Source organism: Juglans microcarpa x Juglans regia, chromosome 7D (genome assembly GCF_004785595.1).
Source record: "Juglans microcarpa x Juglans regia isolate MS1-56 chromosome 7D, Jm3101_v1.0, whole genome shotgun sequence".
NCBI lineage: Eukaryota > Viridiplantae > Streptophyta > Magnoliopsida > Fagales > Juglandaceae > Juglans > Juglans microcarpa x Juglans regia.
The window spans coordinates 19774709-19846797 of record NC_054606.1 but is presented as its reverse complement, the minus strand read 5'-3'; the positions used below and the strand labels follow the sequence as shown (position 1 = coordinate 19846797).

The 72089-nt window shown below is 35.0% G+C and overlaps 2 protein-coding genes across 2 annotated transcripts; both read left to right on the top strand.

Annotated features, from left to right (window-relative positions):
- Nucleotides 1-40696: 40696 nt before the first annotated feature.
- On the top strand, nucleotides 40697-43445 carry LOC121238186 (phospho-2-dehydro-3-deoxyheptonate aldolase 2, chloroplastic-like). Its single transcript, XM_041135026.1, has 3 exons — nucleotides 40697-40704; nucleotides 42220-42787; nucleotides 42951-43445. Exons 1-3 carry the CDS (start codon nucleotides 40697-40699, stop codon nucleotides 43443-43445), a joined length of 1071 nt encoding a protein of 356 aa, XP_040990960.1.
- A 14943-nt stretch (nucleotides 43446-58388) lies between these two features.
- On the top strand, nucleotides 58389-62574 carry LOC121238857 (glucan endo-1,3-beta-glucosidase 14-like). The gene is made up of 4 exons (XM_041135921.1): nucleotides 58389-58534; nucleotides 59185-60221; nucleotides 60519-60645; nucleotides 62179-62574. The coding sequence occupies exons 1-3, from the start codon at nucleotides 58483-58485 to the stop codon at nucleotides 60570-60572; spliced, it is 1143 nt and encodes a 380-aa protein (XP_040991855.1). The 5' UTR covers nucleotides 58389-58482; the 3' UTR covers nucleotides 60573-60645; nucleotides 62179-62574.
- The last annotated feature ends 9515 nt before the right edge of the window (nucleotides 62575-72089 follow it).

Genomic DNA, 72089 nt, shown 5'->3' with positions numbered 1-72089 from the left:
CGGACACTGTTGCAGATCCATCTGATGAATCATCTGTCAACGATGCTCAGATCCTTTCTAAAGTTCTTGGATCACGTTCTGGATATTTTGGGGGTTTAGGATGCTGCATGAAACCATCCTCAACATCATCATCATCTTCTCAAGTCAAATCGAATGACGACAAGAGTAGGAATTGAAGAAAGTAACATTTGCGATAGAACGATTAAGGTCTAAAGAGAAAGAGTTGCTGACCCAATTAGATCAAGTATCGGATTTAGAGGCGAAATTAGAAGAGAACATGTAGAAGATGTTGGAGTTGAATAACTAAAAATTGTTTGAACAGTGGCAGTCAATGATATCCCAAAACTCTATGCCACTACCACAATCTTAACATTTATTTTTTCTCTAATGGTCTTTCTATTATGATGTTTCAAAACATTTGAACAATTGTGATGTTTGAATTACAATTTGTGTAATATTAAAATGATATTTTTAATTAAATTCTGTTATGTATTGTTAATATTGTTCGAACGGTAATAACTAGTTCGAACGGTAAATTACCATTTATAAATCCATTTGAACAAAAAAAGACTCATTCGAACAAAAACTAACCTATTCAAACAACAATCGAGAAATAGAGTCCGTACGGCCTTTCAAATAATAAAATATTTGTTTGAACAACATTAATATGCAAAACTCCATTTGAATGGACAGAATCTCCAAAAATAAAATACATGTTCGAATGAACAGAATTTATGTTCGAACACAAGTCATTTGAAAAATTTATTAGTTTGAATGCATAAAATCGGTTCGAACACTCCGTTCATTTAAATAGGATGAAATATGGTTATTAGTTTGAATCAAAATTTCTTATTGTTCGAATAGTATGTGTCGGTTCGAACTGAAAGGGTTCCATTTGAACCGTTTTTTGAGACAAAATTAATTCATCTAAAGAAAAAGCCCATTCGAACAATTTCGACTGGTTCCGCCCGATTTCGTCCCTAAAAATCAGTTTTTCTCCAAAAACCTTTTGAGACAAGCTTTTCGAGACAAAATAGAAATGAAATTTTCATCTCTAAAAATATTTTGGAATGAAAATTGGGTCTTTTGAGACAAAATGATTTGTCTCAAAAAATCCAATCTCTTGTAGTGTATATAATTGACTGAGATTACAAATTTATTAGACACAATTCGCGTGCCAACGATTGAATCCACCTGGGAATTTTGCTATTGCATTCTTTTGAAGTTCTAGCAGCACTAGAAATAGAAAAAAAGTATGAAAACCAATCTTGGATTTGGATTATTATAATCGAATTAGAAAAAAGAAGAAGAAATCTTTAAGAGCACTCATGACGTTAAACAAAGGTGAATTAATGATGTATAATTAATTATAATTACGGGTGTATAAGGATATATATATATATATATATATATATATATAGGTATTGTGCTAATGTCATGAGTTTTGAAAACTAAAAGACTTTAGTTTCATAAGTAAACGGAAAGGATGTGTTTTCTTTTGGTTGTAGCAATTTTGATTGTGGTATTTTTCCATGCATACTGCATTAATATTCAGATGCTCCAATTTTCATTAATTTCTTGCCAAGGTCAAGCTGCTTTAGTAATAATGGCTTAAGTGCGATCCGAATTAATGTTAGCTACATACATGACATGGTTCATTTTATGATAATTTTATTTTTGAACAACTGGATAAGTACTGTAAGTATGTAGATAGTGTGTCCATCCTAAATCGTGCCCTAGCTCCTCCAAAAGTTTCATCTTGGATAACAATTTTTTAATTGAAATTTAATCGAGAAACATCAAATTTGAGTGATGAAAACAAAAAGATCTAATAAATCAACATATTAATAATCAATATAATTGCATTGATCAGTACTCATGATTACATTTATATATGCTTCTCTTGGCGATCATGATAATAAATGCTCTGCAAAAAAATGGTAAAAATATAATGGCAACTAGCTATTTTGCTCTTGATCATTTGTTTCCCACACTCTTCATAAGAATACAGGCTCGTTGTTATTCTTAACTTTCTACTTAAGGTTTTGCTAGCCGTTTCCCATTTATGTCGAAAATGCTTGGGGTCATGACCTGAGCTTGACAAGCTTGGAAGGTGTTTAGCAAATCCATATAGTCCAGAAGCTCATTTGTGGGGAGATAAATGGCATCAATGCAGTCTTTCGATGGCGTCCCAATAGGTCCATCTTGTTGTAATATTCTTGCATGATTACCTACAATTTGCAAGAATTGTCTCAGATGCGCTACAAAGCAGTATTGTGAACTTCATTTGAAACCATCTTCTTGTCAAATTTGTCTTATCCAAATCTAGCAAAGTCACCATCACCTCCTTACGGCCAAACTCTACAGTCACCAATTTCACTCGAATTATTTGATTTTCTCCAATATCTTATATATAAAACGATTTGCTAATAGTGTCAAGCTTGAATGCCGTCTAATATTATGAAACGTCTAGTTTGTATTTATTGAACAAAAACATGAAAATAGTATGACAAATCAACGTTCATGATGTATTCATTTTCTATGTTCATGTAAATGAAAACCTTCATGCATGACAAATGACATAACTAACTGCGTGAATTTTTTCATGCAAAGAGCAGCTTGGATCGTCACGCTCATGCAAATAAACATCCCAACAGATCATAAAACGATATTTTTGAATTCAAATGAAGGATTATTGTAGTGTGTAGAATGAGTCTTAATTAATTAAGTAATTAAGCTTCTATCCAGTTTCCCTTACATTTAGTTTAAATTCTAGCCGAGTGAGCATTCCATCTATATATGTGGTGGAGTACGTACATGTCCATTAACGTGATTAAAATTCTAGATTAATTTAAACCTACCACTTCATTTGTTTGTATAATTTAGTAGTACTAACTTTTTATACTAAGAAAAGAGACAAAAACGTATAAAATGGTAGGAACTTTTTGTAGCTTAAGAAGTCAAAAGCATGGATCTATAATTTTATCCTTAATTATATAGATTATAGTGGACATGCAAAATAAATAACATGTGAAATGTGAAGATGAGTTCTAATTAATCCCATGCATGAAACTAAAGACAATATAACACCATGCACTACAAGGAATAACACCTTTTACAACATTTTGGTTTTGCCGCATCAGAAATCGGCAGGAATGGCAGGTAATTACGACGACTTTCGTGTCACCATGGAACTTTCACGTGGTTTTGGACTAAAGGCACTAGTCAACAGTTGGAACAGTCTATTGTGGTGATTTTCAACATATTGCAACGATTTCCATTGTCATAAAATATATATGTTTTGCGACGCTCCAGTAGCTTCGGTAATATATTTTTTTATGACAAGATTATGTCACACCGCCGTAAAAAACCAGTTATATCCTTTCTGACGAACACATTTCCCTCTTCATTCCCACCATCTTCACCCCTAATTGATAGAGTAGTTTCCATTTCCCATTCTCGAAAGGAGCAGTGCGTATATTGGTGAATAGGATTTTCGTCTTCGACATTCTCCGATGAATCTCGCCCTCCCAAGGCCACCACATTCCTCTCTCTCGTGGAAACAACAACGGTTGTAGGTAATTTTCAGTTTTAAGTTTCGTAGGTTAGGATTTTTGCAATTAACATATGAAATCTGTTTATGGTTTTACGTCTGGTACCCTTGTACCCTTAATCTAGTTGTATGGCCATTTATTTGAAGTTATGTGATTTGTGCAAGACTTGGAGGAAGGGCTCTAGATTGGGAATTTGTATGAACAAGCGTTGATGACTAGGGTATTTTGCCATTGATTTCCATCTCAATCTTGAATGACGGCTATTGGCACAATTTGAATTAAATGTATTGTATTTCTGAACAGGGATTTTTAGGAATCAGTTGATTAAAATTGCATATAGTTGCTCTTTATCTTATTTCTACTTGTATTCGTATATGGATAAGCCATTTAAACCTTCAGAATCATAACATATACCAGAAAGAGCATTAAATTTAGTCTACTAACTTCCTTTTGAGTTATGTGTTGTAACTTGCATTTAATAACCTAAATCACGTTATATCTATATAGTTTAATTAGGTATGAAATTGGTTGGTCAATATTTTATTTTTTAGAATTGAGTATGTTGTAAGGTTTATTGCACTAACTGAGCCAAGTTCCTACTAGGTGGTTGTTTATACAGGTTGAACATATATTGGATGCTGCCTTGGTTGATGCAACGGTGGGCTATTAAGTTTGTGTGAGGGTATGTTGTGGATGAAGGTTAAACTGATCAATGATTTTTAACAGTTGATGAATGAGTGTTGATGTGCACAAAATTCAAATATTGTGGATTTGCTTCAATACACTGCTTCTTAATGTTCGGTTCTAATAACATACTGATTATATGCAAGATTTTGATTCAATATTTGGTTTTGAATTAAAGGGAACATGGCCAATGCATAAACCTACAATTCACAGAAGGAGTAAAGATCCAATGATTAATTAGCAGTGCATTTTGGAATCAGGTAGTTTGTACCTTGCAAAGGATCAACCAATTGTCACAGTATGACATCTCCATATATGCTCTTTGATTATTTTTATTTGCAGCGATTTCAATCATTCGCTAGGAATGAATCATTTCTAATGGATGAAGATATTATATCGATGATGGATGAAGCGTTGCAAAAAATGCCTAATGCAGAGAAATTACACAATACTGCAAATGTTGGATGGTTTGATGTGGCGCTTACTGGTTTAAATTATCGTCGTTGGAAATATGCTTATTGCAACAAAATTATTAAATGTTGCAAATGAGAACAAGCTTTTTGCGGCAATGTGAGACTTTTTGTGGCGAAAAAAGTCGACGATAATATTATACATATTCCAACGATTTCCATACTCAATGCAAGTAACCATATGCAACACCATCGATTGTTTAGTAATTGGAGCCCCTATTAGAAACATGATGATGTATAAGGTCACCTGTTTGGCAAATTCTTCTGAATCAACAACACCACGCCGAGCACCAGGGAAATCCAAATCAAAGGAGTCAAGAGCCCTATACAAGTTCCTCGTCGACAAATCCATTTGGGTGGTACTGGCGGACCAATAATGTCCCTCGAATATCTCTGGTCGAGCAGACCATCATCACTTGGTTTGTTTGGACACTTGAGAGAATGTTTAGAGACCCTCAGGAACCAAAACAAGACGTATAATGAGGAGCCATTGGCGACGAAACGATAAGGAAGGAAGGAGAAGTCAGAAAGAAGAGAAGTCATACTGGGAGAAAACAGAGAACAGAGCATGGGTTGAAAAGAAAGAAAACCAGGATTTTAGGAGGATGCAGCGGCAAGGAACAAAAAGCAAAACGTGGGAAAAAGAACAAAGGGTTAAAAAATAAACGTTGACAGTTAAACAACTCCCAACAGGAAAGTGATAGGTGTCACTGGCAATGAAGACAAAATGGACAAATCCAGCCATTCGTGTTGCACGAAGGATGTGGGATACGAACCAACATACATTACTAAACATGGGGATGCAAATCGACAGATGTCACTCTTCACTTGGAATCCAATCGCAAAAGAAGATGAGATGAACCGGGGACTATCGAAACGTCGCGTAAAAAAATGAAATGATGAGCATGAAATTCCCGCTACCCACACGCAACAGGAATTTGCTTGATAATTATTAGGCCTTTCCAGTTTCCCTCCTTAACCTGGAAAATGAGCCATACACAGAAAGGAGCGGCTTCGGCTAAGCCCATGGGCTCATTTGAAAAATAAGAGTTGAAGATAAAAAGGATTTGCGAGTTGAGACAATCTAGGGCACACATGTAGGCGTTATTAAGGCCTTCCAAATTGATACGACATCAACAATGGAAACAAATATTGTGGGGGTAGTAACGGATGTTGAAAGGTATCCGCCCCATGGGGGAACCATTCACGGTAGGATTAAACGCTGATAGCCCACACTTCAGGAAAGGAGGGAAGATCAAACCTATAAAAAGGAATTACCAAGCTAAGTCAGCAAACCTTGTACAAATATTGACCAAGGTATGCATCCAAAGAACTTAAGCTGATATACCATTGGAGCATAGTAAAACTCTATTACTTAAACATCAGAAGCATCCCTCGCCGAAATCAAAACCAATTTCCTTTATCTGGTTGCAAGTTAAACAGAGCATATATACGAAAGGTGTTCGAAACACATCCTCAACAATGTGGATGTATATTTCTGCTGAAAAGTTCAAAATTGCAATGGGCGTTTATCTAACTCTATTGTTTAAGTGATTCTTCGAAGATAAATTGGATTATAGTACTATGTGTGACTTCAACAATCAATTATATTGAGCAGATATATTTCTTATCCATTTTTTTTTTGTTTGAATTCACCTAACCATTAATTGACGACGTATTTGATTATTTTTTGTTTAAATGTAATTATTTTTCTTAACCATTTAAAAAAAACAATTTCTAAGTTTAAGAAAAACATATTAGAATACAAATTTATTAGATACAATTCGCGTGCCAACGATTGAGTCCATTCGTGAATATTGCTATATATTGCATTCTTTTAAAGTTCTAGCAAGCAGCACAAGAAATAGAAAACAGTATGAAAACCAATCTTGGATTTGGATCATTATAATAGAATTAGAAAAAAAAAAAAAATCTTTAAGAGCACTCATGACGTTAAACTAAAAGACTTTAGTTTCAGAAGTAAACTAAAAGGATGTGTTTTCTTTTGGTTGTAGCAATTTTGATTGTGGTATTCTTCCATGCATATTGCATTATTCAGACTCTCCGATTTTTATTAATTTCTTGCCAATGTCAAGCTTCTTTAATAATAATGTCTTAAGTGTGATGCTAGCTGATACATACATGACATGGTACTTCATTTTATGATAATATTATTTTTGAATAACTGGATGAGTACTGTATGTACGTAGATGGTGTGTCCATCCTAAATCCTGCCCTCCAAAAGTGTCATCTAATTGGATAACAACATTTTTTTTTTTTAATAATCAACAATTCATTCATTGAATCAATAAACAAGTCCTTACAAGAGATTGCTTTTATCAAACCAAACGGCTTGAGTTACAAAAGGACATTCCCACTACATCTCAATATCTCTAGCTAATACTCCATGCATGTCTTGCTAGTTGATGCGTTGCCGAGTTACCTATCTTGTTGACATGCAAAACTTTAACCTCTTGAAAAAAATTCATCATTCTCCAAATATCTTGAAGAAGAAAATCAAAATCAGTGTAATACTCAACATGCTTATTCAAAGCATCAACAAGAATTAAACAACCAGTTTCAAGCAATATTTTCGGAGCAACTCATTGAACACACATTTGCAACCCCCTTAACATAGCAATAGACTCTATAAACTCAGAAGAGACCACTTCCCTTTCCAACTTACTACAAGCAACTAAAACAACTTTTTAATTCAAATTTAACATAGAAACATCAAATTTGAGTGATGAAAACAAAAAGATCTAATAAATCAATATATTAATAATTAATCCTTAATGCTATTGCATATAATTGCATTGATCAATACTCATGATTACATTTATATATGCTTCTCTTAGAGATCATGATAATAAAAGCTCTACGAAAAAATGATAAAAATATATAATGGCAACTAGCTATTTTGCTCTTGATCATTTGTTTCTCACACTCTTCATATGAATACAGGTTCGTTATTATTCTCAACGTTCCACTTAAGGTTTTGCTAGCTAGCTGTTCCCCATTTATGTAGAAACTACTTGGGGTCATGACATGAGCCTAACAAGCTTGATAGGTGACTAGCAAATCCATATAGTCTAGAAGCTCATGTGTGGGGGCAATAAATGGCATCAATGCAGTCTTTCGATGGCATCCCTACAACTTGCAAGGAAAGTGTGACTGTGTCTCAGATGCGCCACAATATTATTTACATCACCTCCTTACGGCCAAAGTCCGCAATCACCAATTTCACTCGAATTTTTTGATTTTCTCCAATATCTTATAAAAAAATTAATTGCTAATAGTGTCAAGCTTGAATGCCATCTAATATTATGAAACGTCTAGTTTGTATTTATTGAACAAAAACATGAAAATAGTATGACAAATAAAAGTTCATGATGCATTCATTTTCTGAGTTCATGTAAATGAAAACCTTCATGCATGAGAAATGACATAACTAAATGCATGAATTTTTTTCATGCAAAAGGGCAGCTTGGATCGTCATGCTCATGCATAAAATCCCAACAGACCATAAAACTATAGCTTCAAATTCAAATGAAGGATTATTTTAGTGTGCAGAATGGGTCTTAATTAAGTAATTAAGCTTCTATCGGCTAGTTTCCATCACATGATTTAGTTTAAATTCTTGCCGGAGTAAGCATTCCATTTATATATGTGGTGGTGGAGTACATGATGATGTCCATTGACGTGATTAAAATTCTAAATTAATTTAAACCTACCACTTCATGTGTTTGTATAATTAATTAGTACTCCTTCTATAGTAAAAAAAAGCAAAGACAAAAACGTGTAAGAAAATGGTACGTACTTTTTGTAGCTTAACAAGTCAAAAGCATGGATCTATAATCTTATCCTCAATTAATTATATGTGAAATGTGAAGATGGGTTCTAATTAATCCCATACGTGAAACTAAAGGCAATATAACACCATGGGCCATGGCTAACGAGACAACATTATATCATGTATTAATTGGTCCACAAACACGTATAAAAGCCAACCCATAGTACATACTGTGTGTGTTTATATATATACACTACAATACAATTACCTTTTAGTAACGGTTGGAAAATTGTGATAGTTTTCAAACCGTCACTAAAAAGTATTTTCTATGACGGTTTCTGGAAACCGTCACTAAAGACAGATGATATTTTTTTTTACGTTCCAACGTATGGGAAATTTACGTTCGAACGTCATATATACGTTCGAACATTGTGGCTACTTACGTGCGAATGTGAAATGTTTTGAAGTCAACGTTCGAACGTTAGTAATTAACGTTCAAACGTAAAATATTTTGCGCCAACATTCGAACGTCAATTACTAACGTTCGAACGTTAATTGTAAATTTAAATTAAATATGACTCTAATTTAAAAATTATGTGATTTTTATAGTGCATAATTTGTGAACAAATCTATATAATTGACTTGTATATATTTATATATACACAATTTTTAATATATAAATATATATTTATGTTTATATATATATTTAAAGTACAGTGATTTAGAATTAAAGATAGAAAATATAACATTAAAGAAAATTGAGAATTGAAATTAAAAAACTATAGAAATATTAAATAATATTTTTCGGGACCAACATTCCATGAGCCTAGCATTTTTTATGGTCCATATATTATATGTACGTATGTATTCTAATCAACGATACAGCCTCATTATTAATGGATAAAATATTTGAAGATAACTACATCAATCATCTCCAATTTAGAGCTCATTTGAATAGTGAGATAAGATGAGATAATTTTAATGATAATATGAGATGAGATCATGATGTAGTTATACTACTCACTTAAATACTGATATTGGACTAGCCAAATGTAAGCCAAATCTAAATTTTGACTAAATTTTTCCAAAATCAATTGCATTGGACTAGTCCAATCATTTCAATTCAAGTTGTGAGCTACAGTAAATGGAAAACAAAAACTATATTTAATGAGTTACTATTCATCAGCTAAAAGAATATTTTATTAAAAAGCATTCTCTTTCTCTTCCTTCGTCTTCATGTTAAATAATTTATTTAGACAGTAAAAATTAAATTATTAATTAATATGTGAAGTGTATTTGTAAAATATAAAAAAATTATTAAAAAAATTTATTAAAATGTATAATATTATATTATTATTTTGACTTTAGAATGGCTAGTCTAATATGAATTAGAGAAAACTTTTAAACCAGTCCGACTGCTCTAATTCAATAAACAGCCCTCCAATAATAGTCTTCCACGTAGGTCGTTCACTTTACAGCACACTATAGAAGCAAACATTTAACTAAAACCCATAACAAACGAAAAAACTTCATGCGCATTTGAAACCCCTCCCCCTGCAAGAGCTGCAAGCGAGACAGAGCCAGAGGCCTTTGCTTATCTACTAACCTTAGCTGCAGGAGAAAGGGTTCGTAGGAAATAGTCTCCCTTCTTTTAGAGAGAGCTACCCATAAAGGTGCTATAACAGATACTTGACTCCTAACTGCTAGAACCTTGGGTTAAAACCCTTAGCTCACCGTTCTGGAAAAGTTGATCCATTTCTATTATAGTTTGACAAACCGCTCTGCCTATTTATTCTTTGTTAAAAAAGAAAAACAGTGCTAGTACGGACGCTCGGAACCAGTAGCCTCAAATTTCACAGCAACACCAATCTTCTAGAGTTTTTGGTTTTTCTTTTCCTCCATTCAAAGTTTTCACGAACTCTCTCTCTCCCTCTCTCTCTTTTGTGGTGATTGTTATTTACTGTAAATCATGAAGTTTCATCTAGTCGAGAGGGAGGGAGGGGTGAGGGACCTGATATGGGCGAGAGGCTTCCACAAGTGTTCTCTTTCTCTCTCTCTTTCTGTTTTCATTTGTTTGGGTTTTAATCGTGTGTGTGTTTGTGTAGTGTATATTTCTCCATTTTTCTACGTGTCTAATTGTTATTGGTGGGCTGTTTTTCGCCTATAATCAGTTGGGTTGTTCTGAAGAGGAACTCTATGGATTAACCTCTTCTAAAGCCAAAACCAATGCTCTTACATCCTTAGGAATGGATCGATGCTTCCTGGCCTATCATTTTTCTTAATTTCCGTTTAACTTTTGCTTGGAATTTGATTATTGTGATCAGTGTTCATGATTAATGATTCATGATTAATTTACATCTACGTAGTGGACATTGATCGTGATTTGATTAAAATCTTATAATTTATACCTAGCTTAAACCATCTAATATTATAATCATAACTCTTAAAAAGGAAAACTATATATGAAATTAATGCGTGCGTGCACGTTTGCGCATTAATTCATTATTATATATGCAAGTATCTTATGTGCCTCCTCCTAATTTAATTGAGAGATATAATTGGTACCTCACAAGTAGTTTTGTAAGATTTATAAGTCCTAATTTTATAAATAAACAGAAAATAAATTAAAAGCCCAGAATGTAGAAACCAGCTAGCTATTCGATTTATCCTTGATTAGATTCTTGTAGTGGAGATGGATTAAATGTGAGATGTGTATAAGATCAGTCGTCAACATCATGGAAAGACAACATTATATGATTCGGTACATACCATGATGGTTCATAAATATGCACAGTAAGCAAAACAACATATATAGCCCAATCCAAACACAAAATGCATACTGACCATGTGACTCTAGTCAATGATATTATGATACAACCTAGCTCATTGTCAATGTACATTGATTGTAAAAAAAAATAAGACATGATCTTTAATCTATGTTTGAAACTGCAAGATGCTATATAGTAAATTTTATTTTATTTTTGTACTTTTTGTCTCAAACATTTTCAGTCATTTTCTTTTATTTGTGTGTGATATAATTTAAATTTTTTTAATGTAAAATAAGTGTGTTGGCATATTCATGTGACAACCTGTGTTAAATTGTGTTGTAACAGTGTTAAGTAGAATAAAGTAAAAAGGGATTGAAGTTAACTCAACATGGCTCGAGCGAAACTCATACAGAAAGTTTGCTTGACACACGATTGGCATGGCACTTGAACAAAACTCATACAGAGAGTATGCTTGACACTCGCTCGACATGGTGCTCCAGCGGACGTTCATACAGAGAGTTTGCTCAGTACTCGCTCGACATGCTTGACCCGCCTAGGAGAGTTTGTACCCGCTTTCATTATTTGATGTAATGGTTCATTTGGTCATGCACCTATCTCATGAGGCTTTAATCCTGCCCTAGTTCAGTATAGAGGGATGTATCCTATTGAACGATTTTTGGAAAAACTTAAGCGATCTGTGGGGAATAAACCATGTCCGGAAGGTTCTGTTGCAGAGTCATACATTGATAATGAATGACATATCTTTTGTTCAATGTATTTTCGTAGGGTTGATACTAGAATTACGAGATTAGATCGAAATTATGAAGGTGGACAAATGGGAGTCTCATCGTCCTTTTTCATGTTTCCCCAGACCGTATGTCCCATAGGCGCACAAGAGGGCTATGACCTATGTGAGCGAGAGTTCGAAAGAGCTCGATAGTATGTCTTGAATAACTACGCAGAGATTGATCACTACTTGAGGTTAGTGATGATCCTCTAAATCAATAGTATTTTTAAGTTCATGTATAATAATATAGTATAACTTGATACAAATTAATAACTCACATGAACATGCATAGCGAACATATACAACTACTTTGCACGAATAGTGTAACTGAAGTAGAAAAGACGCACAAAGAGGAATTCACCTCGTGGTTTGAGCATACGGTAATATTGTAAAACCTCATCTTATAATACGAACTTCGTACCAATAAACTTCATTTTTTTTTATCTAACATTGATATAACTATAATAATATTTATTGATGAAGGTTGTATAAACATATAGTGAAAATTTAGAAGAAATCTCACCAAAGTTGTATGCTCTGGCACGTGATCCGTCCAGACGGGCCATCCAATACTCAGGATGTTTGATGCATGGATATATGTTTCACACAGCTGACAGAGAACGATATAGGAAAACTCAAAATTGTGGGATCGTAGTCGAATGAAGCCATAAGGATGATAACATTGACTTCTATGAAATTGTGGAATATATCATAGTGTTAAAGTATGTGGAGGGATATATGGTCTGATTGTTTAAATATAATTGGTGGGATGTCTTAAATCCTAGGTTGGGAGTGTGTAACGATGAATATTTTGTATGTGTCAATACATCTTGTACATGGTATGAGGACGATCCTTTCGTTTTCACTTGCCAAGCAAATCAAGCTTTTTATTTAGGTGATCCGAAGTACGGGAACCCATGGCGGGCAGTGGAGAAGTTTGCACCAAGAAATGTATATGATTACATTCCAAAGGCAGACAAACCACATGAAAAAGTTGATAGTCCAGCAAATAAAGAAGCATATTAAGAAAAAGAATCAGGCATCAATCTATTTGTTGATCTAAGCCAATATGACATGGTCTCATTGCGTAGAGAAAATGTTCAACCCAAAGTAATTGAGGGTGAAATGTCGGAGGATCAAGATGAACCAACTAAAGTGTCTAGTGAGGATGATGGCAACTGGTCCAGCAAAACTGATAATGAATGAATTTCAAACAGGTATTTGTATAAGTATCATTCTTATAAATATCCATAACGTTTGTTCGAATAATAATTTATTACAATTTCAAATAGATATACCTCCCAGACTCAAAGTAACGACATTCCCATCCATTACCGACTCCCTGTGTAGTTCACCTACCATCAATAGTGGGCCAATATCACCAAACCTAGAATAATGTATTTGATTGAATTAAATATCACATTTAATGCTCAATTTAAGTAATATATATCTATAAAATAAAATAATTGAAGTAATATACATCTATAAAATAAAATAATTGAAGTAATATATATCTAGAAAATAATTTAATTTAATTAAAATATATGTTTTAATTACTGTATATATAACTGTTGTAAGCCAGCGCCGAGGTCGAGGCACTACGAGGGGTGTCTGCATAGAAAAAATAAGGAAAGTGAGTAAAATTAAAGTTGATATTCCTAATTATCACACTGGTGGCTCCTAAGATTCAGTAGCATGGCTTGCTTCTTATGTTGTTACGCTTACTCGCACGTATGCACCGATGACTATGTCGTCCTAGGCTAAAGTTTCTTAAGATGTGAAAGATCACATCAAAAAGTGTTGCTTGATAATAAGCTACATCCCAAGAAACTACGTATAACATGTTAATTTAAAGTTACTTTGTATGTATACTAATTGTTTATAATTTTTGAAAGGACGAGTTCGAACTAAATTTTGGCCAACGAGAGGATCGACTAACAGTTAAAGAACTGATGTCAAATGTATTACAGAGGTACAACGGTCGATGTCATGCACACTATCAAAAGTTCAATACGACAGCAGAAACGCGCCAAAATCCATTTCAAGCAATGTCACCAAATGAATGAGAGATGGTTTGTGATATGTTTAAAGATCCTGCTTATCAAGTAATTTCGCTGCTATATTCTTTTAATAATATATTATAGATGTATTAAACATATAGACATAATATTGTTTTTAGCAACGAAGTACTATGAACAAGCAAATAGATCAAATTTAACGATACATCATCATACGAGTTCTCGATATTTTCATCGTTTGTCTAAAAAAAATTGGTAAGTTATTATAGTCTCCGTTAAATATTAACATATAATATACTTTTCTGATTTAAGTTCTAATATAGATTTTTCTTTTGATCCAATTGTATGTTAAAGCACATAAAAATTGTGATGGTGTTTGGATCAGTCCCAAAGCAGAGACAAGATGAATCAGATATCATCTTGTTACTTATAACTATAATGTTTTTGTTTTTGTAGGCCAAGATGATATTTCTTACGGAAACTGCTGCGGATCCATCTGATGAATCATCTATCAACGATGCTCAGATCCTTTCACAAGTTCTTGGATCACGTTATGGATATTTTGGGGGTTTAGGATGCTGCGTGAAACCATCCTCAACATCAACATCTTCTTCTCGAGCCAAATCGAACGACGACAAAAGTAGGAATTGGAGAAATCAGCATTTGCGATAGAACGACTAAGGTCTAAAGAGAAAGAGTTACTGATCCGATTAGATCAAATATCGGATTTAGAGGCGAAATTAGAAGAGAACACGCAGAAGAGGTTAGAGTTGAATAACTAAAAATTGTTTGAACAGTGGTAGTCAATGATATCTCAAAACTCTATGCCACTTCCACAATCTTAAAATTTATTTTTTCTTTAATTGTCTTTCTATTATGATATTTCAAAACATTTGAACAATTGTGATGTTTGAATTACAATTTGTGTAATATTAAAATGATATTTTTAATTAAATTCTGTTATGTACTATTAATATCGTTCGAACGGTAAATTACCATCTATAAATCCATTCGAATAAAAAAAGACTCATTCGAACAAAGACTAACCCATACGAACGACAATCGAGAAATACAATCCGTACGGCCATTCAAACAATAAAATATTTGTTCGAACAACATTAGTATGCAAAACTCCATTTGAATGGACAGAATCTCCAAAAATAAAATATATGTTCGAGTGGACAAAATTTATGTTCGAACACAAGTCATTTGAAAAATTTATTAGTTCAAATGCATAAAATCGGTTCAAACACTCCGTCTGTTTGAATTGGATGAAATATGGTTATTAATTCGAATCAAAATTTCTTATTATTCGAATAATACATGTCAATTCGAACTGAAAGGATTCCATTTGAACTGTTTTTTGAGAAAAAATTAGTTCGTCTAAAAAAAAAAAGCCCGTTCGAACAATTTCGATTGGATCCGCCCAATTTCGTCCCTAAAAATCAGTTTTTCTCCAAAAACCATTTGAGACAAGCTTTTGGGACAAAATAGGGATGAAATTTTCATCTCCAAAAACATTTTGGAACGAAAATTGGGTCTTTTGAGGCAAAATGATTTGTCTCAAAAAATCCAATCTCTTGTAGTGTATATAATTGATTGAGAATACAAATTTATTAGACACAATTCGTGTGCCAACGATTGAATCCACTCAGGAATTTTGCTATTGCATTCTTTTGAAGTTCTAGCAGCATTAGAAATAGAAAAAAAGTATGAAAACCAATCTTGGATTTGGATTATTATAATCGAATTAGAAAAAAAAAATCTTTAAGAGCACTCATGATGTTAAACAAAGATGAATTAATGATGTCTAATTAATTATAATTATGCATGTATAAGGATATATATATATATATATATATAGGTACTGCGCTAATGTCATAAGTTATGAAAACTAAAAGACTTTAGTTTCATAAGCAAACGAAAAGGATGTGTTTTCTTTTGGTTGTAGCAATTTTGATTGTGGTATTCTTCCATGCATACTACATTAATATTCAGACGCTCCAAGTTTTATTAATTTCTTGCCAAGGTCAAGCTGCTTTAGTAATAATGGCTTAAGTGCGATCCGAATTGATGCTAGCTACATACATGACATGGTTCATTTGATGATAATTTTATTTTTGAATAACTAGATACGTAGTGTACGAGAAAAACGAGGATTTGTGACGGATTATTTGCGACGATAATGACTATTTATAACAAAAACAGACTTATTTCTAATAGGAAATAATTATTTTTGTAGGAAATAGTTGGCCACAAATAACAATTTTCTTGTAGTGGGCCTCCAAAAGTGTCATCTTTGATAACAACTTTTTAATTAAAATTTAACCGAGAAACTTCAAATTTGAGTAATGAAAACAAAAAGATCTAATAAATCAACATATTAATAATTTGTATAATTGCATTGATCAGTACTCATGATTACATTTATATATGCTTCTCTTGGCGATCATGATAATAAAAGCTCTGTGAAAAAATGATAAAAATATATTGGCAACTAGCTATTTTGCTCTTGATCATTTGTTTCCATCACTCTTCATAAGAATACAGGCTCGATGTTATTCTCAATTTTCTACTTAAGTTTTTGCTAGCTATTCCCCATTTATGTAAAAAATGCTTGGGGTCACCTGAGCCTGACAAGCTTGGAAGGTGTCTAGCAAATCCATATAGTCCAGAAGCTCATTTGTGGGGAGATAAATGGCATCAATGGAATCTTTCGATTGCGTCCCAATAGGTCCATCTTGTTGTAATATTCTTGCATGATTACTTACAATTTGCAAGAATTGTGTCTCAGTTGCGCTACAAAGCAGTATTGTGAACTTCATTTGAAACCATCTTCTTGTCAAATTTGCCTTATCCAAATCTAGCAAACCTTCTTATGGCCAAACTCTACAGTCACCAATTTCACTCGAATTATTTGATTTTCTCCAATATCTTATATATAAAACGATTTGCTAATAGTGTCAAGTTTGAATAACGTCTAACATTATATATGAAACGTCTGGTTTGTATTTATTAAACAAAAACATGAAAATAGTATGACAAATCATGTTCATGATGCATTCATTTTCTGAGTTCATGTAAATGAAAACCTTCATGCATGATAAATGACATAACTAATTGCGTGAAATTTTTCATGCAAAAGAGCAACTTGGATCGTCATGCTGAGGCAAATAAAAATCCTAACAGATCATAAAACGATAGCTTTGAATTCAAATGAAGGATTATTGTAGTGTGCAGAATGGGTCTTAATTAATTAAGTAATTAAGCTTCTATCCAGTTTCCATTACATTTAGTTTAAATTCTTGCCGAGTGAGCATTCCATCTATATATGCGGTGGAGTACGTCCATGTCCATTCATGTGATTAAAATTCTTGATTAATTTAAACCCACCACTTCATGTGTTTGTATGATTTAGTAGTACTAACTTTTTATATTAAAAAAAAAAATACAAAAACATAGAAAATAATACGAACTTTTTGTAGCTTAAGAAGTCAAAAGCTTTGTTATTACCCACAAGTTTCTCAAAGGTAAATTAGTGGTTTAGCTTTATTTGGTAGTTAATCCTATATACTTCTATGAAAAATTATAGTACATGCGTCCTACGTGTATTTTCAATTTTGTTCTAGACCTTTCAGAGGTTTTTACAATAATGATGGTCTAAGACTATTTGACACTTATAATAATCTTAATCTGTTTCCAACTATTGCTCATGGAGGAGATTAATGCGACGATTAAGTTGCATAAATAATCTCTAAGCTTTTTTCTCGATTATCTCAAAGTTACTAATCTATGCACATCTAATTGCACACACATCTAAGAAATTTGTCGCGTTAATCTAAGTCAGAAAAAAAATAATTAAAACATTATGCAAGATCGAAAATTGGCGATGCTTCCTAATTTTCTCTTGCGCCACAATGTGTAATTATTAATTTCTAACTTAATTATCGCGCAAATTAATATTATATAGAAGATTAATTCTAAATTAATCTTGACTATACTTCTACCAGGATAAGTAATCAAATGAGTCAGTCACACGCAAAAATAATTTCTTCCTAAATTGAAGAAATTAATTTGAGCCAATCATAAGTATGGGCTAATCAAACTCGAGCTACTAATTTATCACATTCTAAAAAAAACTGAAGACTAATTCTTAAAAATAGTTTAACAATACAGGTGATAAAATAAACTCATACTTTGACATGTAAACATAATACATGTACAAAAAATTCATCACATTTCACCCGTACAATTATTATTCACCAAAAAATAATAACCTAAGCAATTTATAACATAAAATAAAATGCCTAATAAATACGAAAAAATATGACATCATAATATCATAGCATGCATGTATTCAATAAGGACATGCAAAAAATATATTTCAGAAAAATAGGTATTTTATGCTACAATTACATGCTGAATTACTAAATAAAATAAAAAAAAACGTTAATAATAAGCTCTAGCCCAATGGTTGAGCTTATAATTCTTGTGTGTGAGGTCTTGGGTTCAAGAATCAAAACACCACTCATGCATTTTGTCAAAAAAAAAAAAAAAAAAAACATTTGTGCCACTGATCTTGGATACAGCCACTGGGCCGCACCCTCTTGGGCGCCCAGCTGCAGAGCAGGCCTGTGCCTGCTGGGCTCAAAAACCCAGTCCACAAGCACCCTTAACAGGATATGATTAGGGCCGAATTTTTAAAAAAAAATGCAAAACTGGCCTCAGCTTGTTTTGAACCCTTTTTTAACACAAAAAAATTGTTCTCAGCCCAAATGTTATATTAAAATAAGCCCTTTAGTTTTGTAGCCTCTAGCCCAAATTCTGAAACACAAATTAACAAAAAAATTGCACTGTTCTTCTTCACTGGCCAACCGTTACAGTGCTGTAACGAAAGAAGAAACCCTTTTCTTAGACAGTTACGAAATAGCTACGGCAATTCTTAGACAGTTACGAAACAGCCGTCCCAATGCCATAGCTCCTGGCAGAGACGACGAGCCGTGGCAGCGCCGCCCCACCCTGCACCGTGTCAGCGGTAGCTGCACCCTGGCAGTGGTGCTTGCCGCGACCTGTTATATGGCTCTGCGTGCCACTGATCAGACACCCTTTCAACGCTACTGCCGCAGCACCTAGAGGAACCAAAAGACCATGGCGGTTCTGCCTTACTCGGCGTAGCATGCTCCATCGCCAGCAACCAGCTGGTGCGCGCAGCGCCATGGGCGACGACCAGATGGTGCGCGCAGCACCATGGGCAGTGCAGCAAAATTCGGCTGGCGCCCCGACGCTTCTGTGCTCGCCACCCCGAGGTCCTTTACCTTCCGCAGTGGGCAGCGCTGCACCAGGGTCACGGTCCTCGCTGTCACCGTGTCTGAGTTTTTGTTTTTTTTTTTTTTTTTTGTTTTTCAAACAGCCGCACGAAGCAGCCATCCCACTGCCTTAGAGCCGTCGCTGGCTCACTGGACCGCACTGCTAAGCTCCACCCAGTGCCGCTGCACTGCGCTACCTGGCCTGGTAAGCCATGGTGCAGCGCAGATCATGGAGGGCTGCGCCATGGCTGGTGCGCGCAACAGCATGGGCGACGCTGCACCAGATGGTGTGCCCAAGCTGCACTGCACGCTGCACTCTCATGGGTGCGAGATCACTCTTTCGTCGCACCACGGTGCAGGTGCGCCTTGCGACTCTGAGAGCAGCAGTGCTCGAAGTTGCGATGCACCCGTTCGGTGCACGCAGTCAGGTTCGGCTACGACACCTGCTGCCGCAGCACCGCAGGCCACCTTGCGCTGCTTCATACGACACTCTGGATCAGTGTATCTCCTCTGTAATGGCAGTGCTGCTGTCTTGTGTCGCCTAACACCGATGTTCACCACCACCTCTCAGATGGCCATGGTGTTAAGGAGAGAAAAAACAAAAATTTTCATCATGCAGCAAAATTTCAGCCAATGAAATCACGATATGCATATTAAAACAAATCGGTAACAACCAATTCTTGCCCTGATACTAATGTTAGAAATACTAGATCAAAGTACACGGCGGAAGCGATATTATCTCGTTGGTAAATCGTAGATTTAATGCGGTTGTTTCATAGATTCTCTAGCGTCGTTATTCGTCCATGATCTTCACATCGATGATGGAGTGGGTTATGTGGTAATACCAGAGCAAACACTCATACGTTCCATAGTCTAGATGTCGTGACTTGAGAGAACCAGTTAAAAGAGAGATCGTTTTTTATCGTAACCCCTAGCTGTCCATTAAGGACCAACCATCAAGTCTCATGAAGTGGCTTAAGAGCCACTTCATAACCCCTAAGAGAAGGGGAAGTGGTTTCCACTATGGGTGCCTCTTTCTTACGGTCAATGTACATTATTGTAAAAAAAAAAAATAATACATGAACTTTAATCTATGTTTGAAACTGAAGATGCTATATAGTAAATTTGATTTGATTCTGTATTTTTAGTCTCAAACATTTTTAAACATTGTCTTTTATTTGTATGTGATAATTTAAATTTTGTTAGTGTAAGATAAGTGTGTTAGCATATTCATGTGACAACTTGTGTTAAATTGTGTTGTAACAATGTAAAGTGGAATAAAGTGAAAAGGGATTGAAGTTAGCTCAACATGGCTCGAGCGAAACTCATACAGAAAGTTTGATTGACACACGATTGACATGGCGCTCGAGCGAAGCTCATACAGAGAGTTCGCTCAACACTTGCTCGACATGGCACTCCAGTGAACGTTCATACAAAGAGTTTGCTCAACACCCGCTCAACATAACGCTTGAGCAGAACCCAGATAGAGAGTTCGCTCAACATTCGCTCGACATGGCGCTCGAGCGGTAACCTAAGTAGAAAGTTCGCTTGATACCCACTCGACTCATGGCTGGAGTGACTCTTGGATATAACGTGCACTTGAATCACTCAACACACCGCTTGAGCTAGTGTTCAAAATATTACTTTGACTAGGTTTTCAACGTCGTGTTCCATTGTGGCTACAAAAGGAAACTTTAGCTCAGTTCAAACATGTGGAGATGCATAGCATAAACATAGGGCCTTTTAAGAAAACTTGAGAGAAATACCATTCCATATCCAAAGCTCATTTTCTCTAAGAAAATATATCCCATCTTACTGCACTTAAGAGCAAACACTATTGAGTCCATTGGTGTAGACATGTTCATTGGTCAGAATGATTCCAGAGCTGCCGTTGAAGTAGAGATTGAGAGGTTCACGTGGTGAAGGTATAGAAAGACCGGAGTTTTGGGGATGCATGCATACAGAGATTGAGTGGGTCACTCATGATGTTGCAAGCCAGATTTAGCTACTATAAGGTCTTGTGAGTGTTTTTAAATTGGTAGTAACTAACTAAATTTCTATAGTAGATTTTAGGTGGTGACTTACACCCAGAGTGATTTTAGATTTTGAAGACGTTTTTCAAATGAGTTTCCACTTCATGACTAAATTGTTGTGTTGATTATTTTTATGTGAATTGTTTCATTGATTGACTGTTTGTTTGACAACTTTTTTTAGTGTAGTAAAATTGAATTACACCCATTCACCACCCTCTAGGTGTTGTGTTGGGTTAGAAGCACTGACGTTCGAACATAAATCTCAAATGTTCGAACGTGTCTTCACGTTCGAAACAACGTCCGGATATAAATAGGGATATATGCGAAGCAATCGTTCGCACATCCAATATCGCATTTGAACATGTAAATTATGAACGTGCAAACGTATCAATGGACATTCGAACGTATATCCCTTCACGTCTGAACTAATGATAAACGCACATTTGAACTGAAATTACTGTATCATTTGAACGTTATATTTAAAATATTTGAACAAAGCACACGTGTGAATGTATCCTTATAGCCGTCCGAACGTATATCTCTTCACGTTTGAACTACTGATAACGAATGTTTGAATATAAAATTCTCACGTCAAATTTAAGACGTTGAATGAACAAGACGTGCAAACGTATCATTCTAACCATCCGAACGTATATCTATTTACGCTCTAACTATTGGTAACCGACGTTCGAATGTAAAATTCTAAAGTCAGACTTCAAACATTCGAACAAAGACTACATGCGAATGTATTTATTATCTGTTCGAAGTAATATAATCGAACAATAAAAAAAATTAATGTTCGAATGTAGTTGGCCAGGGTGATGTTTGAACTTATTATTTTATGTTCGAAAGTAATTTTTGTGATAGAAATTGATTGTCACAAATTATCATCATGTTTGCATGAAACAACAAATAGTAGACTATCAACGGTCATAATTTTTTTTAGGAATTTGCTAGGTACAAGCGGTTTGGCACACTGTCACAAAAGATATAAACCATCATAGAAGGTTTTTTGTGACGGTTTGAAACTGTCAACATACTCACACAACAAAAGCGTCATGAAATATATTTTGTGATGGTTGCTATTTAGCCATCACCTAAAAAAAAGGAAAAGTCTTATTGCAAGCGATTTTGTACACCAAACTGTACATCAATATTCAATGTAAGGCATTTGTTTAATAAAACAATGCGGATTGAAGATAAAAATTATTTTTGTGAGACAGATGACCTTATTCTTCTTTAAAAAAAATTTTTCTTTTATTTATTTTTTAATAAAAAAACTATATGACTGTTGGTATGCGATTTGATGCGCTAAAGTACTTGTATCTAGCAAGTCTCAAAAAACCGTCATAGGGATGGATGCTTCCCGTTCATTTTTTGTTTTGTTTATTTTTCACTAAAAGATCTTTTGATTTAATATATATGGTTACGTGGCTCATAAGAATTTTATATTAAAAAGAAATCCTTCAAGAGCACTTTTATAAAAACAAAAGGTACAATATATTATATATAGTTGCATTACGGAGTAAAAGCTCCCACACACGCATACATACATACTAGATCTCACAATCAACCATTCTTTGTTTTCCTTTTTGACCACGATTTTATATAGAATACTCTTTTTTGGATAAATTTTGATCAACTTCAGTTTCGGTGGATACAAGTCTGTAAGTATTCAAATGGATGGGTCAGCAAGGATGCCGACATCATTATTTGTTCTATTTATTCTGAAGACGAAGCCTTTATAATTCCTACGTTACAAGTCAATTATACTAAATTTTCTATTCCTAAAAATAGTTTTTATTTTTGGATTCTTAATTCCGTGTGATATACTAATTTTTAGAATGAAATATATATATATTTTTTTGAAGAGATGAAAAAATATAAAATAATTTTTTTTTTTTTACCTAATGGTGAATGAAGTGTTTTTTTAATGAATTTGTGATTTTTTTTTAAAATGTTTATGAAATTCAAATACATGTTTGAAGAAAATTACAATTTTATACAGTTGGTAAAAGTGTTCGATGATTTCGTCCGTGGCTCTAGCATGGCCAAAAACTGAATTTTGTTTCATTAGCAGACATGTTCTGCATTCTAATAATAGTTTTTTTTTTTTTTTTTAAAGGATATTATGCATATTCACGTATAAATGCATTAGAGAAATTTTGTGAAAGGTTTCTGTTTATATTTTTCATAACTTATTTTGCGTGGTTTTAAGTTAATCCAATTTTCAATGCATTATTGTTCACCCTTCGAATTCAAATTGGAAAACCATCTGGGTAAAAAAATATTATTGACCTGAAACTTAAAAACTCAGGCCCAACCCGTGGAGGCCCAACTCAAAGAAACAAAGCCCAGCCCCCTTGGTTAAACGACACCGTTTTTTCCCTAGGATTAAAATCCTAATTTCTTTTCTTCATCTTTTCTTCTCTCCCCTCCCTTCTCTGTATTGTGTAGCAGAAAACCTCATAGTCACTGTAGATTAGATGAAAGATCGATGTGAAGAAAGAGCTTGGCGACAGAACACAATGGCTACAGAAACATAGGAAGCAGAGACAAGTAGAAATGTTACAAGCAAAAGACCCTGCGATCAAGCTCTTCGGGAAGATGACCCTGGTGCCTGAGATCCCAACTGTTACGGGCCCAATTGATTAAGACTTGGAAATGTAATGGTTGAAGAATGATTGTAAAGGATGAAGAGAACAATCTGATTTTTCGAGGAAATCAGCACCTCCAATTCGGTAAAAGCCTTAATTCATTTTCCGTACCCATTTTCTACGTAGTCCTTACATTATAATAGAAAGTATTTAGCAAAACAGAATTTAAAGGAAATAACTATCCTACCCTAGACCCCCTGATAGTACGGGCTTTAATGGAAAACAAATAAACTACAAACTATTAATTCAAGACCCAACACAACCTTATTGACCCCAAGGCTACGGCCTAGCCCATTAAGTCAGCCTTTTCATTCCAGCTCGTCGTCTTCTCTCCCTTTCGACTTCAAGACTTCATCTTACAAACCGAGCCTCAACAATTACTCTCCACCACAGAAGACCTTGCCCACAAGGTCAGGGAACTGGTGGCGTAGCTGCTCTACAGGAACCCAAGATGAGTCTTCTTCGGAGGCGCCACTCCACTTGATCAGAAGTTCAATGAAGGGTTGGTTCTGTCGTTTGGTCATGCGCCGATCCAGGACTTTCTCTGGTTCGATGTGCAAGGCACCGTGCAGATCTAAGGGCAGTAGCTCTGGTGAAGGGGTTATAGTTGGTCCGATGTGCTTCTTGAGGAGGGAGACAAGGAAAACCGGATGAACCAACAAGCCCACGGGTAAGTCGAGCTTATAAGGCTACTTCCTCGATCCTTTGCAAAACTCGAAAAGGACCAAACTAAACTTTGCCCTCTAGCGACGTTATACTGGCAGTGCTTTTGGAGTTTGAGGTATACAAGATCACTAATCTGAAACTCCCTCTTTGTATGATGCTTTTCATAATGTTTTTTCATGCTTTCTTGGACTGCTTGTAAATTCCTCTTTAATAGTTCTAGGATCTGCTCCCTGGTTTTGAGTTGAGAATCAACTTCCTGGTTCTTAGTGATACCCGAGATGTATTGTAGTTGTGTAGGAGGTGGAACCCTGTACAAAGCCTCAAAGGGGGTGAGTTTGGTGGAGGAAGGGTGGTTAGTGTTGTACCACAATTCCCCCCAAGGTAGCCAGGTAGACCATTCCTTTGGCCTATGATGCACAAAGCATCTGAGATACTGTTGGATACAGTGGTTTACCACCTCTGTTTGGCCATCAGATTGAGGGTGGTAAGCTGAGTTGTAAGCCAATTTAGTTCCTTGCAGCTTAAACATTTCCTTCCAAAAACCACTAGTGAAAATAACATCACGATCCAAGACAATGGTAGAGGGCATACCATGTACCTTAAAGATCTGGGAGAAGAACAACCTAGTAATTGTGGAAGTATTGTAGGGATGGGAGAGAGGGAGGAAGTGGCCGTACTTGGTAAATCTATCCACCACTTCTAAGATCACAGAGAATCCTTTGGACATAGGTAGAGCCTCAATAAATTCCATTGAAATATCAGTCCAGCTCCTAATGGGAATGGGCAGGGGCTAGAGTAAGCTTGCTGGGTGCAAATTTTCAGATTTGCATTTCTAGCATGTAGCACACTCTCGGATGTAATTCTTAATGTCCTTCTTCATACCTGGCCAGATGAAATCAACCTTAGCCTTGTGTAGAGACTTGTGGTACCCTACGTGGCCTCCATAAGGGCTGTCATGTACATAATGTAACACTTGAGCCTTAAAGGTAAAATTTTTGGTTACGTAAATTCTCCATTTTTTTAACAACAACCCATGCACTACTGTGAACCCCTTGTCTGATAGTAGTCCCTTCTGCAACCTTTGGCACAGCTTTGCAAGCTGCAAATTTGACTTGTAAGAGACCTTTAAGTCTTGTAACCACATAGGGTCCAAGACTGTCAAACTAGCTAGAGACCCTTCTGCCCTAGACTCAGGTTGTCTGGACAAGGCATCAACAGCATTATTTTCCCTCCCCTTTTGTACTCGATGAGAAAGTCATACCATTTATATTGGGAAGGAGTCTCAATTTTTTGCTCTAATAGGAACTTCAAGCTTTGCTGGTCAATCTTGATAATAAAGGATCTCCCTACCAAATAAGGTCTCCATCTTTTCATAGCATATACCAAAGCCAATAACTCCTTCTCATAGGTGGATAAATCCAAAGCCTTTTCCTTAAGAGCATGACTAAAGTAGGCTAAGGGTCGACCCTCATGCATTAGAACAACTCTTATGCCCACTCCAGAGGCATTGCATTCTATAAGGAAGGGTTTAGAAAAGTTTGGCAAGGCCAACACAGGTGGGTTGGTCATTGCTGTCTTCAACCTCTCAAAAGCCTTAGAACTGTCTCACTCCAGTGAAAAGAGTTCTTTTTAAGGAGAGTTTGAGGGGGGCAGCCAATATACCATAATATTGAATGAATTTCCTGTAGTACCATGTGAGGCCTAAAAATCCCCTTAACGCCTTCAATATATTGGGTTGTGGCCACTCCACTATAGACTTTATTTTGGAGGGATCAGCTTTAACCCCCTCTGCTGACACTAGGTGGCCCAAGTACTCCATTTCATGACACCCAAATCTACACTTACTTCTCTTAGCAAAGAAAGTGTGTTCAGCTAAGGTTTTTAGTACCAAAGCCGAGTGTGAGAAATGTTCCTCTCTGGTTTTGCTGTAAACCAGAATATCATTGAAAAATACAATCACAAAATTCCTTAAGTAGGGCTGGAAAACTGCATTCATTAAGCCCTGAAATGTAGTAGGTGCATTAGTTAACCCAAATGTCATCACTAGAAATTCATAGTGGCCTTGGTGGGTTCTAAATACTGTTTTTGGTATATCCCCCTCCCTTACCCTTATCTGGTGATACCTGGACCTCAGGTCCAGCTTAGAAAATATAATAGCCCCTTGTAATTCATCCAGTAGCTCATCTATCACTGGAATGGGAAACTTATCCTTGATGGTTTTCTTGTTCAACGTACGGTAGTCTATACCATATGCCAACTCTCATCTACCTTCCTAACCAACATTACAGGAAAGGAAAAAGGTGATTGGTTGTGTCTAATGGCTCTAGCAGTTAACAATTCCTACACTATTTTTCAATTTCTTCCTTTTTGTAGAAGGGATACCTGTAGGGCCTCACAAATATTGGAGCAGTTCCCTCCTAAAGATTAATGGGATGATCATGGCTTCTTTTAGGGGATAGCCCTTTGGGCTCCCCAAAAACTGAGCTAAATTGGTCCAGCACCCCCTTTAGGTCCGAGGGCACTAATGTTTCCATGGTTTCAGGACCAACCTCCATAATCTATAAAAATACCCTCTTCTTTCCACTTTAGTGAGCTGTGACAGCTCCACTACTTCAATCCATTCAGATGGGCTAGGATCCAAGCCCTTGAGAGTTACTGAATTTTTTCCCACTGAAAAGGTCATGGTCAGGGAGGAAAAATCCCAAAGTACTGGCCCCAATGTCCTCAACCAGTGCATTCCCAGCACTATATCACAACCCCCTAGAGGTAGCAGAAAAAAACCAGTAGTGAAGTTTTCTTTTTGTACCATAAATTCTGCTCCTACTAGTTTTCCCCCACTTCTAACCATCTCCCCATTGGTCACCCTTATTTCAATTTGTTCCTAGGATTCACAATCAACTGAGTCTTAGTAACAATGGTAGGGTCAAGGAAGTTGAGTACTTCCTGTGTCTACCAAGATTGTGTCTACCAAGATCATCACAGATTGCCATTTCATCTTCCCAAGCACACTCGTGGTTCTAGGGTTAATGGACCTAGCTATGGCATGGATGGAAATTTCAGGTGTTTCCCCTCCCACATTCTGCACAATGGCTTCTTTTTGTTCCTGCTTAACCTCTACCTCCTCATTTTCCATCACCTCATCATCTAATGAAAAATCCACACCCTCTATCACATACAATCTAGCCTTCTTACATTTGTGAGTAGGATTCTATTTTTCATTACAAAAATAGCATAACCCCTTCCCCCTTCCCTCCTTCATTTCAGTAGGGCTCACCCTTTGGATAGGGAGTGTTCCCTTGGGAGAAAACCCCCTTGAAGTGCCGAACTCCCCCTTAGGTGTAACCTGTTGAGACCTTTGGTGATTTTGATTCACACTACCACCATAAGATCCCTGTGAGGGGCTGCTGAAAAATTTCTCAGGTCTATTACTTGTCCCTGTATAGTTCATAAATTCTTCTTGAATCTTAGCCAGCCCAAAAAGAGAGTTCAAGCTATTAGGTTGCAACATTTTAATAGGGAGTCTAATCTCATCCTTAAGCCCACTAAGGAAACAATTGAATTTATAACTCTCAGACAGCCCTCTAAATCAATTAGAAAGTACCTCAAATTGAGTCATGTAAGCTGAGATAGTTGAAATTTGCCTCAACTTGGTGATGGCCTCCATGGGGTCACCATAGGAAGTGCTTCCAAACTGAGTCTACAATGCTTGAGTGAAAGCTGCCCAGGTGCTAAAACACCTCGTCTCCTTTGTAACTTGAAACCAGACTAGAGCATCCCCTTCCATGTGGAATGAGGTTATCCTAATCTTCTAATAGCCTGTCATGGGATGCAGAGCAAAATAATGGTTCACTTTATAAATCCAACCTGCTGGATTTCCCCTTCAAATCTAGGAAAGTCCAGCTTAATGGATCGAAATTGCATTCCCCTTACTGTTTTAGACTCCTCTGTATGTGCTTCTTCTTCATGATGAGTTTGGTTTTTAGATCTGGAGTGCGTGTGTCCCCTGTTAAGTGTTTCCAGCAGTAGATCCATATTCGTAGATAAATTATCCAAAGACCTCTAATGATGCTCAACCTTTTGATCTTGCAGGTCCTGGTGCTGCTTCAACCCCAACTCCAACTTCTCCAATTCCTTGAACCCGGTTCCCTCCGCCATTGAAGAATGCTTCTGCTCCCAAAAAAGTTGGCTCTGATGCCAATAATTTGTTATGGGCCCAATTGATTAAGACTTGCAAATGTAATGGTTGAAAAAAGATTGTAAAGGATGAAGAGAAAAATCTAATTTTTCGAGGAAATTAGCACCTCCAATTCAGAAAAGCCTTAATTCATTTTCCGTACCCTTTTCCACGTAGTCCTTACATTATAACAAAAAGCATTCAACAAAACAGAATTTAAAGGAAATGACTATCTTGCCCTACACCCCCTGATGACATGGGCTTTAATGGAAAATAAATAAACTACAAACTATTAATTCAAGACCCAACACAACCTTATTGACCCCATGGCTACGGCCCAGCCCATTAAGTCAGCCTCTTCATTCCAGCTCGTCGTCTTCTCTTCCTTTCGACTCCAAGACTTCATCTTTCAAACCGAGCCTCAACACCAACCAACGAGTCCATAGACTCTTCCGGAGCTCCAACTCCGTCGTCGAGTCCTGTGGTTGACGATAATATCGATTAGGATCTATTCGACCCATTATTCTTAAGGTGGGAAAAATTAGTGGGTTGGTCTTAGCTAAGGGCTTGGTTTGGAGATTTTGTTGACTTGGAATGGTAGGATAGTTTTGTTTGTAGATAGATGATGGTTGGGGGGTTTTTGGGTGTGATTAGACGGGTTTAGTTGTTGTTCATGAGCTTATGAATGGGTTTTTAAATTTTATTTCGTTTAGTGTAAATGGGTATGATTGATTTAGTGAATCTCTACAAATTTGAAAAGGTTTTTCTTTGGATCTGTGTTGGTTTCCTGCATATGCATACTGAAGCACTCCCTCTTCTCTTTTATGTTTTTGTGGGTTTTTGGATTTTTGGATTTTTTTTTATCTGGTTTTTGGGTGTTTGATGATACTTATTTTTTCTGTGTCCTTTTTGTGATTTTTGTGATCTGATGGATTTTTGGGTTTTTTTTATCTGGTTTTTTATTGGCAACGAACTTGAATGAAACTCATGTACCACCATGTTCTTTGGCAATATGCACAAGTTAATACGGTCTGGCGTTGATGTTTTCATTCTATGGATGTATGCTTTTCAAGTAATCCGAAAACTTAGAATTTGATTGTGGCCTCAGTTTAGTTGGGATGATTTTCTATCGGCCTAGTTACATAGTCCATAAATCATCCAAACGAGAAAAAGAGGCACTTACCAAAACCTTAGCAGCAGAGGAACAGACGGTGGTTTCATAGCGTAGAGGGAGAAGATTAGAAAGAAGGAATGTGATTTACAGAAAGCCACTAAGGCGGTGGAAGTCTTTGAACTTCCAGAGAGTGAGTAAGGCGGTGAAACAAGCAGGGAAGAGAGCGTCAATTAGAAGTACATAGGGGCAAAATGGGAAAGATAATGTCAAACCAAAAAACGATATTGCTTTTTGGATCAAGACTTTTATATATAGAATTGATATATCTTATATGTAATAAGCGCCAATAAGCAGGTGTCGTCCATTATTTTTTTTGATTTTGTCCCTATTTTTTAATTCGTCTTCCCACTATGTCCGTTTTATCTGTTGGCTGTGTCTTCCTAATTTCTTGTCTTCTTGTTTTCCCACTCTCCATTTTCAATTCGTCTTCTTGTCTTCTTCTCCAAAGCTTTCCATCCTTCAGCTTTCGAGAGTTTTTATTTGTCTTCTTACCTAGAGCTTTTTCTTCTCTTTTTACCGATAGCCTTTGATCTTTCAGGTTCTCGAAATTCAGCTCGTCCCAGTTTAAGTATGGAAATTACATAAAACTCAAAAGTGAAATGATTGGTAAAGGAATCGATGCTCGCTCCGTTTGGATGCTATATAAAAATATTACAGATCGCTCCCTCGAGTTGTATTGGTTTCTCCTTTCTCTCCCTAAGTGTTTCCGTCCAACATTTGTTTACGATTTTGTTGAATTCTCGTGTCTTCATCTTACAAGATTCTAAATTTTTTTTTTTACCCTTTTCCACCGCTTCTGCGGTATAAGGATAATTTTCTTCTTTAATTTCTATTGTTTTGCTCTATCAGATTCTTTTTTTTTGTTATACTGTTTCCCACCGCTTGCTAATAAGATTGATCTTCATCTTCTTTATTTCCTACTGTTTTGTTCTTATCAGATTTTTTTTTCCCCTATTTTCCACCGCTTGCCGCTTGGGAAAAGAAATCGGCTAATGGATTTATTTGTGTCAGTGTGTTGAGTACTGGCAAAAATTGAACCCACCGAGGGCGAAGAATGTTGTGTAGAATGGTATCACTGGCGAAGAAGAAAATGAAAGGAATTGTGCCAGTTTATGTCAATGTTTACGATCTGACGCCAATTAAAGGCTACGCGTACTGGCTCGGCCTTGGGGTCTACCATTCCGACATGCAAGGTGAGATTTTTTTTATAGCATGGGCTATATTATATTTATCTGTTTATTTTCCTTTTTGAAATCATGGGTCCTTTATTTATTTTAAACGTTTTTGAGGGTTTTCGGTGCTAAGATAGTAAAGGAAGATGAATGAGAGAAACGAAAAGCTGGGTTTTTAACGGCTAATTGAACTTGGGGCTATCATAAGATGCCTATTATTCCATGTTTCGTTGCATTTTTCTTCTTGGGTTCAAGTTCAGATATGTAGTCTATTTGTTTAGGAGCTGAGTGATGGAAACCCAGGTTTTTTTTCTTTTGGATGCTTAGAAATTGATGAATTTACCATGCAGATTTTTATTAATATGCGTCTTTAGTTTTTTTTTTTTTTTTTTTTGTGGGATCGGGTAAGGAGTGATATATTCCAAAGAAAAATAATTGTGTTGTATGAATGATTATTTCTTTGTTTGGAAAGTGAGGAAAAGAAAAACTTTAATTAACTAAATATATCTAACTATGTGGCTTTATTTGGGTTGGCTCGAGTTTCTTAATATTCCAGCAAACAAGAAAATTATGGACGAAACTATTTTGTGACCCTTAATTTTCGGCAGCCAAATAAATGGTAAATGAGGGAATTAAATTCTGCAGTAGATATGCCTATTTTGGTACAGTTCATGATGTTGAATGCGCATTTGGAGCACACGATCATGGAACTTCAGGGGTTTTTGAAGTGGAACCAAAGCGTTGTCCGGGTTTCACATTTAGGAAATCGATATTGATAGGAAGAAATAATATAGGTCCCAAGGAGGTCCATGCCTTTATGCAGAAATTAGCTGAAGGGTACTGTGGAAACACTTACCATCTTATCACGAAAAACCGCAACCATTTCTGCAATGACGTGTGTACGAGATTGACAGCAAAACCCATTCCTAGGTGGGTCAACAGACTCGCCCGACTTGGTAAGAAACTGACCATAAGATTGCATTTTTTTACATTTCTGTTGCTGTTTTTATGTATGAACCGTTTACTTTCTTGTTAGAACATTTTATAATGCTTTTTTTCCTTTTAAATCTAGAACTTTAACAATATAGATTTTCTGTTGACAAAGGTGGCAAAACACCACATTTTTCACCAGAATTGACGCCATAGCTCAAAATCCACCTTTCTGCAACTGCCGTTAGTGCTGCAACTGCCAAAGGTGGCAAAGTCATTGATGCAACAATTGGAATAGACCCTTTGAAGTATTACTGCTACTTGCATAGCAAAAGACCTTCAAATTCATAAACACAGCTTTCTTCCTCTTGAACGTGAACTTTTTTTGGATGTGTATATATATATATATATTACTATGGTTGATGCATATATTACTTTATTTTGAGATGTATAGTTGAGATATATGATTAGCTAATTTTATTTTGGCATGTATATTACTACGATTGATGTGTATGTTACTTTATTTTGGCATGTATATTATTTTATTATTAGGTTATTTTCTCTCAATTTCTTATTACATGTTTTTACAAGAAATTTCTATTTTTAAGAATATTTTTCATGTTTTTGCAACTAGGCACACGTGCATTGCACGTGTTTGCCCTTACTAGTATATATATATATATATATATATATATATATATATATATATATATATATGTATATATATTTCTTTTTTTAATCTTTTCTTTGGTTTAATGTATATAACACACATATGAAGGCAATGCTTCACAAAAGAAATATATTTTTCTTTTCTTCATTTCAACTGATCTATCTATCTAGCCATTTCAGGGTTGAAGACGGATCAATACATACATGTGAAAAACAAAATTAATTAACTCCGATCCAAAGGATCTTAGGTTTCTAGTTATCATATAATTAACTCAAGGTTACCTTTATTTTTCACAACACATCTCATTTAATTATTACAGTTTTTTCAATTTTTCATACTAAATAAAATAAATAATTCAACTTTTTCAAATACCAAAACAATAATAATATTTAAAAAAATTATATATTCTAATAATATTTAATTTATTCGATTTTTAACTTTTATCTCAATTAACTCATCTCATCTTCGAAAACAAACGAGGCAATCTCTTGAAGATAATTACAATTCATTGAATTCATTGAAGCAACATTATTATTAATTCGTGTCACATATGAGTTGATCATCACGAGCTTCTAAAGTTTAATTAAGAGTCAAAATAATACTATTAGTAGTAGTGATCAGTTTATTATTCAAGCTATAGGGACAACATTTCTCAAAATCATAAATATATATACTATGGTCCAGTTCAATATACTACTTCGAGTATATCAACATATAAATTAAAAGTCAAGACCACTCCCATAATTAAGATATAAAATCATCATCATAATTCGCCTGTTACAGTCTTATTAGATAAAATGCCCAATTTTATGCCCGACTAAGAACTTATTTTAATTTATAATTATTCGGGATGCACCCTAGCTAGCTAGCATTGTGCATATGAAAATGACAATAAACGATTGAATAAATGCAAGTGCATGATGCTCTTAAATAAAGATATATATCTAGGTTATAAAAGTGTTACATGCACGCCTGTTCATTTTTTATTTATTTTTTGATAAAGTACGTACGTAGCTTGATTTCATTATTGTATTATCTAAGTAATCTTAGCTTTTCATAATATATATGGAAAAACCAAAATCTAAAAATGAATCAATTGTCACATTAATGCACTTTTTTTTTTTTTTTTTGTCGCTTTATCTTCCAAAGTTTACCTATATAATTTATTTATTTATTGCGATCGAATGCAAAGAGTATTATAAATATTCTCTGTAAAATAATTAGTATAGATGTTAGCAAACCTCCAAACAAAAGATTGTTAAAGTAATGCATGTATGCTAGATAGATACATCATCATGACATTGTTCATTTATTTTAGAGCAACTAGCTAGCTAGATGGTTGTAGATATTAATGGTGCAAGCAGCATGCGTGCTGCATAATTAATATTCTTAATTCATGATGTAAATGAAAACGTACGTTCATGATCACAACTGTCATGGCCCACTTCAACAATAATTTATAATTGCCATGACATGATCATGCATGCAAGCAAAATGGCTGATGTGGATGAGAATCGGCAAACGTACTTTTCCTCAGGACACGTCGGGAAGACGTACGCGCGTTATAATATTCAGGAGATGGATCGATCATAAAAGTACCTTTAATTGCATGCACTTTAATTAAAAAAAGATGATCAATAAGTACTAAAATATACTGCATGCTTCAAGCTTTGAGGACAGAAGAAGTTAATTGAGAATACCTGGAGAGTAATTTAACTCGGAAACTAGGCTTCATTTGAAACATAAACTACTCTCAACTTATCATTATAATTTTTTTAAATTTCAATATAAAATATAATAAATAATTCAAATTTTTTTTAATTTTAAAATAATAATAATATTAAAAAATAATATTATAATAATATTTTATTATCTCAATTCAATTCAACATAACATTCAAATTAACTTTCTCTTTACTAAAATCGACAAGTTTCCTGTCTCTTGAGCCGAATCCACATCGAACAGACCAAATATCTGGACCTCAAAACGAGGGTCCATGGTCGTGTTCGTTATTAGACAATTAATATAATTGGTTCATTTTGGTCTCAAAAGTTTACGTGGCATTTTCGAGAAAAGCTTTCCCCACCATTAATTTTGGCCATTCTCGAGCATAAATAAAGTAGTTAATGACACTCCTACAGATTTCGTGTGCATGCACGTACGTAGCTTTATTTCCGTACATTACTAGAAAAATAAACGGAAATAAAATTATTTATGATAAAAATAAATTATTTTAATATAAAATAATTAGTTTTACAATAAATAATTGACTACAAATTAATAATCAATTTTCACGTAGTGATATTAATTTCTTGTTAATCAATTATCATGTCTACATGTATTTATCTTAATTATTATTGAAAATACCTAGATAGGTAATTATTAATTTCTAGTCACATTACTGCGTAGATGATCAGTTTCTTTCATTACTAGTGTCATGAGTGTGAGAATTAGTTGAGTTCCATATCAGATAATAGTACTACTGATCATAGGTGTTAATGGGCAAAAATATATAATTAACTTTAAGACTACCCATGATATTGATCATCTTCTTTTATGCAAATGAATTTCGACATGAGATTAATATTTCTCAAAAATATCATGTTTAATTTGTATGACAAATATTATTCGGCGATCCTATTAATTATGCTATGAGAAATAATGTTTTAATTATCGTCAATTTTGTTATTATGATAATCATGTTTTAATTATACTTAAGATTAATCATATCTTAAGTGAGTTTTTATTGACTTATACATTAACCCATTTAAAATATGTCATATAAACCGATCATATGATTAAAAATAATGAAATCAAGATTGAATAGTACTATTAATTAAGATTGTTCTGTGTTGATCAAATAAAAACTAGAGCTCATTTGATTCCAACCTGAAAAACATTATCATGAAAGCAATCGAATCACTTTCTGAACATTATATTCTTTGATCTTTTCATTTTTCTTTAAAATCCATCATCATGTAGCTTCTTCATCAGCAAGTGGGACAAACCTTTTTTAAGTGGGACATATGATGCATGATGAATGGATGCTTCACCAAGGTCCATGTATATGACTAGATGCCTCGTAGGTTCCGTGCCTAATCCAAATTAATGCCTGGGATTTCGTGTCTTGTAAGATCGGATTATTCTACCAAATTTCCATATAAATCCAACTACATTTCCTATTAGTCTATCTTCTAAAGGAGAAAAGATGTAGACAAGATTGAAAAGCCTAAAAGCTCATCAACCAAATTAAAGGCCTCATCAATAGTCAATTAACTTGAAATTCAAGCTTCAATTAATTTTTAACTTCAAATCATAACTTCATATGGGAAATATTGGTTTAGCATTTTTTTTTTTTTAATAGAAGAAGAGTTTCACCTAATAAAAGGCGTCCAAAGTATTATTGTTTTATAGAGTGTAGAAATTGGAGCTCCTATATATTTTCATGAGAAATGATTTGTACAGTATTAAGATATGCAAATACACCATACCTCTTTTGAAAAAATGGATAAGTTAGAAATCCACATATAAGATCAGTATTAGCATTGGTACTATAGGCAAATTAGACAAATGCAAAATTTGGCTAAAATCACAAATTTTGCCTTTTTGTCTATTCAATGTAAGAGAGATTCTCACATTAGATTATCTATCTATTAGTCAAAATAATAATAAAATATTATTAATTTAATAATAACAATAATTTTTTTCTTAATTTTTTTATATTTTACAATTATACTGACCATATGTTAATTAATAATTTAATTTATAATCATATTTTTGTTTTCCAACTATTTTTTTTTGCCAACCAAATAATATTTTGGAAGAGAGAGAAACAACCCATAAAATATTCAATAGATGGAGAACAGTAATTCTCCAAATATGTAGATTTACTGTAAGTTGTAAGGGAAAAAAAAAAAAAAGTATTTGCCTCTTCCGATATTGTAGACAATTTAGTGGGATTGTTAGCTAAATCTTAGTTTGCATTTATATTTGCCTACACCAATGCTACTACTGCTCTAAACTTCTACATTTTAATTGTGAGATCAGGCTACTATGTTTTAAGGGGAGTGTGCGGAACTTATCCACCTTACAACTGAATCTAGCATTATTCTATTTTTATATTTTGGTACATCAAAATTCAAAGGGGATAATAAGTAAGACGATAGACCATTATTATAATAAGTAAAGGTAAGAAATAATAATCAAAGACAGTGAACTTAGTTCATGAATGGATAGAATTTTGCGCAATTGGTCAAATATAGCATGATCGTACGTGTGAAAAGAGGGGTGACGCCGGAGTTTCTACATGAAAATTCATGTTAGATTTTAATTATTAATGAAGTAATTATTGATATATATCACTCCAACAATGTTGATTTGATCAAAAGAATTTTGTCTTGTCTGCGGTTGGATCAAGATGATGCTATTTTACGTCAAACTCGGTCCGGCCAATAATTTCAGCAAATTATTGCCTACATTTATATATAATAATTAGTTTTTAAATAGCCATTAATAAGGACTTGTGGAAATTTTAAAACAGCTGCAGTTTCGGTATTTTATTCAGAAACTTGGGGCACTAATTAGCAAAAAAAGTAAAAAGCAAAATAAATATTTTGAAAAAGAAGGGAGCCTCAGTTTTCAACAAACTACAGTTATTATTTTTTTTTTTTAAAAAAACTTTACACCATAACCTATCAAAATCATTAAATTTACGCTCAAAAGTACAAAAGAAGTGGTGCCTGTCGGTAATATATATATATATATATATATATATATATGACTTGTGAAGTAATATATATAATAAAGAAAGGAGTGATTATTACGTACTCTCGAGATAAGGATAAGTGGTACTTCGCTCCTATTTGCGTGTCAATTAAAACTATACTTATATATAAAATTATAATTACAAGATATGGTGTAGGGGTCCGAAAGAGAGTGCTCCTGTCCCGCCCCGCATAGGCGAGAAGGATATTTTGAGCCCCCGAACTCTAGCACTACCCTCGTATGGACGTCGGGGAGGATTGGCCCTACGATCGTCCGCCTCATCTTGTCCACCACACACCCACAGTAAAAAAAAATAATAATAATAATTGAAAAACACCAAAGAATCCAAAACAACAGAAAAATAACAATGAATATGCAAGATCATAGATCCATCCAAAACAAATCTATAGATCAATTCAAAATAAATCAGAAAACAAAAAAAAAAAAAATCCAAAATAATAACAAAACTAAGTAAAGAACCACAACCATGAATGGTCGTGGGTCTCTTCGCAAACCCACAACCATTTGTAGTTGTGGTTCCACGGCCAGACTTCAAGGACGAGAAGAAAAAGTGGAGGAGGAGGAGGAGGAGAAGAAGAAGAGGAAGAGAAGAGAAAGAGACGAGGGAATGAGAGGTGTGAAAAAGATGCAAGAAAAGTAAAATAAAACAAGAAATTAATCGCACGACACAAAGATTTACATAGTTTGCCAATGTGTCTACGTCTACAAAGTTGTAGAGGATTTCATTATCTTAAGGAATGACAAAATACACTTTGGGAAGAAAATACACTAAGAAAACCCTAATTTGCTAGAGCGAGGTGTCGAGTGAGCTCTCTATCTAATGCTCGCTTGAGCGACTTGTCGAGCGAACTCTCTGTTTGAGGTTCGCACAAGTGATCTGTCACGCAAATGTTGAGTGAACTTTCTATTTAGTTGAATCATCAAATCCACCAAAAAAACCCACCAAGCCTTATTGAAAAAAACTATAATGAATCATTGTCGCCTTGAGTCATCAAATCGAGCTAGCATAAAAATAAACCGGGCTCCATAAACCTAACAGTCTCCCACTTAAAGAATGATATAGCCAACACATCACCATCTGCCCTCAAAACTGAAATGCTCTACCTATGCAGCTCACAACCTCCTGCCTTTTAGCCAGAGGACCAATTGAAGTCGTACTCGACTTTAATTCCTCACATGCAGTGCCCTCAGTCAACACATTAGCAGGGCAACTCACAACTCCAACTGCTTTGGAAATACCTAGTCTCATAATGTCCTAGGCAGACATCAGAGAACCTGTGCTGAAACCCCTTTCTGATTTGGGTGATTGATCCCACCTCCTGCTGCCATCCTGTTTAGTCTTTAATCAACATGCCAACCTTATGTGCAGTGCCTACTTCCTCCTTGGAAGTCGAATCAGCTTCTTCACAACTGACTCTCACTTCCTATCTCCCAAGATTTCATTGTAGTTTGCGGTTCACCACCTTCAATTAGCAGGATATAGTTTAAGGTGGGTGAATATTGCTGTGAAGATCTGGTCATCCCGGAAGCCCTACAAGTAGCAACTATAGGTGTAGATGACCCTAGATCATTAGATGTGTTTTTCTCGTTTCTCACACCTTTGCTCTACACTGTGGTCTCATGAAATTTACCTAGGCTTATAGATTTTGACTCATGAGGAACTCCAAAACTGACCTTCATTTACTTCCCCAACCTCACATCTAGAAGTGTCTTCCCCTCCTGATTCATGTGATCAAGACTGTTGTACCGCAACTCTATATTGTCCATTACTTTCATGTCAGCAATTACATCACTGGATCCGGATGTCAAATACAAAATTTTTATTCTTTGACCACGAGCCAAGACTATCGGACCTTTCATGACCTTCCACGCACATCCATAAAAGACTACCAAATGACCGCTATCGTCAAGTTATCTCATAGAGATCAGATTTTTCAAATCGGGAATGTGTTTGACTTTCTGCAAAGTTCACACATTTCTATTTGGGAGTATGATGCACACATCTCTCACTCTTACTACATCCAGTGCTTCTCCATTAGCCATGTGCACCTTACTAAAAATAATCAGTAGCATAGTTATGCATTATCTCTCAGTGTGAAGTGTTATGGAGTGAAACCCCTGAATCCAACACCCAATTGTCAACTGGATTGTGCATTGCAAAAAATGGTGTCTTGTATCTCTTCAGTCACCACGTTCACAACATCCTCCTTAGTCTTTTTCAAATTCCGGTAGTCTCTTTTGATGTGGCCTCCCATCTTACCACAATTCTAGTAAATGATCTGTTCCTAGACTTTGACCTATTATGTTCCATGCCTTGAGTGTCAACATTCAGGGCAAAACTCGAACCCAAGATCTCACTAGAATCTCTTTTGGGCACGTCCTCAGCAAGAATCAAATCTCGAATGTTTCATATTTCAACTTCATCTTACCGGTAAAATTACTCACAACCATTCTCATGGCCTCCCAACTATTTAGCAATGACGTCAACATGATTAATGCCCAAATATCATCATCAAACTCAATTTCGACAGACGACAATCGGTTTGTAATGGTTTTAAACTCATTTAGATTAGGCAACAGGCATACCTTCTACCATCTTGAGGCTGAACAATTTCTTCTTCAGATGCACATTGTTATTCATTGACAACTTGTCATATATACCAAACAAAGCTGCCATGAGATCCGTTGTGGTCTTTTCATTGATAACGTTGTATGCAATGGATCTTGATAGGGTGAGCCGTATAACCCCCAAGACCTATCTATCTAACAAACTCCAATCAACATCCTCCATGTTGTCCGGCTTCTTCCATAACAGAGGAAGATTGAGCCTCTTCTTGTAAAGATAATCCTCTATCTGCATACTCCAATCCCCGAAGTCTTTGCCATCTAATTTCTCGATTCCAACCTTAACTTTGTCTCCTACCATCATTCTCCCTTTAGACCCGAACAGGCTTGATACCAGTTGTTGTGAAAATGATGCAAGAAAAGCATAGTAAAACAAAAAATCAATCACACGACACAAAACTTTATGCAGTTCAACAATATGACTAGATCCATGACGCTGTAGAGGATTTTATTATCTTGAGAAATGACAAAATATACCTTAGGGCAAAAATACATTGGTCCAGATGGCCATACTGTCCATTCATTACATATTTATAAGGTTGTACGACGGAAACCCTAATTTCCCAATTACTACATTATTTGCTCGAACGAAGTGTCGAGCGAGGCTCAAGCGAACCCTCTGTCTGATGTTCGCTCAACCAACCTTTTAAGCAAACACTACCTAATATTCACTTGAGCTATATGTCGCACGAACGTTGAGCGAACATTCTGTCTAGGGATTCTCCCTGAGCGCTAGGCCTAAGCCTCATTGAAAATCCACCAAAAAATCATAATGAAGCCTTGTTTGGTCAAGTTATCAAAGTGGGCCGCTACAAAAATAAACCAGGCTCCATACACCTAATAGGAGGAGGGCTAGGTTTCAAGTTAAACATAACCTTGAAACAATATCATTTACATCGTTTAGTTTTTTTAAAAATAAAATCTAAGATAAACGACACCATTATACACACACACACATATATATGAGCTAGACAACCACTGTGAATCTTTTGATTGCCTTTTTTGGCATGTATGAGATGCTATCGACTAATAACAAGGTACATTTAATGAAGAAGACGTTCAATCTGAAAAAGGCAATAGGTACATCTGTTACACAACATCTGTATGAGTTTAACACTATCACAAATCAATCGTCATCTGTTAAAATTGAGTTTAATGAGGAAGTTTGTACATTGATTTTGTTGGCCTCATTACCAAATAGTTCGTAGGCTATGAGAATGACTGTGGGTAATTATGCTTAAAAAATGAAGCTAAATTCCGATGATAATGGGAGTGTCATATATGGTGTGAGTACCCAATAACATGGTCATAAGGGTCGTTGTCATATAACCACCATTAACATATATATATATATATATATATGGTGTTGATGATGTCAATAATGATGGCAATGATAATTGAGCGATATAATATATATATATATATATATAGATATATATATATTGATGGTGGGGATGATGACGAAAACAAGTCGGCGGAAATACTCCTGATGGTCGCATTTATGGTGATGACGAAGACTTATGCATAAGGTCGTGGAGTTGATAATTATAAAGATAATGTCACTACAAGAAATCAAGCCTTTTTCAGCGATTTTAAAATCGTCACAAAAAAATTCGCTGCAAATAGAGGTTATTTCCAGCGATTTTCAAGTCGCCGCTTAATTTTCGTTGCAAAGTTGGGAAATCACCGAGGAAAAATGTATAATTCACTTTTGCGGCGACATTTATAACTTTTGCGGCGATTTTTGTCGTCGTAATAAAATTATTAACTGTAGCGGCATTAATTTTCTGTCGATTAAAGAAAATCGCCGCAGTATTTACTATTTGCGGCGAAAATTGTCGCTGTAAAAACACATGCTCCCATTTTAACTTATTAGCGGCGATTCAAAAGCGCCGGAAAAGCTCATTAAGTTATATCCCCCCGCGTTAGGTTTTCTCATTTCGTTCCCTCCAGCCATCTCTCCCCCTTCCCCCTTTCTCTCCGCAGTCCCTCTTCTCCCTCAACCCTCCGCCGCCAACGGCCCCAGCAGGCCACCGCGACCTCACCTCGACGGCCACCCCCTCCTTCTCACCCCCATCACCAACCCACTTACTCTCTGGTTCCCACTTCCGCCAAAGCGTACGACGCCAAGCCCCTGATCACTCGCATCTCGGCTGTCCATGCTGCCGAGCCCTCGACCAAGCAGTCTACGCTGCCCGTCGCGGCATCGAATTTGAAATGGACGGTGGAGACCTGGAAGTCCAAGACTGCACTGCAGCTCCCGGAGTACCCGGACCAGAAGGAGCTGGACTCGGTGCTCCAGACCATCGAGGCCTTCCCTCCCATCGTTTTCGCTGGCGAGGCGAGGCACCTGGAGGAGAAGCTGGCCGAGGCGGCCGTGGGCAATGCCTTTCTCTTGCAAGGAAGGGACTGCGCCGAGAGTTTCAAGGAGTTCAGTGCGAATAACATAAGGGACACCTTCAGGGTGCTTCTTCAGATGGGTGCTGTTCTTATGTTTGGTGGTCAAATGCCTATCATTAGGGTCTGTATTGCTTCTCTTGGGTTGTTTGTGTAATAGATGTTGAAATGATCTATATTTGTTTTTTCTCTCGGTGCTAACCACATGAACATATTTAGATTTGATGATTTCAATATTTGGATTTTTGAATTATGATTGAGAATCGTGGTGGGTTGATCTGTTTTAGGTTGGGAGAATGGCGGGTCAGTTTGCGAAACCCAGATCGGCTCCATTTGAGGAGAGGGATGGTGTGAAACTGCCGAGTTACAAAGGAGACAACATAAATGGAGATGCTTTTAATGAGAAATCAAGGATTCCGGACCCCCAGAGATTGATAAGGGCTTATTGCCAATCCGCGGCGACTCTGAACCTTCTTAGGGCCTTCGCCACTGGAGGATATGCTGCAATGCAGAGGATTAGCGAATGGAATCTTGATTTTGCTGAGCACAGTGAGCAGGGAGATAGGTATGCTTTCTTAAACCTATCTTGGTTTCATTTCTCCACACTAAACGTGAGCTTGTCAAGTTTTAGCTTTTGGTACTTTACAATATTCAACGAGCCTGGATCATTGCGTGAAAATTTGAAGCATAGCCTAGAACGTGTGTACCCAAAAAAAGGAGAAAATATATCATTGTGCTTGTTCATAGTCTGGTGTTTTGTGAGTACCATGCCTATTAGATAGAAACAGGAGAAAAGATATCAATTCAGTACTGAATTGATCATTTTCTTAGTAATTTGGAGGTTACTTAATTTTATTGCCCTCTAGAAGGAAATAGATTGCTATTTTCAAGGGCCTAGAGTGTTTTTCAAAGCTGGAGAATTGAAGGAGATAGGTGCATGCTGGGGGGTTTTGGTTATTTGGGAGATGGAAATAGTGGAGAAAGGTGGGTAGAGATCATGAGAGAATGCACAGCATGCATGCTGGCAAACGATTAATTAATTAAGTTAGGTGTTATATATATATATATATATATATATGATAATCTTCTAAATTCATGACCGTTTGAGAGACTAAGATATCAAATGAGGCATGCATTTTGCTTTCTCAAATTGTTTTAGATTATAAAACTGTTGGTGGGGAAGTTCTGACGACCACGAGTGTGTGTGTGTATATATATGATATAATTAATACACGTTAATGGGAGGGCAAACCAAGAAGATTAGGTAGCTCATGATCAAATGACAAGTACTCTGCATAATTTGTTGCAAAATAATTAATTCCTTTTCCCACTAATAATTTATAGAGACAAGTGTAAAGTAGCTAGCTAGGAATTGCATATGAAAGCTGATGAGATGCTATCCAAGCTTGAAAGTAAATTGGTCTCTCCTTTGGATGCCTGCAACTTTATTATTCAGTTCTTCAACTGTGAGTTTCTCGACTTTGTCTTATTGCATTTCCCTCTTATGTTTTCATATGGTACACTGATCTTGGGATCTCAATTTAATATTTGGAAGATCATTCTGGATCATGAATACTGCATGTTACAAAAGAAAAAAAAAAAAAAAAGGTTTTCTTTATTATCTGCTACTCCCATTATGCGCCACTCTGATTCATATATAAGGTTTTTGGTTTTAGTCTCTGATTATGAGTTTTACTTTTTAATGAAGAAGTACCTATTGTTTTCTTCTTGTAATGGCTTCTTCGAAACTGAGGACTTATTATCTGCCATAAATAAAGTGAATAATAACATAGGGCAAAGGGCTCTGTCACCAAATCGACTTGGTGCAGTAGCAGAATAATATTTTTAGGGCACCATGACCAGTTCCAGATCACTTAAGCAGGCTGCTTTTTAATTATTTTGGTTCCTAGATTTATAGTAGTTTGACTTTGTTATAATTTATTTATTTATCTTCATATTAGTGATTTTGAGGTTTTAAGAGTGTGAATAATGGTTGGATTACAGTGGAAATTAGAGACGCAAGAAGTTGATAGATGTAGGCAATACATCTGGTTTTCTTAAGCATCAAACACGTGTGGTTTGGGCGTCACACCTTGGTGAATATTCCATTGTTTTTAATCTGGAACAAAGCATGGTTAGCTTTAGAAATTTTAGCAAAATGCTTAACCCAAAAGCCTTGACTTTAATGCATTTCAGCTAGTTGTCACGTACTAAGCTCATAATTTTCATGTGTTACTCCATATATATATATATATATATATATATATATATATATATATATATATATATATATATATATATATATATATATATATATATAAGCATGCGTGTTAAGCATCAAACACGTGTGTTAACGGAACATGCCTTTTATTTTTGATAACTGATTGTTTTTCTAATTCACCTTAATTTTTATGAAACTTTCAGGATCCATCCTCTTCAGTAGCATCTGAATGTTTAAATTACACATTCTCATCCCAGTATTGGTTTAAATTCCATCTTAACACATTTCTTTCTCTTGCACCCTAGTGGCATTACCTTCAAAAGGGAATTTCCCGAGGGAGAGGAACTTCCACTCTGTAATTTGCTGTAATTTCTTTTTCTGTTCTGAAGCTACGTCTTTGTGTAATTTTTTTTGATAAGTTACTTTGTGTAATTAGAACCTTGTAGTGCAGTCTTTATTACTTTGTGTATAAATCCTCTTCTTGATCATATGATGCTGGATCAGCAAAACTAACTATGCCAATAGTTTACAATTTTACAAAGTTGTCTTTTGCAGTAATGTTAGTACTTTGTTGCTAAATTTGTTTTGGTTTTCTTGGTGTCACCCAGAACATGATCAAGGACAGATCCAAGCTTTGCTGTCTTACTTTCTTGCTCTGCCTACCCTCTGGATCATATATGTATATATGCCAACATATCTATATATATGAGAGAGAGCTCAAGGTTGTATCTATATAATCATTACTTTGTAATAATAAGATGTTTGGTTTTTGAGTTAGGTAGGAGTTGGGAATGGAAGGGTTGGGAAGAGAATTGGTTTGGTTCTTCCCAATGGAAGTTGAGCTTTAAAAAAAATGGAAGTTGGAAACCCTGTACATAAACTATATCAAATGTAAAATGCTATTTCTAAACCCATGTATACGTTTGACTTAATAGTTTGTCACATTTTATAATTATGTCACATTTTATAAGGAAGATGAAACGGAACTCACTTCCCATCATTAAAAAGTTAATGAATTTTCTTGGCTATCATTTCTATAGCAGTGTACATATCTTTGCTACATGCATCATATTTGACTAGTACTTTTAGGAATGTCAGCTGTTTGATTTGGTTAACTTTTGAGTGTTGGTCCTTTAAGAAGTTCAATTTGTTGGATGTTTCATCTTATAACTTAAAAAGGTTTCTCCCTATCATTGTGAATTTTTTTTTTAATTTTTTGAAACACTTTTTCCGGCGAGTAAAATTCGCCGGAAATATTTTTTCCATAGCATAAATTTATTTCTAGCGAGATTAAATCGCCGCAATTATTTTTTTGCGGTGAAACCTACCCGCTGCAAATACTTCATAATGACGATAATTTAAAATCGATGGGAAAAATAATGATTATTTGCGGCGATTAATGAACTTTTTGTGACTGTTGATATCGCCACAAATAACTTTTTCCAGCAATTTTAATGGTAAACGAAAAGGCCATTTCTGTCGATTTTTTAACATTTGCGACAGACTAAAATCGCCGGAAATAGTAGCTTTTTTTGACGATTTTTTAAAATCGCCGAAATTGATCAAAAATGGCTTTAGGAATTCGGCGAACCTGTGGCGATTTTAAAATCGCCGAAAAGGATCAAATGCAGCGATTATTATATGTATTTGCGACGATTTCGAGCGCTGAAAAGGCCTGATTTCTTGTAGTGTGTTGTGAATGGCAGAATTAATAGCTAGGTACGTATACGTAATGGTATGCAAATAGTCAGGTTAATATTTAATTTGCAAATAGTATGAACATAAACTTGTGTGATTTTTCATATCTAAAAATCTTGGAAGATGATAAATAGAAGGAAAAGAGTGAAAGTGCCCTAACTAGGCTTGAAGGGAATTTAATGCAGTTCCACTTATTATGCTCGTCGTCCTCACCCCCCTTGCTGTGCCAGCCTGGATTTCCGTCGGTTCTTCATTAGTTATTCGGACTTGTCTTTTACATTTAATGTCTTGTTCATTTTATTACCTAAACGGTGTCCACCTTTACAATTTATATTAATGCATCCTTCGAGTCTCCCAATTTTGTGTCATCGTGGAGGGTGATGGCCATGGACGAAGTCGGGATTCATGAAGAGGATGGCATGCAGTTTGTGTATAACAAATATTAAAAGATTACTTAAAAGCGTGCATGAGTATTAGGATGTTAAAAAATGGGTAAATCGGTTGATCCGGTCCATAACCGAAATTGGTTCTTAAGAACCGAAGTTAGCTCTAAACCGTTTTCGGTATTGAATTTAAAAATCAGTTTAAACCGAACCGGACAGATATATATATATATATATACTTTTAATTTCAAATTTTTATCTTATACATAAAATATTGTTTATATAATTCTTTATATTATATGATACATATTTTAAGTTAAATTACTAATTAATATAACATAGAATTTTAATCTTATTATTCATATCTATTACTCTTATAACATAAAACTAGTATAACATTCGATATAATATAAAATTAATCTTAAAAAAATTTAATATTACATTTGATTTATGGTATAACATAAATTAATCTTATATTTTTAATATAACATTGAATTTTGATAGTAACATATAAATTTTAATTTGAGAACTTTTTAGCCAAAAATTATAAAATGAGTGATATGAGTCAATCAGTTGTTGTTCGAGCATAATTTTGTTTATCCGTAAAATTGAAAAAATCGGACTGGACAAGACTGGACCGGAGCAAAACTAGAAGTTTTTGGTTTCAATAGTTAATCAGTCCTGTATTGGTTCTTAAATTTTCAAAACTGATGGATACCAGTTCAGTTCTATAAAATGTCCAAAACCAAACCGAACTGGATCGGTTACACCCTAATGAGTCTATAGGAAGTTTCAAGTTTGAATGTAAAATAAAAAATAAAAATATTTAACATGCCAATTGATCTCAATGTTCTTTCAACAAATAAAGATTCAGGCCGTTGGGTTTCGATACACAAACCTCATTATCTCATCTTAATTCATCTCATCTCATCATTACAACTTTTTCAAATTTCCATACAAAAATATAATAAATAATTCAACTTTTACAAATCCCAAAATAAAAATGATACTAAAACATTATATCTAATAAGATTTAATTCAACTATTATTCAAAACATCTCATCTTATCTCATCTCATATGAATTATCTATCAAAACACTTAAGTTTTCAAAATGAAAAGCAAAGAAAATGGCCCATAAAAAGTCATATTATGATATTCAAAACAAATTAATTAAACGTACATAAAACGTAATAAATGAAATTAAAAAAATTGGGTTCACATGATGAACCAATGTGCATATATATAATTTACGGAGAATAAAACATATTTAGAAAAAAAAATCGCATCTAATATTCTTCTATTTTTTATTTTTATATAACTTTAACTTAAATTAATGAACAATGTTAGAATTTTGGAGAGGCCATAGCCTACCTGTCCCCCCCTTAAATTTGTCCCTCATGACGGACTTTCACCTACCATCATATATTTCTCAGTCATCTCACCTAGGGGTGGGTAGTGGGACCCAACACCCCGTTACCCCAACCCTGTCCGTCTCCCTCCTGTATGCGCAAAGCAGATCCCCATCTACTAGATGTGGGGCCACCCGCTCGAATCTGGCCCTACAAGCAGGTGGGGGGGGGGGGGGGGTGGCTCGGCCCAACCTTGGCCCGCATTTCCCCCTCTCCGCCCTCACACACACACATATATACGAGTCAGTTTGGGGTATACGAAACGGTGTCGTTTTGTGTATTAACTAAAACAACCCCCTCCCCCCCCCCCCCCCCCCCCCCCCCAATTCCCTCCTTCCCTCAGACTCTCACTCTCACTCTCAACTCCATTGAGGACTAAATACTACTTGAGGGGTCCCCAGATAGAAGAGTTTCATTCCCCTGCAGCACCATCTCTCCTGCAAGTCATGTACAGAGGAACTTTCCTGTGGGCTGGGTTAGGGACTTTCTACTTTGGGCCGGGCTTTTGATCTTGCTTCCTTTCCATTCACAAGTCTCTTGGGCTAAGTGGGGGAAAATACCCTTATACTAATCATTACAACTTTTCCAAACTTTCAAGCAAAAAATAGAAAACAATTCAGCTTTTTCAAATCACCAAACAAAAATAATATTATAAAACTATATTCTAACAATATTTTAACTTTATAATATTTTTTATTCAACTTTTTTTCTCTCTTTTCCCAAAACTCAAACTATCTTATTACTATTCACAAACTATCTTACTACTTTTCATAAAATTCTCATCTCATCTCACTCCTCAAATGAGCCTACATGGAAGAAGGAGAATAAAGTAGAAGAAATGGTCAAGGCCTATCTCTTAGATGTATATATAACACTGAGCGAGCGGTGGTTCAAACCTAGGGCTAAGCGGCACAACGACCCTCCACCCCGCCCCACCTCGTCCAGCATCCGCCTGGCCGGGGTAGGGACCAAGCCCGCCCCAGGGTTTACCCTGTCCTCCTGGCTCAGCCCATATTTTTTTATATATATATATATATATATATAATATGCATATATATTAAAAATAATATTTTCTTTCATAAGACGACATTGTTTTATCTAAAGTTTTAATTTTTTCTATTTAATAAAACAATGTAAACGCCGTTGTTTCAAGATTAGATTTAACGGAAAACGAAACCCTCCCTCCTCCCCCTATCTCTTTCTTTCTGCTCACTCACTCACTCACTCTCTCTCTCTCTCTCTCTCTCTCTCTCTCTCTCTCTCTCTCTCTCTCTCTCTTGTCGGCATGATGGCACCCCTGTTCTCTCTTAAGTCTCATTTCCTCTCATTCTCCTGCTTAAAGAATAAGAGACCCACGACTGTTCGTGACCGTGGTTCTTTGCTCAGATCTGTTGTTATTTTGGTCGTTTTGGATTTTTTTTGTATTGTTTTCTTTGTGGATGGATGTGGATTTGTTGTTGATAGATCTGTGATTATGTGTATTTGTTGTTATTTTTCAATTGTTTTGAATTTTTTAAATATTTTTCGGTTGTTTTTCACTGTGGGTGCTGTGGGTGGGATGGGGCAAACAGTTGTGAGGGCCAATCCACTTCTTGGCATTCAGACTAGGGCAGGACAGGGGCAATCCATCCTAGTCAAACCCCCACTGCAAATATTCTTTTAAAACACTGATCTTACATGCCTGCCAATCAAGGCCGGCTCTTCCATTAGGCGAGCAATTTCCTAAGGCCCCTACTGGAAGAAGGCCCCCCAAAAAAAGTCTAAAAGTATAATTTTTTTCAAAGAAAAAATATGTCTAATTAAAAAAAATAATTAACCCAATAAAATAACCTCAAAAGTATTAAATAGATATTATTTCATTATTAATTTTAAAATTATCCCATATAATAATTATTTCAAGTATTCTCCTTCTAAGAATACACTTCTTTTTTGTCATTATTAGTTTAATATATAATGTAAAAATTATAAATATCAAAATCTAATTTTTGAGTGTTCATAAAATATTTTTGTATGATCCTTTGAAAAGGCAAGGGCTTACTTTTTCCTAAATGTGTAGGTTATTTATAGAACTTTATTGACAATAATGATTATAATTGTTTGCATGGCTCTTTTATATACTAAGTGTTAAGATATAACAATAATAAAATCTACTTCTTCCCATCAACTTAAGCTTTTGGGACAAGTGGTGATTTCACATGGTATCATAACAGGGGTCCTAAGTTCGAATCCTGACTCTACACTCTACCCCATTTAATTAAATATTCTACTTGTTGAGCCTACTCATTGAAGGGAAGTCTGGCTTACAAGTGAGGGGGAGTGTTAAGATATAAAAATAATAAAATATACCTCTTCCTATCAGTTTAAACTTTTGGGACAAGTGGTGATTTCACACTAAGAATATCTCAAAATATTTGTGAATAGTAGTGAAATAGTTTGAATTAAGATATTTTATTGAATTTGAGAAATGAGAGAAAAAAAAGTTGAATTTGAAAATATTTGAGAATATCTAAGAACAGTTGTGTTCCCAAACGGCTCCTAAGAGTTTAAAGCACATCTTATCAAACTAGATTCGATAAAATCCTCTAAATCGACAATTTTCTAATAAATATTAAGTCAGTTATTAGTTGAAAAGGTAGTATAAAATTTTCTAAGGGACTTGGTTTAGGCGTGCTAACTCTTCTTCTCAAGTGGGTTCTATAGTTGGCATCATTCCCATCATTGTTACTTGGCGCCTGTGGAGGAGAAGATGCCTTGCTCATATGGAAGGTATTCTGGAAACTCATGAAGTTGTTGTTCATTCTATTTGTGTGTGGCTAGGTTCCCTTTGTCATGCAGCAAAGAATCCCATAAAATTGTCTCGCCGGGATGGCATGATTCTAGAGGCCTTGTGGATTAAGCCAGTTGTGCCTAAAGCTCATTGTTGCAAAGTGGTTAAGTGGTTGAAACTGCCTTCGGGATGGTACAAATTGAATACGGATGATACTATTCTAGGAAACCCGGGCACTTGTGGCATTGGTGGGGTTATTCGAAATGACTCAGGTCGACTTGTCCAGGCTTATGCCTCCCATATTGGTTTCGGTTCTAACAACAAAGCGGAACTTCTAGTGCTCCTTCAAGGTTTGAGAATTTGTAAATTATTATATATTTCTAATGTGACAGTAGAAATGGATTCGATGGTGGTTATTTCTTGGTGGAATAGAGGGCGATGTGGGGTGTGGTACCTAAAGGATTTTTGAGAGGAACTTGTTGGATTGTCTTACACTATTCATTGTCGTGTTCAACATGTGTTTCGTGAAGGTAATATGGTGGCTGATTGGCTAGCCAAGGAATGAGCCTCAGGCGCCAAGTTGGTTTTTTCTAATAATTGCGATATGCCTCGGATTCTTAGAGGATTGCTCCGTTTGGATTTCTTAACCCTCCCTTCTTTAAGATGCTAGTTTGTTTGGTTTTTGTGGTTTTGTTTTCTTTTTCATTCCATAGGATTGTCATAGAATGTTTTCTTGGTTGCGGTCATGTTGAGTTTTCCCATGGGCCTTAATTGTTACCACAGTATTCATCTGCCATAAGTGAAAGCTTTATTAATAAATTCAGAAATAAGTCACTATTGGACATGTGACTTCCCGCTCTTAAAAAAAAAGAAAAAAAAAGGTAGTGTAAAATCTTAATCAGTAATTTTACTTCACAAACGATTGGAATTCTTTTTAACTAAAAATGGAATGTAAAAATTAAAATTAAAAAAATTTTATTTAATTTTACTTTTAAAAAAAAAAATCCTCAATTAAAATCTTAGCCTTAGGCCCTAATCCTATTGAGCCGGCTCTGTTGCCAATTTTTAAAATAATTAATTGTGCAGATTGGCAGGTATACAAATATATATACACACACGCGTATAAAGTAATATACATGAACAACTTAAGAAGTCAAACCCAGCTTTATACAAGTTTAATCGTGAACAATGTCCAATTTGAGCGAGTTTTATACAAGTTTGGTTTTAAGAATGTGGAAGCATGGAGGGGATTGTACTCCTGACTCCGTAAGAGGTGATCACGAGAGAGATAAATGAGAAGAATAAGAAGATGGAAGGGTTGCGTTTGAAGAGTGGGGCATTCTAAGGTATTCTGTGAATAGTAGTGAAAAAGTAATAAAAAAGTAATGATAAAATATTAAATAATAATGAATAGTAATGAAAAGTAATAATAAAATAGGGCTACTACAAATATAAAAGGATCTCACACACTGATGTGGCACACTTACAGTGTGCCACGTATCCCACTCTTTTTTCTTTCCTTCTTTTTTCTTTATTTTTTCTCCCTTCCTGTGTGTCTGCCCCTTCCCGTGTGTCTCCGCCTATCTATGCCCTCTCCGTGGCAGTCATAGTGGTTGGGGACCACCTCAGGACCGGCAAAAGCCGCCGTCAGTCCAAGCAACACCGTCCCCCATTCACTCCCATGCGTCTCCCCTCCCCTCCTCCCCCTTTTCCTCTCGACCTCCGCCTGCCTCAGCCATCCCTGTGGCCGCCATGGTGGTTGGGGACCACCTCAGGGCCGACAGAATCCGCAACCGCCCTGCACGGGAGCTCCCATTCCCCTGCCGGACGATGCCGCTTAGTCCGTCGGCAGATTCTGCAGGCCCTGAGGTGGTCCCCGACCACCATGGTAGCCACGGGGAGGTCTGAGGCAGGCGAAGGTAGAGAGGGAAAGGGGGAAGAGGGGAGGGGAGACGCACAGGAGGAGGAAAAAAAGAAAGGCAAAAAACAAAAAGGAGACGTGACATACTCACAGTGTGTCATATCAATATGTGAGATCCCACAAATGGGATCTATTTGTATCTATAGTGTTTTCGATAATAAAATAATGAATAAAATACTTAAGAATACCTCAATACCCAAACTACTTGACAACTTTACCTATACCACAGTGAGATTAGTCATTTTTAATTATTCTCGATCGTTCATTCATTCATTATTATTGGTCGCACAAAATATGGATTATTTTATTATCTTTGTAATATTTATTTATTAATATTTCAGAATTTATTTGACGTAACGGGATATCGGACGGGAAGTGGTGAATTTCTTTGTATTTTTGGCATGGATAATGCTACTTTTCCCCTATGATGAGTCTAAATATGGGTCTCGACTCTCGATAGTTTTTTCTTTTTTTTACTTATTGATTAAAACAATATTTTTGAATGATATTGTGAATTATTTTTAAAATGTTTAAGAATATAAAAAATAAATAAAAAAAGATATTTAGCCTTTTCAAGATAATTTGTGGGGCTACACCCTCGTTAGGTGTAGCATGACTCTTTTGGCATACTTGTGCTTGTTAATTATAAACGCATGTCACTTTTTCACAATACTTTACAGAAAAAATCTAGATACAACCAACTTGGGGACCCGTGCCCACGTGGCAAAATGAAAATACGTCGTTTTGTTCTCTGAGCAAATGCAAATTGCCAATTTCAAAACAAAGCAACAGAGCAACTCCTATTGGTAATTCTCTGTTATTTTGAACATATGTGGGAAATTTCCTTTGCCACCCAGTAGAATTGTACAATTCTTGTCGATTTCCTGTCCAAAACTTGGACAATAACCCAACCTCCATGCTCTGCTTCAGATGTCCAGTCTAGACAACTTGGTTTTATTTCACAACCTTCCCTCCTCCTCTATGTTTCTGCTGAAATTTTATTTATAGTTGGCCATACCGCTATACCCTTCATCTTAAGTCATCCTATAGAACATAAAGGTGTTGTCTTTAGCAGAATTTAAAGCTTCACAACCACTTGCCACCTTGCATCCTCATCCAACTTCCTTTTCTATTTCAAATTCACATAATTTTGCTACCGACGATATTCATGCTGGAAAAAATAATGCTCTTTGACAGATGTTTAGGAGTGAAAGCTGACCCAAAAGGAAAAGATGTGATTTTGAAAGCTTGTCTATCCATAAGTCTTGTATAAAGAAGTTTATTAGATGACTTTGCTTTACCTGATATGTCAAATTCTAAAACCATGTCAATTTTATAAAAAAAATTTATAAAATTTTTATGTAAGTCAGGCATTATTTAAAAAGAAAAATGATAGCATGTCAGTAAAGCTGGTGCTTGTTGTAAATTGGGCCAAACGCAACTACTGTTTGGTGAGATCTCTGTTTCTCTAAAGACAACTATGAGGAGGATCTAAAAAGTAGATGAAGAATATTCAGTGCAGTACCCATTACTTAGAAAATGCTATGCTTGCCGTTGTGCGGTCAATACACGCTTGACACTTGTTGTTGGGGAGGAGAGCGTCGACAACCATGAGGAAATTGGGGAAACCTTCGGATGTATGGGTCTTGAGAACGAGTTTGTGGATGGCAAGAGTTGGGTCGGAAGGGTACGACAGTGGGGCTGGAAGTGGAACCCAGTGGACAGTGAGAGACGGCCATTCAAGAGGGTGAGAGATGACCAGATCGTAAAGGCACGGAGTGTTCTTCTTCCATACGGTGTAGTCCTCCTCCCTCCTTCTTCTTCTTATCTCTCTCTCTCTCTTTCTTTTTAATATAATATTAACTGACGTGGCAGACGGTTTCGCGCTGACGGTTGTATATAGAAAACTGATACTTTACATAACTATATTTTAAAGTGGAATATTTTTATAAAAATATCTTATAAAGGTAACATCATTTTATAAAAATATCTTCATTTTAAAATATATATATATATATTGTGAAATGAATTGTAAAATATGCGTAACTATCATTACTCATCAAAGAAAGGAAGAATGACTCTCCGTGCTTTGACTGAATTTCCCTAATCATGAGGCCCAAACTTTCTATTTCTGTTTATACAGTGTACATAATACTGTGTTAATTTTCATCCATACAAAACAGCCTAAAAAGAGAAATAAATGATGTGGTGTGAAACTGAGGGAACGTGATGATGAAGAAAAAAAAAATCTAATTTTAAAAGAAATATTAAATTCATTGTGCTCCTAAACATTATAAAGAATTTATTTAATTATTATTTTTTATGTATAATAAATGTAGATGTCTATGGCTCTTGGGGGAGCTTATTGGTCTGCAGCTTTACAAAATATTATATAATAAGTTACAAAAAAACTTGGCATGTTTTTAATATCCAAATAGTCTATCCGGACCCACAAAAGACCATTCATCTAACGCGCTTGATCATTTGGATATAGATCAAAGACCACTTGGATATATCTGTCACCTTTTTTTAACATCTATTTTATAATTATATATATTTATAATTTTACACACAACATTATATGTCCGGAGTAAAATTAAATTTTATCAATTTTTTTTCTTTTTTTAATTCAGCATATTAATAGCTGACATGTCCGCACATATTGTTACATGAGTATAAACAACATTTTCTTTTATAAGTTATTTTAAATCAATCAATATAATTGCGTGATTTCATTTAAAATAACTTCAATTTTTGATAATTATTACTCATTTTTCTATAAAATAATTATAGACTAATTGTAGATTTATCAATTTCCCATATCACCGTGCATATGCAGCTCACCATTAGATTTATGAAAGCATTATTGTACCAAACAACGCGTCTCTGTTTTGGGACTTTCACATTGACACATCTTAAAACGTGGGCGATACTTATTTTTTGGTTTGTCATTTTCATTTTACATCCATTGAATCTTAAAGTCGGCAAATCGTTTATGAATTGAGTGAAGCTATGAAAATTTAACTATGTGGGCAATTTGAGTACTACCTGTTTAGTTTATAGTTCATCTCCAAAGATAAGATTACATGCGGACAAAAAAAGATTAATATTGTTTAGATATTAAGTAGTCAAATAATTCTAACATTCATTAAATTCCAATAAAAACATAAGCATAAAATCTATACATTTATACAATTTGAAGATGGAATGGAGTGTTATACTTATCCTTGATCTTGTTGAAAATGATATTTGTTCAGGTTTGTCAAATTACCATTTGTCCCAAAAGGTTAAACTGATGGAAAGAAATAGATTTTATTATTTATATTATATTCTTAACAGTCTCTTTCACTTGTGGATCAGTCTCTTTTTCAATGAGTAGGCCTAACATGTAAAATATTTAATTAAATAGGTAGTGTAGAGTCAGGATTCGAACTCAGAACCTCTGCTTTGATACCATATGAAATTACTACTTGTCTCAAAAGCTTAAACTAATGGGAATAGATAGATTTTATTATTTGTATCATATTCTTAACAAGATTGATTGCAAGTTTCACGACTGATGTGTAAATGACTTATTTATTAATCATGTCTTATCATATCAATATATTTTGACCCGAATTCATTTATATCAAATTTAAACTCTCCTATTTAGTATCGTATTTGTATTGAATTTATAAGTCATGTCACTGCCACCCCTTTATATGGATCATTTTAATTAGTTGGTTTTGCCAATTATTTAAATACATACTTATATTTAAATGAATTACATCCGCTGATATGGTAGAAAATGACAATTCAAGATGAGTGCATAAAACAACAAATAAATTTATCTAAATTTTGTGTAAAAATTTATAATTAAAAGAATGAGATTTGTTACAAGAGAAATGCTTTGGGTCCCGAATTTGGATCCTGAAGTTGTCCCGATTTTTTTTTTACTTAGTAATTAAAGAAGTATTTTTTAATGATGTTGTGAATTTTTTAATTTTTTAAAAAATATTTATGATGATTAAAAAAATACATGAAAAAAAAGAAAAGAAAAATAAAAAATAAAATACACGTTCGGGATACATTTTTGGACTACTTTTTCGATAGCCATAGCAGTTCTCTTGTTACAAATCAATAACTATTTACATCACACATCCTACGCCTATAGTTTTTTTATAAGATATGAGAGTGTTTTTCATAAAGTGTGGTGAAGTTTTTTATACAATGTAAGGTGTGGAATGATGAATAATAACTGATCAAAATTTTTTTTCTTAAACAATATAGAAACCTTTTCCCAGCTATAGTGGAGATGTGGGAGGCCCCTTTCGACAGTGGGGTCCCTTATCAGAGACTCCATAAAATAGAAGAATGGGGTTACTATGCCACTCCACTTTTACCGCTAGGCAAACCGTCCAGTGGTTTTTTTTTATATATTTTTTTAATACATTTAAATATTTTTAAAAAATAAAAAAATATATAAATATATTTAAAATCACTTTCTTAACTATTAAATAAGAAAAAAATAATAATTTTGACTAACGATCAAATTAAGTTATCATAATGAGATAACATAATAGACTTTCTCTAAAATCGAAACCTTTTCCCAGCTCTAGCGTAGAAATGGGAGGCCCCTTGATCTGGGGGCTCTCGTACACCACATGGAAGCTCCCTAAAGCCCCCCCTCCTCTTCCCATTGCATTAGGGGGGGCAGACAATAGCTGGAAAGTGGGGGCAACTGATGTGTAGCTTAATTTTTCCTAAATCAAAAGGCTAGAGTATTTGCTTTGTTTGTTTCAAAGGTCTTACAGTATAAGTATTACTTTGTTTTACTTTGTTTGTTTCAAAGGTCTTACAGTATAAGTATTTGGGGCCTTTGTACGTTTGAATTCGGGGAGTATTTCATTTAATTTCATATTATCATTATAATTTTTTTTAATTTTTATATAAAATATAATACATAATTTAACTATTTTAAATCTTAAAATAATAATAATATTAAAAAATAATATTTCAACAATATTTTATTTAACTTTTAATTTTTATCTAAAATCATCACGTCTCATCTCACTATCTAAATCTATTAATTATTCTACTCAACAATTATACACTACATATCTATTAAGGAAAAAAAAAAGATAAAAAGATAAAAAATAAAAATATATGTATGATGTAAGACTGCTGAGTAGAATTTTTATAAATTTTAAATACCAATAATTTGTAGAAAAGTATAATTTCGTTTTAAAATTCATTCATTTATTTTTTATTTTTTAAAAATGTATTAAGTATTTGGAATACGACAACGGTAAGCAAACAGTGCCGGACGATCCCTATATAAACGGGTGCACGTTGTCAGTGAATTAAACGATACGTCGCCGCAAAGATAACACATTCTGCAAGCGCGTGGGTATTGGTGGTGGCCTTGATCTGATCCGGAATGGCAAGCTGCTCCCTCTTTCGAGTGCTCTTGTTGTTTCTCACTCTTTCAGGTTTGTTGGTGCTTTGTTTCTTGACTAGTTTTTTTTTTTTAACTACCTTTTGGTTCCTAAGAAAGTGCATGGAAAAGAATGATCGAGAACAAAAACAAAAACAAAAAAAACACTAAGATAGTTTTAAGTTCCAAGTCTAGGATGTTTCTTTGCTAAAAGCTCTGTCCAACAGGGTGCAATACAACTGTTCTTACTAGCTTTAGCTCTCTCTCTCTCTCTCTCTCTCTCTCTCTCTATGTACCTTTGCCTCTGTTTTATCAGCAACCATACTGAGTTCATTGTATAATTGGATATGTGCTTTTATTGAGTTTCTTTCATTTTCATTTATGTTCTCGCCTGCAACTTTTGAATATGATGAGTTTCTGATCTGATAACGGATTGCTTCTTGTCACGGTTACTTGAAATCTCTCCTTTTAATGCACATTTAATCTGGTATGAGTAAATAAGAGCTTGTCACGTTTCTTGATAAAGTTAATTATTGGCATCTTCACCATCTTAAATTCTATTTTGGACTCAGATATCAAAGTAGAATGTGCATCTTGAAACTTGAGATGTGAAAGCAAAACTATGGACGAAAAGTGTAATGGTTTTGTATCTGTATATATATATTAGTTCATACCTTTCTAACTCTGTTTCTCTCTCTGTTTCAGGCTCATTTGTCCAAATTTTCAGCGCTGGAATTGGAATAAACTATGGACAGATCGCCGACAACCTCCCCTCTCCCTCTCGTGTTGCCGTCCTTCTTGAATCTCTCAGCGTCAGTAGAGTAAAACTCTATGATGCAGACCCGAATGTTCTTCTTGCCTTTTCCAACTCGAGTGTTGATTTCATTGTTGGGCTAGGAAATGACAATCTTCAAAATATGAGAGACCCCATCAAAGCTCAAGCTTGGGTTGAACAGAATGTTCTATCCCACCTTCCTCAAACCAAGATTACTTGTATCCTTGTTGGAAATGAGATATTCTACAGCAATGACACTCAATTAAGGTCTAGTCTCCTCCCGGCGATGCAATCCGTATATCGTGTTCTTGTTAATCTTGGATTAGATAAACAAGTAATTGTCACAACTGCACATTCTCTTAGCATTTTAGGCAACTCCTACCCTCCGTCAGCAGGAACTTTTAAGGAAGATCTTACTGAATATCTCCAACCCCTTATAAACTTTCATTCACTGATCAAATCTCCCTTCTTAATAAATGCGTATCCGTATTTTGCATACAAGGATAGCCCAGCTGAGGTGCCATTAGAGTATGTGCTGTTTCAGCCTAACCAAGGGATGACTGATCCTAACACGAATCTGCACTATGATAACATGTTGTATGCTCAAATTGATGCTGTCTATTCGGCAATTAAAGTAATGGGGCATACAGATATTGAGGTTAGAATTTCAGAGACCGGTTGGCCATCTAAGGGGGATGAAGATGAGGCAGGAGCTACGGTAGAGAATGCAAAGTTATATCATGCTAATTTGTTGAAGAGAATAACCCAGAAGCAAGGTACTCCTGCAAAACCGTCAACTCCAATTGACATATACGTGTTTGCGCTTTTCAATGAGAATTTAAAGCCTGGTCCGGCATCAGAGAGGAATTATGGCCTTTACTATCCTGATGGGAACCCAGTTTACAACATCGGATTACAGGGCAATCTCCCTGCAGGGACTTCTGACGTTTCGGCTTCCAACAAAACTGTAAGACATGCAATCTCTATAATTTGCATCTAGTCTCCTTATACTTGTGAGCTTTTGTGGAGGACACATACTCTCTATCACTGGCATGTTAGGTGCTGATTTACAAAAGAAGTTTCAAAATCTTGCAAATCAGCATCTAATATATTAAAGTGACATGCTTATGGTCTCTCGTTTTTTATAAAGTAGTACAAACTTTGATGGAGCAGTTGTTAGCGTGAGATTCAGTTGTTAACTTGGTTTACTAAAATGATGCATCTAATGCCGAGTTTTCTTACTCATTTTCCCCATATTTCGCAGGCTTTTTCTGTCTTCAGCTTTCTGCTCTTTCTCATTGCATGCTTCAACTTGTGAATTTGTCAAAGGGAGGGAAGAAGAGGAATTTCTGGAGATGATTCAAATGCAAGGAGGAATTACTGCAGCCTGCAGGTGGGAATTTCAGTTACTTTTACTCTAATGTCCGTCCCATTCCCTAAACCTGACTGAAGTGGTCCATAACTTTCTTGTTCTCTTTTATGAAATGACCCATTTTCTTGCATCTATCGCCTGCCATACATGCAGTGGGGATAGCAAGTGGAGATAGGTCGGTGACGTCGGTCCAAGCACAAAATTTTCATTTTCTTTGCCTTTCTATTCTCATATATTGTTTTCAGATTCCTCATAGACTTTCATACACTAACCAAATAGAAAAAACTTTGGCATCATATGATGGGAATTTGGAATCCCTTTTTTCTTTCTTGCATAAAGGTATTACGCCACGGAACCTATAAGGAAGAAGTTGTTCTCTGTCCATAGATCCTTGATATTATATATTTTATATGATAAACAAAGTTCAGATAAAACTCCAAATTCATGAATAAAACTTCTTGTTAGTGGTGTTTAATGCAGATAAGGTACTGGGTCGACTCCATTGTCCTTATCTCCCACTTGCAATGATGCATGTAAAACCTGGTGTGAAAAAGATTCTCCATGCCTTCACCTAGACAAAATTCGAAATAAACTTCTATCATGAAAGAAGCCGTCGAAGTCCATCTTTCGGCTGCCGACTGTTTATCTTATTTTTATCCCAAGTCGCCAAAACTGAAACCTCATCGGTTTTGTCTTTCATTTTGAACATGCACTATCTCAAAGATGGCTGTCTCACCGTCCATATCTTTAATTTTAGATGGCTCTTGGCAGCATGCCGCCAGCATTTAGCGGGCATCGTTTGGCCTAAAGCACACCAAATTATGCTCAGACAGTTGGCCGCAACTTTTGTCGAACATTGGCCAGATAGTTCCTGCTGTTTCTATCTTGGATTCTTGTTGAAAATTCTAATGTAAATGTATTGTCCACAAAGGATGGATGCTTGAGCTATAAGACAGGCGGGTAGACGTCACCGTCTTGGACCATTCTAATGCACCTGATCGAAGACTTTTTAAATCGGGAATGGCTTAAACAGGATAAGATTCTCATGCAAATAGACAGATCCTGCTGGGAATTCAACATAATTTTTTGCAACTATCTAGCTAGCAGCTACCAAATCTGACCCTCAATTCAAAGTAGTTCATTTGTCACTAATCCTGCATCCATCAAAGGCGGTTTCAGTTTTAAAACGTTTTTCACACCAACTTATAACTATAATTTTGTTTTTCGACTAGTTTGATATTAAGGAATCTTGACTGGCTGGTGTCGTATAAACATCAAACTTATATACCTTTCTTAATATCAAATAAACCTTCCTTGCATCGCTCTCCAAAGAAGAAAAAATAAGAAACAAATGCCGACTTCGTGCATTGAATCATGTGTAATTACCAGCCAATATTGAATATATGCAGGCAGCCAGGCAGATAGTCATGATGGTAGGCCATGATCACTGAATTAGAATTCAAGAATTTAATGATACAAGTGTTCAAAGTAATGTACGTATATAGGTGTGCGGTTTTATTCTTGTTCATGTGATTGACATTTTGTTGCATCTGTGCAGGGACTGGGAAACAGTACCAGTGGGGGGAGCTTTCATTTCTAACATCGAAGTTATTCCAGCATCAATGGATGGGACCCATATGTAGAAATATATATAATGGTTTTAGTCATGCAATTACACATTAGGAATTAAGTGATCAGATTAGCAAGGCTAGTAGAGCTGTTGTATGATATACGAGTTTGTTTAGCAAAACGCTGGGAGAACAGCTTGCATGGTGAAATTACAGGCATAGATCACAGCGTTTTCCTTTGTATGGAGCATAGAATTTTGATATATTTTTCCACCATAACTAGCAGATCAATGTTAGAAAAGAATTTACTGATTTTATAAATTGTGAGCAACCCTTTCCTTCTTTATGCAAACATACTTTAATGATATATGATTTTGATATGTCAAGTTTGGTTGGTTGACCAAAAGGTTATCTGATTCGATCAACCGCGTAAGCCGTACTAGAGCGCTACCGCTTACTGTTCCTCTATCTAAGTGCGAGGTTTCATCAACATGGATCACTTGCTGCGCGCGCGACTCATTCTAATTTCGTATGATCAGCTGCACCCCACCATTTTTCTTTCAATTTGCATCCATCTTGCTTTTATATTACTTGCTCTGGTTTGCTCGAATTCTTCTCACATGCATTCCAAAAAATGCTTGATGTTAGAACTTAAGAATGTGATGATCTAGTAATTGGATGTTAAACCAAATTAGAGGATTCACTGACAAAAACTTTGCTAAAACACCTCATGATCCAAATAAAATGATATATTCTTAGGTCTCGTTTGGTTACGCAGTTTAGATGAGATATTTTGTTAAAAGTTGAATAAAATATTGTTATAATATAAATTTTGTTTTGAAATTTGAAAAAATTGAATTATTTATTATATCTTGTATGAGAGTTTGAAAAAACTGTAATAATTATATGAGATGAGATAGTTTGATTTTGTCTGACCAAACCAACCATGTGAATTAGAGCTATATATATATATATATATATATATATATTTATAAGCTGCACAACAAAGCAACTTATTCCTATTGGGCTAAGAGGTATCAACTCATATATAAAGGGACGCGAAATCTGACTCTAAAAGCAACCAAAAGACAACATTTTAGAAACGAAAAACAAACGTGAAAGGCCAGATATCAAATACAATAGTTTTAAGAAACCTAGCTAAAGACGTGAAAACTAGTTTGACCATTGGACCAAGACTTCTCCCCATGCAATGACTCGTCCATAATACATATATTAGAAGAAGGTATTTCTTTTGGACAATGCTAGGGTCACCCAAAAGGGTGACCCCTGCATTATACCCATTGTAAATTGTACTTTCATTTTTTTTGGTTTTTTCCAAACTTTTTTAAACCTCTTTAAATATTTTGAAAAAAAAAATTACAAACACATTAAAAAACATATTCTTAATCATTAAGTAAAAAAAAAGAGTTCTCTCGGGGGAGAAGCATTTTCCATTTCTTACTCCTCCCATGATAGAAATTTGATTACTTGTGCAAGCAAGTCTTACTATTAACAAGCAATATATAATTTGTTTCGCTTTTGGGCTTTTGGGTGTTGGATACAACTTGTGTCTATATAATTTGTATCTCCATTTGATAGATCTATCAAATGGAGATACAAACCCGATTAGCAAATTTCAATTCCAATATATAATAATAGAGTAATATTAGATACGGTCATGAGTTGTGCAAGTGTCGTGCACTTCTTTTAAAAAAGTGTGAGATCTACCATTAAAAAATTATTTTTTTCATGTAGATCTCATATTTATTCACTTTTTTCAAAATGAGTGTGCAACGCTCATTCACTCCATGATTGTAAATATCATTTCTCATAATAATATATAACAAGCATAAGAGTTATAACTCAATTGGTAGAGTTACTCCTTCGGACACCTAATATTTTTGATACCTCATGTTAGGCTCCTTTGTGTGGAGCCTGATTCTGTTTGTGGTGGCCCAGTTAATGGCCCAACCCGACAAGGATCCATTGTATTTTTTTTTTTTTCGGTAGATGTTTAATGGGGCTTGGGCCATAAAGTGGGTGAGCGATTATGGACAAGTCTCGTGAGGGTCTAGGGGCTTCGTTCGTTTGACCCGTTTTGGCTCTTGAATCGATTTGATCTGACACGCTTATTAGGATTTACTATATATTGAATTATTCCCCTAAATGGTTGTCATATTGTACCTTTGATTATCATTTGATATAAAATCCATTGTAGCTCCATGGACGTAGGATGTAGATGTTTGATAGCACATATTTCGAGTATTGGAGGGTGTAGATCGAGGATTATCTCTATGAGAAGAGACTTTATTTAATTCTATTGGGGAAGAAGCCGAGAAACATAGAAGATGTGGATTGGAACCTATTAGATCAATAAGTTATGTGTGTCATTTGATTGACTTTGTCAAGGTCAGTTGCACATAATGTTATCAAGGAAAAGACTAGGGGTGGCAATATGTGATACGACCTATTAACCCAACACGAACACAACATGATAATAACGGATTTGGGTTTAGTTTTAACGGGTCGGGTAAAAACGGGTTGATCGGTTAAGACACGATTGCTTAACAGGTTGATAACGAGTCAACCCGTTTTGACTCATTATGACTCGTTAAAAAAGTTTAAATTACAATTATACTCTTATACCTAAAAGTAAAATTGTTGGGATTTAATTTCGATATTTTTATTGTTTGAATTGTAATTTTGGACTTGTAGTTAGTTTTATATTTTTTATAGATATTGTGATCTTAACATTTTTATAAAATAATGCTCAACATAATCAGGTCAAACAGGCTAATTTTTGGTCTATTCAACTCATTTACATAAATGGATTGAAATGGGTCATGTCGTGTCGTATTAACTTATTTCGTAGCATTCACTAAGGGGTCAAAATAGGTTGACACGACACGACCAGTTATGTTAATGGGTCGTGTTAGGGTTTGAGATTTTGACACGATAAGGATAACGAGTTGACGCATATAGTATACTATACATGCCTTGACACGACACGAACATAACCCGTTAACACGATTTAACATCCCTAGAAAAGACCAGTGGGAATCTTATAGCGGCCTTGTAGGGTATGTAAAAGAAGTCGTCAGCTAATAACAAGGTTCATCTGATGAAAAGGATGCTCAATATGAAAAAGGCAGAAGATATTTTTGTTGAGATTAAGTTTGATGATGAAGCTCGTACAAACCTGAAATATGATAATATCATATTTGATTATTGTTGAGGAAGTGCGTACAAAAGATTTTGGTGAGACTTTGGGATTGAGTTCTACCCTAAATATTGATACTCAGGGCAGAGGACATGAAAATAACTCAAATAAGAATTGGTCAAAATCGAGAAAAAGGGCAGGAGCAATTCAAGGTCTAGGCAACAAAGAACTTACTGGAATTGTGGCAAGATGGGTCACTTTAAAAGAACTTGTATAAATTTGAAGAAAACTGAGAATGATGCTACAAATGTGGTGACTTAGGAAGTATAGGATGCTCTATTTCTTGCAGTTCATAGTCCAGTTGATGATTAGGTGTTGGAGTTGGGAGCTTCATTTCAGACCACTTTACACCGAGAAATCATGCAAAACTATGTTGCTGATGACTTTAGTAATGTGTATTTAGCTAATGGAGAAGCTCTAGATGTCGTGGGATTGGGAGATGTATGCATTATATTTCCAAACATAAATGTGTAGACTTTGTATAAAGTCAAACATGTTCACGAGTTGAAAAAAAAAATATAAACTCTGTGAGATAGCTTGATGATGACGTCATTCAATAGTTTTTTTGGGTAGTATATAGAAGGTCACAAAAGGAGCAATGATCCTGCCTCGTGGTTAGAAAACTGGTACTCTGTATATGACATTAGGATCAAACAATATAATTGCTATCACTGAAGCTAAGAATAATATAGAGCTATGGCACCACAAGCTTGGTTATATGAGTCAGAAAAGAATGAAGGTAATTCTCTTAAAGGGAAAGCTACTAGAACTGAAATCGGTTGATCTGGATATGTGTAAGAGTTGCAATATGAGGAAGTAGAAAATTGTCAGTTTCTTGAAGGGTGGCAGAACACTAAGGTCAAGAAAGCATAAACTTGTACACAAGGACTTGAGGGGGCCTTCCCTAGTTTCATCTCTTGGAGGCTTTCGATACTATGTCATCTTCATTGATGATTATAGTAGAAAGGTATAGGTCTATTTCCTGAAAAATAAATCTTATGTGTTTGAAACATTCAAGAAATGTAAAGCCATGGTAGAGACTGATACATACTTGAAACTAAAATGTTTAAGGTCTGACAATGATGGAGAGTACATTGATGAGAGCAAATAATCTTTTTTTCCATTGGAAATAGTTATTTGCAACGGAAGTTATATCCTTACTAATATAAATATTTGCAACAACCATAGCTTGCTTGCAAATAAGCATATTTGCACAACAACAATTTGGCCGCAAATAAAGGTCTGTAATTGCAACAAAAACTATTTTTCATTAGTAAATGACCAATTAGTTGCAACAATTATACACATCACCTATATGCACAATAGCAACGACAATATATGTAACTTGCAACGATAAAATCTTGTGGTTAAAAGTTATTGTTTGCAACGGAAAATTTTCGTTGGGATTAACTTTTCTTGATGTGGTATTTGCGAGAGTTGAGCAATGAAACTTCATCGTTGGAAATAGTCATTTGCAACGAAAATTTGACTTGCGATAAACCAACTCTGTTGTAGTGACATGAGAGTCCTATGTGTATCTAGCAAGACACCGAATATAGTTCTTGCTTGACGGAATGTTTTACTGCAAATCTAACAAGCTCCGTATACAAGTTTTATTGGAGCGAATATTGAGTGAATGTCAAACAAACTCTTTTTACTAAGATTCGATTGACCTAACTAATTCTCACAGAAGTCTAGTTAACTTAATTTGTATTGGATTTTTTTTATCCAATTTCAAGCCAAAAAACCTTAGTGATAATAAATTGTCGCACATATCAACTATGGAAAATGAAATAATTACAACTCGTTTTTATAATTTTTATACAACCATGTGTTAAATAAGGGATAATTTTGTTAAAAAAAAAAAAACTTATAAAAGTAACATCACTTTACATAAATAACCTCAATTTAACACAGTTGTAAAAAAGTTGTAAAAAAACTTGTAAGTGCCCTTTGAAAAATATAAGGTTTTGGGTATTCTTAGTTGTACTAAGTCGATGGAAATTATCCTAAATTAATTATTGTTCCACATGTGATAAGAGAATGTGCCATAGGTTGAACTTAAATGTATATATATATATACGCGTTTTTTAGCAAAACTTTAAGGGTAAGCTGTGAGAACTTGCATGGTGAAATTGTAGTTTAGGATTATAGAATTTTGATTTATTTTTCCACCATAAGCAGAATGTTAGAAAAGACTTTACTGATTTTAATAAATTGTGAGCAACCGTTTCCTTCTTTATGCAAGCATACTTTTATGATATATGATTTTGATATGTCAAGTTTGGTTGGTTGACTATAAAGGTTATATGATTCGATCAACTACTGTGTAAGCTGTAGAGCGGAAACAATATTAAAAAAATAATAACAATATTTTATTTAATTTTCAACTTTCATCTCAACTCATCTCATCTCATCTGCGAAAACAAATGGGCATTCTAATTTCATATGAGCTGCACCCCCACCATTTTTCTTTCAATTTGCATCCATTTTGCTATTATATTACTTGCTCTCGTTTGCTCGAATTCTTCTCACATTCCAATAAATGCTTGATGTTAGAACTAAAGAATGTGATCTAGTAATTGGATGTTAAACCAAATTAGAGGATTCACTAACAAAAACTTTTGCTAAAACATGATGACCTGATCCAAATAAAATGATATATACTTACTCAGAAAGGAAGACAACAAAACCATGTGAATTAGAGCTATATATATATATAAGCTGCACAACAAAGCAACTTATTCCTATTGGGCTAAGAGGTATGAACTCATAAGAAGGACACGAAATCTGACTCTAAAAGAAACCAAAAGATAAAACATTTTAGAAACAAAAAACAAACGTGAAAGGATATCAAATACAATAGTTTTAAGAAACCTAGCTAAAGACGTCATGTAGACTCTTGACCATTGGACCAAGACTTCTCCACGTGCAATGACTCATCCATAATACTTATATTAGAAGAAGGTATTTCTTTTGGACAATGCTAGGTCACGGAGAAAGGTGACCTTTGCATTATATCGATAGTGTAAATTGTACTTTCATTTTTTTTTCAAATATTTTTTAAACCCCTTTAAATACTTTGAGAAAAAAAAATCACAAACACATTAAAAAATATATCCTTAACCATTAAGTTAAAAAAAAAAAAAAGGTGTCTTGGTGGGAGAAGCATTTTCCATTTCTTTTTCCTCCCATGATAGAATTTTGATTACTTGTGCAAGCAAATCTTATGATTGACAAGCAATATATAATTTGTATCGCTTTTGGGTGTTGGATACAACTTGTGTCTATATAATTTGTATCTCCAATGGAGATACAAACCCGATTAGCAAATTTCAATTCCAATATATAATAATAATATATAACAAGCATGATGGTTATAACTCAATTGGTAGAGTTACTCTTTCGGACACCTAATATTTTTTATACCTCATGTTAGGTGGAGCTTATGATTATCAAGCTCCTTTGTGTGGAGCTTGATTCTGTTTGTAGTGGTCAAGTTAATGACCCAATCCCACAAGGATCCATTGTGTTTTAATGGGGCTTGGGCTATAAAGTGGGGGAGCGATTGTGGACAAGTCTCGTGAGGAACTAGGGGCTTCGTCCATTTGACCCGTTTTGACTCTTGAATCGATTTGATATGACACACTTATTAGGGTTTAATATATATTGTATTAATCCCCAGAATGGCTACCGTATTGTACCTTTGATTATCATCTGAAATAAAATCATTCGAAGCTCCATGGACGTAGGAGTAGATGTTTGATGGCACATATTTTGGGTATTGGAGGGTGTAGATCAATGATAATCTTTATGAGAAGAGACTTTATTTTCCTCTATTGGGGAGAAGCCAGGAAACATAGAATATGTGATTGGCACCTATTAGATCAATAAGTTATGGGTGTCATTTGATTGACTTTGTCAAGGTCAGTTGCGCATAATATTATCAAGGAAAAGAACATTGAGAATCTTATAGCAGACTTCTAGGGTATGTAAAAGAAGTTGTCGGTTAATAACAAGGTTCATTTGATGAAAATGATGCTTAATCTGAAAAAGGCAGAACATATGTTTGTTGCACCAGATCTAAACGAGTTTAACACTATCACAAATCAATTGTCATATGTTGAGATTCAGTTTGATGATGAAGTTCGTACATTGATTTTGTAGGCCTCATTGCCGAATAGTTGGAGGCCTGAGAATGACCGAGTAATTCTACGGAAAAAATGAAGTTGAAATATGATAATATCCAATATTTGATTATTGTTGAGGAAGTGTGCATAAGAGATTTTGGTGAGACTTTGGGATCGAGTTATGCCCTTAATATTGATACTTATGGCAGAGGACATGAAAATAACTCAAATAAGGATTGGTCAAAATCGAGAAAAAAGGCAAGAGCAGTTCAAAGTCTAAGCAACAAAGAACTTGCTAGAATTGTGGCAAGATGGGTCACTTTTAAAAGAAATTGTAAAAATTTAAAGAAAACTGAGAATGATGCTGCAAATGTGGTGACTTAGGAAGTACAGGATGCTCTAGTTCTTGGGGCTCATAGTCCAATTGATGATTAGGTGTTGGAGTTGGGAGCTTCATTTCAGACCACTTTACACTGAGAAATCATGCAAAACTATGTTACTAATGACTTTGGTAATGTGTATTTAGTTGATGGAGAAGCGCTAGATGTCATGGGATTGGGAGATGTGTGCATTATACTTCCAAACATGTTCATGAGTTGAAAAAAAAAATCTGATATTTGTGAGATAGCTTGATGATGATGATCATTCGATAGTTTTTCAGGTGGTATATAGAAGGTTACAAAAGGAGCAATGATCCTTTCTCGTGGTTAGAAAACTAGTACTTTATATATGATATCAGGATCAAACAATATAATTGCTATCACTGAAGCTAAGAATAATGCAGAACTATGGCACCACAAGCTTGGTTATATGAGTCAAAAAAGGATGAAGGTAATTCTGTTAAAGGGAAAGCTACCAGAACTGAAATTGGTTGATCTAATATGTATGAGAGTTGCAATCTGATGAAGTAGAAAACGGTTAGTTTCTTGAAGGGTGGCAAAACACTAAGGTCAAGAAAGCTAGAACTTGTACACAAGGACTTGAGGGGGCCTTCCCTAGTTTCATCTCTTGGAGGCTTTCGATACTATGTCATCTTCATCAATGATTATAGTAGAAAGGTATAGGTCTATTTCATAAAAAATAAATCTAATGTGTTTGAAACATTCAATAAATGTAAAGCCATGGTAGAGACTGATACATACTTGAAACTAAAATGTTTAAGGCCTATGGTTGCAAATAAAGGTAATTGCAACAAAAACTATTTTTCGTTAGTAGAGACCAACTAGTTTGCAACAATTATACTCATCACCTATATGCACAATAGCAACGACAATATATGTAACTTGCAACGATAAAATCTTGTGGTTAAAAGTTATTGTTTGCAACGGAAAATTTTCGTTGGGATTAACTTTTCCTGATGTGGTATTTGCGAGAGTTGAGCAATGAAACTTCATCGTTGGAAATAGTCATTTGGAACGAAAATTTGACTTGCAACAATTTTTTTCCTTTGCAATAAACCAACTTTGTTGTAGTGACGTGAGAGTCCTACGTGTATCTAGCAAGACACCAAATATAGTTCTTGCTTGACGGAATGTTTTATTGCAAATCTAACAAGCTCTGTATACAAGTTTTATTGGAGCGAATATTGAGCGAATGTCAAACAAACTCTTTTTACTAGATTCGATTGACCTAACTAATTCTCACAGAAGTCTAGTTAACTTAATTTTTATTGGATTTTTTTTATCCAATTTCAAGCCAAAAAACCTTAGTGATAATAAATTGTCGCACATATCAACTATGGAAAATGATACAACGACAACTCTTTTTTATAATTTTTATACAACTATGTGTTAAATAAGGGATATTTTTGTAATATATATATATATATATATATATAAAAGTAACATCTCTTTACATAAATACCCTCAATTTAACACATAGTTGTAAAAAAGTAGTAAAAAAAATTGTAAGTGCCCTTTGAAAAATATAAGGTTTAATTTAGGTTAATTGTACTGAGTCGATGGAAATTATCCTGAATTAATTATTGTTTCGCATGTGATAAGCGAATGTGCCATAGGTTGAACTTAAATGTATATTTATGATACCAATAAATAGTTTATCACAAAAAAAAAATCAACATTTTAATTTCCCCATGTAGGAAAAACTAGAATAACATACATGACATACAATATATGTGGTAATTTACTTGAAATTCAAGAAAAATCTTGGGTCTAACAGTTGGGGTACAAATCAATGCCCAATGTCTCGAATTTGAAGATATATATAACACAAAGTGGTAAGAATTAATGGTCAAGAATTATTTGTATTGTACCATACCATCACTTTTAGTACTATTTACTCTAGAGAAATGTTTGTCTATACAGGAATCTTAAAAGTAAACTTACAAACTGATATATTGCATCTGATTGTAAAACACTGTAAATTATATCTAACATATTACATCAAACCATATTGTTGTATAAGTTTTCTTTTGTAAAAATCTCTATTTAGATCTACAAATTCTCTTTACTCCTTCCCCATAGTTGCAAGTGTACCCTAAATCCATCTATACAGCCATGATGTCCTAAAACTTCCTGCAATACCA

Coding starts and splice junctions, on each gene's coding strand:
- LOC121238186 (XM_041135026.1), top strand. Junction 42,788..42,950: donor GTCAAATGCCTATCATTAGG/GTCTGTATTGCT, acceptor GATCTGTTTTAG/GTTGGGAGAATGGCGGGTCA.
- LOC121238857 (XM_041135921.1), top strand. CDS start 58,483: ATGGCAAGCTGCTCCCTCTTTCGAGTGCTCTTGTTGTTTCTCACTCTT. Junction 58,535..59,184: donor GTTGTTTCTCACTCTTTCAG/GTTTGTTGGTGC, acceptor TCTCTGTTTCAG/GCTCATTTGTCCAAATTTTC. Junction 60,222..60,518: donor TTTCGGCTTCCAACAAAACT/GTAAGACATGCA, acceptor CATATTTCGCAG/GCTTTTTCTGTCTTCAGCTT.